This window comes from Diabrotica virgifera, chromosome 6 (genome assembly GCF_917563875.1).
Source record: "Diabrotica virgifera virgifera chromosome 6, PGI_DIABVI_V3a".
Classification (NCBI taxonomy): Eukaryota; Metazoa; Arthropoda; class Insecta; order Coleoptera; family Chrysomelidae; genus Diabrotica; species Diabrotica virgifera.
This window is the reverse complement of record NC_065448.1, coordinates 53,639,935-53,712,023: the sequence shown is the minus strand read 5'-3', so window position 1 is coordinate 53,712,023 and position 72,089 is coordinate 53,639,935. Positions and strand designations below refer to the sequence as shown.

General features: G+C 33.0%; 1 protein-coding gene across 1 annotated transcript; it reads left to right on the top strand.

Annotated features, from left to right (window-relative positions):
- Positions 1-47,428: 47,428 nt before the first annotated feature.
- Positions 47,429-59,874, top strand: LOC114328359 (protein krueppel-like). Its single transcript, XM_028277194.2, has 4 exons — positions 47,429-47,902; positions 50,741-50,921; positions 53,370-53,669; positions 58,961-59,874. The coding sequence occupies exons 1-4, from the start codon at positions 47,442-47,444 to the stop codon at positions 59,132-59,134; spliced, it is 1,116 nt and encodes a 371-aa protein (XP_028132995.2). The 5' UTR covers positions 47,429-47,441; the 3' UTR covers positions 59,135-59,874.
- Positions 59,875-72,089: the final 12,215 nt, after the last annotated feature.

The following is a 72,089-nucleotide window of genomic DNA, read 5'->3' as shown; positions in this document are numbered from 1 at the left end:
CGAACTAAAAGTGTCCACGGGACCCCCTATGTTGCGACTAGACTATATGGGACATTGATGGAATTAAATAGCCATTATTATATTGCGGAATACTCATCCAGATTCTTCTTATGGTATGCCACAGGTCTTCTAAGTTTACTAGAGGACGTGGCAATCGATTTAGGTCTCCACCTACCATATGCCACACATGTTCGATGGGTGATAAATGAGCAGGTCTTGATGGCTACTGAAAAGTCTCTAGACCAGATTCTTGTAATGAACTCCATGATTTCACGGGCAATATGAAGTCTAATTACTACTTTATAGATTCTTGCTTTTGTGTCTGGATTAGGTGTTTGTTCTTCCAGATGGTGTCATTAAGAGATACCGCCGCTTTACTTACTTTTAAGCTTTGTTGTCGTACTTTCTCTTCAACATATCCGTAACTGGTTATATCTACTCCCAGATATCTAAACTTTGCTTCCTGCTTTTATTATTTTCCCCTCAAATTCGATTTTACATCGTAGTGGGTATTTAGATATTGTCATACATTTGGTTTTTTCCGCTGATATTATCATATTGTATTTCGTGACTGCTTCATTGAAAATGTGTGTTAATCTTTGGAGATCGTCTTCTGTCTCGGAGATTAATTAGGCGTAGCGTCGTCTGCATAAAATAATATTTTAATTTATTTGTTTCCCATTCTGTAACCATGACCTTTACGTACTGCTTCTATTATTTCGTCCATTATTGTATTAAAGAGCAGTGGGCTTAACGAGTCACCTTGTCTGACTCCGCTGTGTACTGGTATAATCTGTGTTAGTTTTTCATTTATCTTTGCCTGTATTCGTTTATAGAAGTAGATGTTTTCGATGGTTTGTATAATATTGATTGGTATGTTTCTTCTATACAGTAATTGTAAGACGTCTTTGACTTGGATGCGATCGAAAGCCTTTGTCAGGTCTATAAAACACAGATATGCTGGTTTATTGTACTCGATGGCCTTTTCTGTGATTTGTCTTAGTACAAATACGGTGTCTACACAGGATCTTCTGGATCTGAATCCTTGTTGTTCATCTGATAAAGTTGTTAGTTTATTGATTTTGTTGGTTAGGACTTTTGTTGTTAGATTAAGTGCGGTGTTCAGTAGATTTACACCTATAATTGTTGAGATCTTCTTTGTCTCCTTTCTTGAACATTGGTATGATTACATAAAACAAATCACAACATCACAACATGAAACAAATATAATATGCAATATTTACTTAGAAATATATTGATTGGAAGATTTGAAATAAGTTGACTTGACCTACAACTACACAAGCGCCACCTAGGTTGAGCTTTCCAGATTAGCTGCTACTGTCGAAGACCGAGAACTATTGGAATTTTAAATTTTTTGGTAATCAAAAACAGTCCGAAATAACTAAAAATTACAAATAAACTAAAATTAAATACACGAAAATGAACTTTGCTATCTTTTTTGTTTTTGCGAAAAAAAAACATAAAAATATATTCTTATAAGTTTATATTTTACTTTTATAAATGTATACAAAGTGATAATTTTTGGCCATCAGTATAAAATATGCTGTATCGCGGTTATTCAATAATTTCTTATCGGAAGAATTTAAAATAAATAGGAAAATACTGTTAACTGTTTCTTCTTTTAATTCCATCTTTAAATTAGATAAATTACCTATTCTTAGATTCCCTACGTTAATTGATATTATCGCCCCATCTTTTCCGCTAATCTCCAATACTTCTACTTCCCGCCTGAGATTTATCTCGTGCCACCCTCACACTGTCTGTCGTATATTCGCTCGTTCCATTTATTTTTCAGCTCAATATTCAGTCATTTGAGCTTTCCACTTGTCATGTTCAATCTCTTTTTACGTATGATTAATATATTTATATTATTAAAACTGTTTTTTGTCATCATCGCCATTCGTTCTTCAATGATTATGACATTAAGTAAACCATAGTATACTACTAATAGAGATGCATCAAGTCAAACTAGTTTGATTTTATTCAACAATAACAACAAACATGACTTGACTTGATTTCAATATCTAGGTTTGACTTGAAATCAAACTTCTTTAAACAGTTTGAATTTGGAATATCATATTGCGCAACGTGTTTATTTCCAATTCTAATTGAGAGCGTACTGACTTTTGTTTTGACTTATTTGGATAGGTCTGAATCTGCTACTCCGCAAATTAGTTTGTAGTTCATATTATTAAGAAGTATATGCTTGGCTTGTTTATTAAGTTCATTTTGAAGTGTGTGCTTTGTGAAATGATATTTGAACCTGAATATTTTTCGGCTCAGAATAAGTGCCAGATCAAATTGAGTCTGATTTTGAAGGTATTCCCAGTGCAAAAATTAAGAGAAAATAATCTGCATACTTGTATTATGTAAAAATAAAGAACAGCGTTATAAAATGACAAATAGTGAACTAATTCTTTAAGACGACATTGCAAAGTCGCAAAAAATTTATTAAACCTACTCTATCAAAAATATAAATATAAATATATTTTATTGTTTCTTCATAAATTTTTGTTAAAGGGGCCGTTCAAGTATTACGAAACGCAATTTTTTAAGCTCTTACAACCTCTTTATACCATCTGTATCTTTTCATATTTTGTTGTGAAGAAAGGTCCAGCTATTTCTTGCAAACACGTGTTACTGTGCTTGATCTGGTTAATACAAATTTTAATATTTTTTCACTTGAATACTATTGTCCGATTGTAACATGAGCGGAGCGTGAGGGGGCAATACAATACAATCCAGGGGTTCTATGTAAAATATAAACGAAAGTTGAAAAGTTGGGAGATTGTGATTCCGTAGTTTTTTTTTATTTAAGTTAAAAAAATGTCATGTAATGCTCTGTTCGAACCCCCCTCCCCCTCGTATAACGCGCCGTAACGTTTTACATGCCCCCCCCCCCCCCCCAACTTGCGTTACTTAATACTTAAGTAAAGCTTCCAAAGTAGATTAAATTACACTTGGTTTGATAAAAAAACTATCCAACGAATTCTTTGTTTTAATCTAGTAACACTCAAATATAAAAAAGTTATATCGATAAAACGAAACTTTCCAGCAAGCAATTCTAAGCATACAAGAATCATTTTCAAAAAAATTACTCTATTTTGATTATAATCGCTCCCTGTATCAAGATACTTTTATGTGGCACTCATTGTATAAATTTTTTTCTACTTAGTAAACAATTTGTATAATTTATTACTTGTCCTGTCAAATTAAATTATAATCTGGTTAATATAGGTTCTTCTTGTTCAGCCTGTTTGCATCCACCCCTGGACAAAGGCTTGCCTATGAGTTCTCCACTCTTTTCTGTTCTGGACTATTTGGGACCAGTTTTTCCCCACTTTTGCTTTGATGTTCTTTAGCCATCGTCTTTGTGGTCTTCCTTTACTACTACTGCGCTCGCGTGGTCTCCAATGTACAATGTTTCTCGTCCACCTTTCGTTGAGTTGCCGTGCCACGTGTCCTACCCATTTCCATTTCATTTGCGTCAATCTTCTAATTACATCTCCCACTAATAATATCAGAGAAACGGTAAATCTGGCAACATTGTAAGCATCAAATTGAAAATGTCCATATTGCAGAATAGGCGTATCATGGTTTTTGTTCAATTAGGACCATCCATTTAAGAGATAATTAGGCGTTGCCATTTTATTGGGTTATATTTAATCGTAAAATTAACCCACTCTATATTACAGTCGTATCCTAGTAATGAATTTAAAGAATTATTGTCCAACTGTTGATTCCTCCTTGATTTTGACTTTGTGTCTAAACACAAAAATTGCATTATAAGATATCTTGCTATTATTGCCAGACTGTATCTTGTATTGATTCACACTAAGAAGCTTACCTAATAATTATTGTACAAACTAGGAAATAGTGTAATAACTTATAACCAAGTATGTATATCATATATACAATGTATAAACAGTTGAGCCCATGGTTCCTTACCCGTGCGTCATTAATACTTGGCCAGATAAAACACATACTTTTTATCTAGCATCATTCTCTTCCACGCATGAAACTAAAGACAAACCAGCTACTGCCTGTTATTAAGTAAAGACACATGTTATTTTTATGAACGCTCTAGACTCAGTACGTCGAAAAGAGATGGGTCCAAAAAAACGCTTAGGAACGTTTTCAGATTTTCAGTAAAAGTGACGTTTCTGTTTTGTTGTTGTTTTGATGACATCACAAAAAGAAGTTAACTATTTTAAATGGGAAATAAGCCAAATTGAACTAAAAATGATTTTATTAACGTTTTGACGTGAAAATAGGACGTCGTTGTCAAAATACAAAATATTAATAAATTAAACAAAAATGTGGTCGCTTTGTAAAAAATACTTCTAATAATTTAATTAAATCTGACTCATTTATATCGGCAATTCAGACATATATTATACATTTTAAAGTAGAAGACTTTTAAAATGATATTGCCAATATTTATGAGTTGCGTTCCTGGGACGACTTTACTGAAGGATAGTTCATTCAATTACATGAAATCAACCCTAACCGTCAAGAATATCCGTTACAAAAAGTCATATCATGTGATCTGTCTTTAAAAAGACAACCACATGCAACGGTGACAGTAAAAATCCTCGCGTTAAAAATTTGTATTTGAATTTTTTTAGATTATGCCTGAAAAAACTCTTACTTCACAAGCACAAGAACTCGTTTTAAAAATTGAGAATTTTTAAGCTACTATTTTACATTCTATTTATTTGATAACGTCAAAGTTTATAATATAATCCGTGATCGAAGCAGTAGCCACTTTCTGTCACTTAGTAAATTTTCGACTTTTAACCTTAATTGTTAATAAATCCCTTTCACACTATACACATACATATTTTATTTTTAAATATCATTTCGTATGCTTTAAACTTTAAATGATGAGGTAATGGTAAATAACCATGGACTCAACTGTAATTGTGTATTCCGATTTTTGCTCTCAATGCCACGTTCAAACTCTTGCTGGGGCCACAGTAACGTTAACTTCCAACGTCCATTATCGTATTAATTAACACACCAAAAATGATGGAATAAACTGCGCGTTAAAGTGACTGGCCACACGTATTTGTGTGCCACACTGGTGCTAATTATTATTTTGTGAATTTATTATTTTATAAACGGATCAAGCAAAAACCAAGACTCAAAAGAAAATGGTGGATGATAAAAATGCACAGAAAACGAACAAGGTAATGACATCAAATGCAAACTAGCTTGTTTTATATACCTCATTATTCGTTCCCATGCCAGATTTTAACGATTTTTTATATTTATTTAAATGGGTCCTATTATAGTATCCCATAAGTGTGTCTTTTTCTTTTTCAATTCTTCTACCGTCGCTGGAAAAGATAATGATTGCACAATTCGACGCCAAGCGGCACCATGAACACCACGATTTTTATGTGATTTTTGTCGGGGATCTCATAAACAAGGTTCTGTCAGAGAACAAGGACCACAGAGAAGCGACACGCCTTTGATCCTTCGTGAGCACGCCGCCAATGACCTTGAGAGCAACCTGAACAACCAGCGTACCAATAGTCAGTGGGCATGTCACACAATACATATAAATTCGTAAATAAAATTAAGCATTTATGTTTACTTTCAATAAATATAAAATATTGCACCGAAAAAAAAAGTTGCGTGCAGGGCCGACTTTTGTTGGCATTCTTTATAATAATGGAATCATTTTTGATTTACAAAAGGTTGCAAATATATCGCACAATGCAAAGTAATGGTGAAAATCATATTGATTGGAACCATAAATATAAATAGCTTTTTGTTTATCCTGATTTTGGCATTGAAAGACCAATAATAAAATATACCTATTTCCTACGGTAGGTGTGACATTCACTGATTGTTTTTGGCTTGGGCTGATACAAGATATAATTTGTTCGTCGGGGTATTTCCTAATAAATTATATTTTTTAATATGGGTTATCGACAAATAACACAGCCATTGTAACTTCCACGGAAATGTCACAAACTCTGAAAGTTCCAATTCTCTTTGAGTGACAAATGTTCGTGATCGATAAAAAAACTTTATGTTGAAATCGAATGTCAATATTGTTATTGTCTTGGAAACGTATACCTTCTCTGATATATCTTTGGAGCAAAAGTATGAAGACATTTTACATTTAATTCTCTTCATGTTTCATAATTTGACAATGTTTCTTTAAGCGGAATTTTATCTCTGTAAATATTTTAAATTGGCTCTAAGCAGTACAAATATTGCCGAACGTCAAGAACCTAAAGCTTGTTACGCACGGAAAGCTATACTATAATATACGGTGATGAGTGCGCTAATATCCGAAAGAATAACGCAAAAGACGGAAAACATAATACGTTGTGAAATAAAACACAATACTACAATATAATATCGATGTATCCACCTTTGTACCTTTGCATCCACAAAAGATATGTTAAACTACAAAATCGTCTACTTTCTTTGTTTCTAAAGATATTAGGTACATTCAAAAAAAACAAACTATTCAGAAAACAACACTACAATACGATTCCGATGTATACTCCGATCCATATATATAGGTAACCTTTGTTATTTATATTTAAATAATTAAAAGTTGGCAGACAATTTTTGTATACTGCACTGCAAAAGGTAGATAAGTATTTAGTTTTTTCATTATTGAATGTAAGTTTGTTTATTTGCAACCGTGTTTTTGCAATTTTGAAGTCTTGTTCTGCTATAATTTTAAGATTTTCTCAATTATCTGCCCAATTATGTTTCCAACAATTTTTGTTTGAATAGTACTTTGTTTTTGTCGTTTAAATCAGAAATTCTCGTGTATAGAACTCTTTATATTTTTTTATTTCGTAAAAATAGGATATCTTGGAGTGCGATAACATACGGAAAACATCTGTTGAATTTTTGACCTGGCTGACCCTTCGTAGACTTGCGTCTGACACCAAATTTAATATTTTTAATTTGAAATATCCCTCGCTTGGCAGAGCGAAGTTTAGTTTTTTATGCATTACGTAGGGGTAATTAAATTCAAGAAAATGAATCACTTTCGTCATGATTTATTATCAATAATATTTAATCAAGTCAAATTAAGACTATTAGATACGTAATAACTAATACTTATGTAAAAATTACAAAGCAATAACAATTACCTGTTATTATTCTTACGAAATCTAAATAAACTTATTTCTCTTCCTGTCGCAGATGAACATCCGTGAAACACATACGAGTAACCAGACATTTTAACTATTATAATTATATAAATGCTCAAACAAACTCAATTATATAAAGTATTTACCATACACGCCTACGGACTATCGTAAAACAAACAGGAGGGACAAAATTAGCATGCTGGTGATACTTAAAGCAACCAGGTTCGCGCATGCGTCTTCAAAAACGGTACACGTTTTTAGTGCGGTTGTGTCGTATCTCTGTGGTCCTTGTTCTCTGGCTCTGTTTCAAACACTGTTAAAAATTTAATTATTTTCTCATTACTCCACTCCATTTTCGTAGAATAGTATCTATGTAACCTATTTCACAAAACAAATTACTCTGCTGCGCTGCAAGCTACAAGCTAGAGTTTGTTGAAACAGTGCAAGCGTAGCTACAGCTAAACGCGATAAGTAACGGAGTAACTCCTTTGTAGTGTCGAAAGAAACCGACACCCGATCTATCGCCTAACGTTTAACGGTATTAATAATGGTATTAACAAATTAGCGCGTCAAGTCATGGCTACACCTAACGCGTTAGTCAAATAACGCGTTAATTTACGGCATTAGACGTTACTGTGGCCCCAACATAAAATATCAAGTTAAAAAATGTATACCGTTTATCAAGTTAATTACATGCATGTAAATGCCAAGATATTTTAAACGCTGGAGAATAATCCTAATTTAGCTAAAATATCCTGATCCTTACAAAGTAAAGTTTTCTTCTAAGTATTTCTCCAAAGCGCAATCAAACTGCGGGATTACGGCCACGGTATATCCATTAAACCCGGTCATAATAATATAAGGCAAAAAGAATAATATAATGAATCCTTAAGACTTTATCGTACAACTCCTCCCAGTCATATCCTTTTGCCAGGATCGCGCAGAAGCGAGCCATTATCCTTTGCCATTATCTCCTCCCTTTCGTTCATTAGCAACGTCTTCCGTTTTAACCCTTCCCCATCTTGGAATCTTTGATAGGGCCCTCTTTGCGTCCCTACCGCTAGCTTTTGGAGCCTGGCTTGATCGGGGACTCAGGGCCGCAAGGTAGAATTCGTTTTATTTGAACTTTTGAATAGTCTTTACTTTTTAGCTACACAATGAAAAATATCGCAAGGGAAATGTAGTTAGAATTCCTATATTATAAAATTTTCTATTTAGTTTGATTGGTTTCTTGTCTTGGGAATCTTCTCTTCGTAACTTATTCTGTGCAAAAATATTTACCACTCCTTTGCCAACCAGTGAAGACCTATTAGTAGAAGTCTTATTTCAGTTGCACAAATTATAATCTGATGAAACGAAAAAAGGCGTTGGACTAGCCCAGCTAATTGAAATAATATTCGAAAATATTACCTCAATCATCCAAGATAGCCATCGCTACACCCTCAGCTTAGCTTAGTCTCTCAAGGTGTGTATTCGTCTTGTCCTAATCTTAGAAATGAACTATGAAAATTCTGAATGGAAGCAAACAAAACAGTATTTTAAACCAATCATGTTTATTGTTCAAAAAAGATATAATAAAAATGTGACTTATTAATTGCATTAACAAATATATTCAAATTCTTGCCAAAACTAACAATTTATAGATTATGCTTATAGTCTGGGCTGATTATCAGAGAATAGGCCATTTTTGGGAAAAGCTGTTTACCAGCAATTTTATTGCTGGAATCGAAGCTTATGATTATATATATTAATAATATAGGTATGCAAAGTCCGCAGATAGTGTGCTACTTTTTTTATAAACAAAATGGCGCCCGAAAATCGTGTTTTTTTTTAATTTCTGCTCTATAACTCCAAAGATTTTAAATTTACACCAAAAACACCCAAATAAAAATTCACTGAAATTAAATTCTGCATAAAGACATGTTTTTCCCGATCTGCTCCGACGAAAATTTTCCTCGGAAAATGCGGGTTTTCCCAACAAAATCATTAAATTTCAAATAAAGTTTTAGATAAGTAATTATCTATCAATAATTAAATAACTCGGTGACATAAAAGCTTTCTTGGTTTAGATTATGGTTTCAGAAGCCGGTGAAAATTAAACGAATATTTTAGCAACAATTCAATTGTTAATTAATAATTTACGGTCGCAATAATAACCAAAATAATTCTAATACACTGATCAAACTTTGAAATCTTATAAAGATGAGATGCCTATTTAATATTTTGTCGACAAAATATAAATTTTTAATTTTTTTGATTAATCTTTAAATGTTTAAAAAAAATAGTTATAAACAAATTAACGTTTCTCAGAAAGTTTTTATTATATTCTAATTTTAAAAAATAGTTAAATTGCGTATTTCAAAGATCTTTAAAATGAATGCTTTAGAATTTTTTTGCAGCCATTTGCAAAAAAGTTATGAGACAATATAGTAAACCTACGATTATTACGTTGTTTATAATTTTTTTAATTCTTTCAAAGCGTAAAAGTGAGTTTAAAGTACAAGCTAATTACTTACAAAAAATATTGATTATTAGTTTAATGGTTATATTTTAATTAAAGATTATAAATATATTTTTTTGTAATTTACACGCGCGAAAGTAGAATAATACAGTACCGTAGCTACCCGTCCACATACACAACTCGCGCGAGTTTAAATCGTGTCGTCGCTTCGAGTGAACATTTTATCTCCGGCTCTGTATCAAGCCTACTTTCGCGCTAAAAATTACAAAAAAAAAATTTTAATCTTTGATTATATTATAACCATTGAACTAATATTTGATATTTTTTGAGAGTAATTAGTTTGTACCATAAACTCACTTTTAAGCTTTGAAACAATTAAAACAAATTATAAACAACGGAATAATCGTTTGTTAATTTTGCTTTTGTTTCATAACTTTTTTGCAAATGGTTGGAAATTTTTTTTAAAGAATTCTTTTTCAAGACCTGTGAAATACGCATTTTAAGTATTTTTTAAATTATAATATAATAAACAATTTCTGAGAAATGTTAATTTGTTTATAACTATTTTTTTAACATTTAAAGATTATGCAAAAAAATGAAAAATTTATATTTTGTCGAAAAAATATTAAATAGGCATGACATCTTTATAATCTGTCTAAGTTTGATAAATGTCTCATGATTATTTTTGTTGTTATTGCGACTGTAAATTGTTAATTAACAATTGAATTGTTGCTAAAATATTCGTTTAATTTTCACCGGCATCTGCAGTTATAATCTATACCAAGAGAGCTTTTATTTTACCAAGTTATTTAATTATTGATAATTAATTACTTGCCCAAAAAATTTATTTGAAAATTAGAGATTTTGTTGGAAAAACCCGCATTTTCCGAGGAAAATTTTCGTCGGAGCAAATCAGGAAAGACATGCCTCTATGTAGAATTAAATTGGGGCGAATTTTTATTCCAGTGTTTTTGGTGTAAAGTTAAAATCTTCGGAGTTATAGAACAATAATTGAAAAAAACACGATTTGGGCGCGCCGTTTTGTTAATAAAAAAAGTAGCACACTATCTGCGGACTTTGCATACCTATGTTACTAATATATAGGATCATAGTATTCGATTCCAGTAATAAAATTGCTGGTAAATAACCTTTCTTTGTACTTTACTAATTAGACAAGCGTATTATAACTATATTTTTTTCAAAATTTAAAGATTGTGCAAAAAAACGATAAATTTATATTTTGTCGATAAAATATTAAATAAGCATCTCATCTTTATAATATTTATAAGTTTGATCAATGTATCATGATTATTTTGGTTATTATTGCGATCGTAAATTGTTAATTAACAATTGAATTGTTGCTAAAGTATTCGTTTAATTTTCACCGGCTTCTGGAATTACAATCTATACTAAGAAAGCTTTGATGTCACTAAGTTATTTAATTATTGATTAATAATTACTTGCCTAAAACTTTATTTTAAAATTAAAGATTTTGTTGGGAAAACCCGCATTTTCCGAGGAAAATTTTCGTCGGAGCAAACAGGGAAAAACATATCTCTATGCAGAATTTAATTGCGGCGAATTTTTATTTGGGTGTTTTTGTTGTAAAGTTAAAATCTTCGGAGTTATAGAGCAATAATTGAAAAAAATACGATTTGTCGGCGCCATTTTGTTTATAAAAAAAGTAGCACACTATCTGCGGACTTTGCATAACTATATTATTAATATATAGGATCTTATAATTCGATTCCAGCAATAAAATTGCTGGTAAATAACTTTTCCATGAATTTTGCTAATTAGCCCAGAGTATTATGCATGGCTTGTGGTACTGGTTCGATGGTAACTTCTTGATGTCGAATGGTACATCTGTGGACTTCCCTTGACCTGGGCAGATATTGTAGCCCTAGGTCAGTGCAGCTACGGTCTTGGTGGTGTTGTACTTAGATGTTGGGTGCTGCTGTCTGTCTAGAGATGCATCTTTGTTTAAGTTGTCAGCCATCTGGTACATCGCAGGCGATGGGCTTCATGCTCTTGAAAGGAGAGGGTAGATTTTATCCAAAAACTATAAGATAAAGACACATATCAATCATCAAGAAGAAAAACCAAAAACGAGCCTTTGCCAAATAATCGTAAAGAGTAGTCATTGGCAAAGGAACAAAATAAAATTAATAGTGACGGAATAGTTAAATAATTTGATTACTAAAAGCATATCAACAGGCAGTGGCGGTTTCTCCATAAGTGCACATGTGCACGTGAACCCCCAAAATTATTTTCACACCAACATTCATATATGTAAAATTTATCATTCTATAAATAACATTTTAATCTAACTATACAGTAATTGAAATTCGAAATAACAGATCCAAGGAGTTTATAAGTATCTAATAGGTAACATTTAATTATTTTTATTCTATTTCAAAGGAGAAACTTCACAGATGCGAGGCCTTAGACACAACCCCTCGTTCACCGCTCTTACGGTGGTTCCTATCCCAATGACTTTTCATAGGGCAAAATACAACTCACCACCCGCCCCGCTGCCCACAAGTTTAGATGACCACAAGAGCACAAGTTGGATGTGACCTTATGGTGTTTTTAACTAGGCCAGGGTAATAAGACAAAAATATACCCTGTTCGTGACACTCGAGCAGCCAGGGTACTGAAGCGTTTTTTCGACAGGTAATACCTATAAGAGCAAATTGTAACTATTTCCTGCGTAGGATCTGGCGGCCATTTTTATTTATATATACAATTAACTGTCAAAAAATGGCATTTTTCCCTTTTTTTTTCAAATCTATGAAAAACAGTGAAACTTATGACTATTTTAGTACAAATATCTTTGAGATTATGGAAAAAGCTTTAAAATGACATATTACAAAGATTGATATACTCATTTATTGTTAATATAATTGCGAAAAAAGCTCGGAATTGCAAAAAAAATTATTTTCGCAATAACTGCTGTAAGAATTAGTGTACAGGTTTGAAATTTTTGTCAAATGAGGGTTCTTTGGTGCTTAATATGTGATAAAAATTTCAAAGCGATTCATTCAATTGTTTAAATTTTATTGAAGTTATACTTCTTTACGCGCGCTATGAGGGTGAATTTTTATATGTTAAAACCTACGATCCCGGCTCATGCGCATTATAACTTTGTTCTGATTGGATGTTCAAATGACATGTCAAAAATTATCCAATATGGCAGCTGTAGCGCAGCTGTGGTTTGGACGGTTGACGGTTTGGTTATGTATGGTTGTTGCGTTTTAAAATTTGTGGGAAGAGAAACAACAAAGGTTAGTTAATAGTTATACTGCCTTTTTAAATAGTTTTCATATTATATTTTTGACAGTATGTATGTTCAAAATGTTTTAATTTATGTATGTATCGGTCCAGAAAAGGTGTGGAAAGAATATATTATTAGTGTTTTTAAATATATTTTTCTACAAACGTGTTACAAATGCAATTTTTAGGACTCCATAGGAGCGTTAAAAATGCTACTTTAAGGCACTAGTGCTTTAAAATTTTTAAGGCACTGCAGTTAAAAGTGAATTGTCAAATTGTGAAATGTCAAAATATTTATATTTCATTTATTAACATTAATATTAATAATACAACTTGCGCAATTTGAAAAAGGTGGTTTAAAAGGTTTTTTATTATAATTTTGTGTCTTTGGATTTGTCTTCCTTGGGCGTAAAATAATAAAACATCTATTTTTATATTTCACTTGTCACCGTGATGTATAATTATGTATATCTGAAAGGTAAGTTGCATGCGGCTTGATGGCCTTGTTGGTAGAGAATTGGACCAGAGATCAAAAAATCGCGAGATTGCGGGTTCAAATCCCGGACGATTCATATTTTTTTCTTTTTTTTTTTAATATTTGGCATTGTTAAGTTTTGGTTCATTTTTGGTAATTATTGTTAATTTTTTGTATTGTAACTGTTAAGTAGGTATGTATATTTATTTCGTTGAAATTATATTATAATAGAAGTATAACTTCTTACGTGCGTACAAAGTACACACACATTCTTTTTGGAAATTGTTTACCCCAGAGAGCATTTTTTTTGCAATAACATAAGTCAGAAAAAAATGACGTTAGAACCATTCCACAGGTGTCAAATGAAAGAGCATGAGCTATCTGTTCAACTTGGTTTAAAGAAAGCAAATAAAAAATGCATTTATTAGTAATACATAATTATGCAAAAGTATCGTAAATCTTTCCTTATAAAGTTTTTGAATAACTTTTTCCAAAAAATTTAACTTTTTTACCCTGTTTTAAGTGCACAACAACCAAGTAATGTTATTTATATCTTAATTGATAAAAAGTTGTAATAAATATATATAATTTCTTATAGGTATAACAAAATAAAAAGTTTATAAGGAAAGATTTACGATACTTTTGCATAATTATTTATTACTAATAAATGCATTTTTTATTCGCTTTTTTTAAACCAAGTTAAAAATATAGCTCATGCTCTTTCATTTGACACCTGTGAAATGGTTCTAACTTCATTTTTTTCTGCCTTATGTTATTGCAAAAAAATGCTCTCTGGGATAGACAATTTGAATAAAATTTAAACAATTGAATAAATTGCTTTGAAATTTTTATCACATATTAAGCACCAAAGAACCCTTATATGACAAAAATTTCAAAGCTGTACACTAATTTTTACAATAGATATTGCAAAATTATTTTTTTTGCAATTCCGACCTATTTTCGCAATTATATTAACAATAAATGAGCGTATCAAACTTTGTAATACGTCATTTTAAAGCTTTTTCAATAATCTCGAAAGATATTTGTACTAAAAAAACCATAAGTTTCACTGTTTTCCATTGATCTGAAAAAAAAGGGAAAAATGCCATTTTTTGACACTTAATTGTTTATAAATAAAAATGGCCGCCAGATCCTACGCAGGAAATAGTTACAATTTGCTCTTATAGGTATTACCTGTCGAAAAAACGCTTCAGTACCCTGGCTGCTCGAGTGTCATGGAAAAAACCTTATTACCCTGGACTAAACGTGCACGGCATAAGTACTTACGTTTAAATTTTTGCTTTCGTGAAGTTCGAATTTCGGAACAATATTAAGAATGGAAGGATTTGTGGATGTAAATGTTAGCGTGGAATATTTAAAATGAATTAAATTTTCTTCATTATATTTAGAAGGAAAATTAAAAATGCCGAAACCAAATTTGTTAATTACGAATGTACCAAAGTGCAAAGGTCGGGCATATAATGATTATTTAAAATGGAGATTTGTGTAAAAACTTACAAATTGTGTAGGTGTGAAGCACATATTTGGAGAAGAGGAGGCATAATGAATAAAATAGAAGATACGATTTTAACTATCCGGCGCAGTCCACTTAACTAAATTTTTGATTAAAAATAATTTACAAGACGAATTTTTTTTAAATAATTTTAATTCTTCAATTACTTGTTACGATGCCACTGAAAACTGCAGAAACAGAACGATGTCTCTCTGCATTGAAACGTATCAAAACTTTCTTTAGAATAGCTATGGGCCACGATCGATTAACTGCACTCGCAATGTTTTCCATTAAAAAAAATTGATTCAAGAAATTCCAAATTTTACTAAATTTGTTTGTGAATAATTTATCTAAAAAAAGGCGACTGACTTTCGTTACAAAACTTGCTTGTAACATTTAAACACTAAATTATAATTTTAAGTCAATAAAATACATTATTTATTGTAATTTTTAATAAGGTCCTTTGATTTTTACAATTTGACGACACTCAAAAAATTTTACCTACGGAAATAGGGTCTTAAGGTATTTTTATATCTTAATATTATGTGTGCATCCCTAATATTTTACATCAGGCGCCGCCACTGTCAACAGGTGGAATACAATATTCAAAATTAAGATACTAATACACGTGGAGAGTAACGTCGAGGTTAGGTAAAAAAAAATCATTATAAAAAATTAAAAGTAGACTATAAAAAACTTAGAATACAAAACTCACCCCAAGAGAATAAGTGTTGATGGAAAATAATTCTAATTTTCAAATTACATGCCTTTTTAAGGAATAATTCTTCCCTTCCATTTTCAGCAACGTGTCAGGGAGTAGGGATGAAGTGTCATTGCCATGACAGTGGGACGTAGGAAGTGGCAGGCACGTTCCGTATTAAAACAGATACTCACAGAGTAAGAATATACGGGGTACGTTCAGTATGATGATTTAGATTTTAGATGAAAAGAGATATATTAAATAGAATATATTAAATATATTAAATATATTAAATAAAAGAGGATAATAAAAGAGGACGCCAACGAGTTTTTAACGAAGAAAACTGGTAAAACAAATAGAAGAAAATTATTGTTTATGAAATATTAAAGAAAATAAAGTAGAATAATTATTTAAAAATAAAATATTAAAGATGTGACGTTTGTAACGTTACACTGATATACTTAATAGTCCAGTCTTTCATTAATGAGAGGACCTAAATGTCGCTTACTCCGGTTGATCATTCAGGGCAAAATCGTAGGAAAACACTGGGTTGGAAGAAAACAACTGTCCTGGCTGCTTAACATTAGACAATGGACAGGTCGAATGGTCGAGGAATTGTTTCATATAGCTGCCGGCCGAGTGACATTTCATCACCTTATAGATATAGATACGACGATTTAAAACAAGCACTGCACACAAAGAAGACGAAGTCTTTCTTTTTTAATCTTTCTAAAGATTGATCAATGTACATTCCAAAAAGTAGAGACATTTAGATATCTAGGTGTAACAATATGCAGCTCAAACTATATGAGCGCAGAGATATCTGAAAGAGTAAAAGTGGGCAATAGAGCATATTGGAAATGCCAAAAACTACTAAAAGACAGACATTTTAGCAAAAACACCAAAATGGACCAAAATATTTAACAACGAGATAAGTAACCAGAAAAATGGAGAAGATCTAGTCGGGTATATAAAGGCTTAAAGCTTTAAATGGCTCGGGCATGTACTAAGACAAGAAAAAAATAAATTAATAAAGAAAATACTAAACTAGAATCCTACAAATACAAGATCTAGAGGAAGACTAAAGAACTAGTCATCATATTACTGATATGTGGATTTTATTTTTAACGGTTGATAAAATAAATTTGATTGGAGGATGTAATAAGCTAGAGGAGGCGTATGTTTCATAATGAATCAATCAAGACCGGTTGTTGGTGATGATGATTGAAGTATATATTACAGGATTCATTGCTTCACTCATATTTTTCCATTTATAACGTTCCTTTTCCCATATCTCATAACCAGTTTTGATAGTTTATAGGAGAAAAAAGACAAGATATTATGATGTTCAGCAAGAGAGAGAAAAGACTGGAGGTGCAAGTGTACAGCTCGAAAATGACTTTTAGAGGGACAAAAAAGCTATGAAACCTCAAAAGAATCCCTGGTGAAAAAACATTGATTTGGCAAAAACGTCAGCTCATTGGACGGAAGAACACTGCAGAAATTTTTTGTTTTTGGATGCCATACTTTTTGGTAGAGAAGTACCGATGAACAGAGCAGAAGGTCTATTTTACGTCAACCAAAACCCCGGTAGAAAGAGTGACGCACTAGAACTATCTCGGCACCATACTAAATGGAAAATAAACTTACAACCAGGAAATAAGAGCGAGTATTGAAAAAGTTTGATCCACCTTCACCCGGATCTGGCCTTCTTCAAGAACCATAACATATTTCCTGGTATAATAGTAGGAATACTACGTCTTCTCTATCCCTTTTTTATCCGTGCTAAATCGTGAACGTTGATCGAATATATGTGCAGAAGATTGCATTAGAGAATACTTAAAAATTCGTGGACTGACTGACTCACAAATAAGGAAGTCCTCAGAAGCAAGCGAGAGGTACTGACCACCATCTAATCTCGAAAACTACAGCACTTCAACACATTATGCAAAATTAATCCAGATATACCCTTCTACAAGCTATCCTGCAAGTAAAAACAGTTTGAAAGCGAGGTCCAGGAAGAACATTCTTGTTAAAGCCTCAGAACCTGGTTCAACACAACATCTGTGCAGCTTTTCCGCACTGCTACAGACAAGATAAAGATTGGTATGTTGATCGCCAAGATAGATGTGACAGTTCCTTTTGCCAGGATCGCGCAGAAGCGAGCCATTATCTTTTGCCATTATCTCCTCCCTTTCGTTTATTAGCAACGTCTTTCGTTTTAACCCTTCCCCATCTTTGAATCTTTGATAGGGCCCTCTTTACGTCCCTCCCGCTAGTATTTGGAGCCTGGATTGATCGGAGACTCGGGGCCGCAAGGTAGAATTCATTTTATTTGAATTTTTTGAATAGTCTTTACTTTTTAGCTACACAATCAAAAATATCGCAAGGGAAATCTTGTTAGAATTCCTATATATAATGTTTTCTATTTAAGTTTCTTGTCTTTGGAAAACTGTTAAAATCCTGTATAAAAATATTTACCGGAATACGAAAACCAAAAAATATCAGAGCAATGAACGAACTGATGAAAATATTAAATTCAATTGCTCTAGACAGCAGAGATCGCCGTATAATAAACAATATCTATTACCAACAAACTGCAGCTGTTAGAGTAGGGGATCAGTTAACAGACGACATAAAGATAAAAAGAGGTGTGCGACAGGGATGTATATTGTCCCCATTATTGTTCAATACATATTCAGAGCACATTATGAACCTAGCGCTAACGGACATAGACGAGGGAATACTTATAAACGGAGAACGATTGAACAACATAAGATACGCTGATGATACGGTCATTTTTACAGACAGTCTTGAAGGTCTACAGACACTTGTCTCCAAGGTGGCAGAAGTAAGTAGCAGGTTTGGGCTTGATTTTAACATCAAAAAAACCAAATACATGGTTGTAAGCAAAAATAGGATACCACCTGATCAATTACTAGTTAACTAACAACCTATAGCACAAATCACCAACTTTTGTCATTTGGGTGCAAACTTAAATGAACAGTGGGACCAATCGACGGAAATTAAGATAAGGATCGAGAAGACAAGATCAGCTTTCGTCAAAATGAAAAAAATCTTTAACAGCCACTACATAAAATTGGAAATAAAAGTTCGTTTACTAAAATGCTACGTATTCTCCGTTCTTTTATATGGTGTGGAGTCATGGACCTTAACTGAAGCATCACTGAAGAGACTCGAAGCATTTGAGATGTGGTGCTATAGACGCATGTTGAGGATTTCCTGGATAGACAGAGTTACCAACGAAGAAGTTCTACATAGAATGGGTAAAGAGCGCGAACTAGTCGTAACCATAAAACGTCGCAAACTGGAATACCTGGGCCATATAATGCACAATGAACAACGATATAACCTACTTCGGACTATACTTCAAGGTAAAGTGCATGGGAAAAGAGGTCCAGGACTAAGAAGAATATCCTGGCTGCATAACCTGCGAAAATGGTTTAACTTAACCACTACCGGACTTTTCAGGGCAGCAGTCAACAAAGTCAGAATAGCCATGTTAGTGTCCAACATCCGTAACGGATAGGCACCATAAGAAGAAGGAACACAGCACTCATCTGCCCAGTTCACAAGAAAGGTGATAAAACTACATGTGAAAATTACAAAGGATTCGCACTGTCATAAGTGATGTATAAGCTATTGGCAAAAATTATAAGAACCAGATTAAAAACTGATGAAGCAGAGATAATAGGAGAATGCCAGGCTGGTTTCAGACAGGGAAGACCAACAACCGATCAAATTTTTATGTTTAAATTATTACAAAACAATAGTTATGAAAAAAATCTAGGCTTGCATATGATCTTCATCGATTTTAAACATGCTTACGACTCCATCTCACGAAAGGAACTAAACGAAGCAATGACATCACTAGGAATATCAGAGAAACTGATACGATTAGTTAAAATGACGCTAACCAATGCAGTCAACAAAGTCATGATAGAAGAAAGTTTTTCAAATCAGTTTAACGTCAACAGAGGATTAAAACAAATAGACCCCTTGTCAACAGACTTATTCAATCTATATAGTACTAAAAAAGATAAGAGGAGCCAATATCCAGACACGCGGCTCGATTCTTAACAAAAGACAACAATGCATAGGTTTTGCAGATGACTTGGTTTCAAGAATAGAACTTTGAAAAATGTTCAAAAAATTTGAAGAAGAAGCTAGAAAATATGGCCTGACTATAAACCAAGAAAAAACGAAGAATATGGAAATGACAAATATTATAAATTTGAGAAGGTTACTGAATTTGAGTGCCATGGAGTAGCAGTTACAAATAAAGGAGACGAAGAGAGAGAGAGAGAGAGAGAGAGAGAGAGAGAGAGAGAGAGAGAGAGAGAGAGAGAGAGAGATAGATAGATAAACGGTTGCTAAACGGTAGCTGGTGATCTAGAAAGCCACAGTACTTTGGGCACATGAATAGAATAGAATAGAAATATGCTTTATTTTCATGAAAAATTTAACAATTTTATAGACAAAGCTTACAAGAATCATAAATAAGAACAATAACAAATAACAAATACAATTTACTAAAATGATATTAACCGTCTATATAAATAAAAATAATGAAGAGAAACAAAAAAAAACAGTAACAATCTATTGCAAAATTTAAAAAAAAATTTGCAAATTGCATAATCTACCTTAAGAAATTTAATAAGTTAAGTTAAGCTGCTGCATATGACACTAAAATTGAATCTAAATATTCCCTCCTACAAGCCATCCTGCAAGGAAAAAGTGTATTTGGAAAGCAAGGTCCAGGAAGAATATCCTGGTTAAAGCCTCAGATCCAAGACAACATTTGTTGTGCAGCTTTTCTGCACTGCTGCAGACAAAATAAAGATTGCTATGGTGATCGCCAACACGGATAGGTACATAAAGAAGAAGAAGCACCGATGAAACTTTGTGCGGAAAGGTGTGGATGCAAAGATGGCTTCAGCTTACTTGATTCAAGTAGTTTATCCATATATCATAATTTTTTGGAGCTGTTTTTTTATATCAGTGAACAGAAAAACTTATGCTCATTGATAAACAGTGAAAAATATAAAGAAATGTTATACGTTCAAAACATTTTGTCCAGACAATTGAAAAAAGTTGACGAGTTAGCGATCTTCCAGGAGGTTTTAACATAGAAAAATAGCCAACAAGACTGTCACACGGAATCCAAGAAAGGATATACACAAAATAACTTTCAAAGTTAGTTTCCAGATAAAACAATTTAAAACTCTTTAAGATTTATTTTAAATACCTGATTTCTTCTTCTTCTTGTTCTATTATTGAGCCTTCTATTATTTTCCCTCTTGACCTGTTGTTAACCGATTTTGAACTTGCATTCGTAGCTGTGATGTTGACTGCCAGCTGTCTCACCACCTTTTAAAGGGCCTTCCTATTGGCCTCTTGCCTATTGGCTTTGAATCTCTGGCTATACAGGCTATTCTCTCGTTGTCCATCTCATCACATGCTGATTCCACTCTCGTCTTCTCTGTCCTCCCCACCATACTATATCTTGTATGTTACAGACATCTCTTGTTCTGTCGTTCGGTATTCTGTCTCTCAGTGTTTTCCCAGTTATTGACCTCAACGTTCTCATTTCTGATGTTCCCAGTATCCTCTTGCTTTCTGCTGTGTCACATCTTGTTTTTATCGCGTACGTCATGATCGGTCTTACACATCATTTGTACATGCGTACTTTCCCTTCCAACCTTATATCTTTATTTCTCCAGATGACATCCCTCAGACATCGTGACACGTAATTGGCTTTACTTGCTTGCTTTCGAACGCTCTTTTTAACATCTCCATAACTACATATTTCGACTCCCAGATATTCGAATCTCGACGCTTGTTTAATTAGTTAGTTGCTAATTACTATTTTCCATCTTATGGGTTCCCTTGACACTACCAGGGATTTGGTCTTGGCTGTTGATATTTTCATGCTGTAGTTTTTCTCCACTGTATTGAAAGTCTGTGCCATTCGCTGTAAAATATCCTCGGAGATTAAGATTGCGTCGTTAGCATAACATAGGATTTTTATTTGATTTTCTGTCATCTTATATCGTTTTCCTGGACTTTTAATGTCTTCTGTGATTTTGTCCATTAATAAATTAAAAAGCAATAGACTCAAGCTATCCCTTTGTCGGATTCCCAAGTTGATTTCTTCCTCCGATGTTAGTTCAGTCTCGACTTTTATGCTGGTTGTGTTATTCGTATTAATATCTTTAATTATCCTTATTATCTTATTGGACTGATTTTTCTTGTTTAACAATCTTAACACATCTTCTAATCTTACAGAATCGAAGGCTTTAGTCATGTTTATAAAGCACATAAATGCAGATTTATTATATTCCAGTGCTTTCTCAGCAATTTGTCTGGCTATGAATATGGCATCTATTTGTGGACCTATTTTTCCGAAAACCTTGTTGTTCCTCACTAATTGTGTATTCTTCATTTATTTTATTGGCAAGTATTTTTGCTAAAAGTTTGAGAGTTGTGCTCAGCAAGGTGATGGTACGGTAGTTGGTAGGGTTTTTGCTGTTTCCTCTCTCGTGTATTGGTATTGTTATACTCGTCCTCCACTGGTCTGGTTACATATTATTTTAGGCCAGGCAGTGGTCGGCAAAGTGCGGCTCCGGAGCCGCATGTGGCTCTTTGGCTCCTTAAGTGCGGCTCTGGTACAAATATCCACTGAAAGCGCAATAATATTTTCGTTTAAAAAAATTGGTATGAAAAACATCAGATCTTATTCTGATAAATTAACTTACAAACTTTAGCATTTGTCAAAGATCCTCTTAATGCCACAACAGCCGAGTTGAATTTTTCTGCTTTTGAAATTGGCATTAAGGGCTTTGAAATACAATTTCTGGATTAAAAAAAAGAGGTATGTCGCTCTAAAAGCGACCGTCTTTGTGTTGAATGGGAAATATTGGAGAAGAACAAATATTTACAACACAAGATGTGGTCTGCTTTGAATGACCTGGAGAAGGAAGACATAATCATTTTCGACGCTTGGAATAATATTCTTGATTCTTATGATCAGCTAAAAAAAGCTCACGTTTGCTGTTCTTTCCCTATTCGGTTCTACACATCAACATTAAAAAAATTGGAGACTGCGCCAAAAATTTTGTAAAAAATACAGTGTTGTAGGAAATAAAACCTTACAAACCGACAGAATATAGAAGTTTCCACGATGATTAGAAACGAAGGTATCGCCAAAAAACGAAAAAACACATTTTAATTTTTTTGGGGGTTATGGATGGGGCTAGGGGTTTTAACATTTTTTGGTCGAATACTTTTTGATGTAGAACATGTGGTTCTTTTATTTTTGGAATATCGCTGGGGGCGATTTTTCACTATCTTAACGGACTGACTAGACCCTTTAGTTTTATTTAGCGTAATACAACGTTGCTGAACAAGAAGATTTGGCTTCCAATTTTTTTTAACTTGTTGTAATGTTCATATTTGACTCTTTCACTAAAAAGTTTGCCGACCATTGGGCCAGGGCAATAAGACAAAAATATACCCTGTTCGTGAAACTTCAGCAGCCCGGGTACTGAAGCGTTTTTGCGACAGGTAATACCTATAGGAACAAATTATAACTATTTCCTGCTTAGGATCTGGCGGCCATTTTTATTTATAAACAATTAACTGTCAACAAATGGCATTTTCCCCCTTTTTTTTTCAAATCAACGGAAAACAGTGAAACTTATGATTATTTTAGTACAAATATCTTCGAGATTATGGAAAAAGCTTTAAAATGACGTATTACAAAGTTTGATATACTCATTTCTTGTTAATATAATTGCGAAAAAATGTCGGAATTGCAAAAAAAATTATTTTCGCAATAACCGTTGTAAAAATTAGTGTACAGCTTTGAAATTTTTGTCAAATATGGATTTTTTGGTGCTTAATATATGATAAAAATTTCAAAGCGATTCATTCAATTATTTAAATTTTATTCAAATTGTTTATCCCAGAGAATATTTTTTTGCAATAACATAAGTCAAGTCAGAAAAAATGACCTTAGAACCATTCCACAGGTGTCAAATAAAAGAGCATGAGCTACATTTTCAACATGGTTTAAAAAAGTGAATAAAAAATGCATTTATTAGTAATAAATAATTATGCAAAAGAATCGTCAATTTTTCTTTATAAACTTTTTGAATAACTTTTTCCAAAAAAATTAACTTTTTTACCCTGTTTTAAATGCATAACTACCAAGTAATGTTATCTATATCATAATTGATAAAAAATTGTAATAAATGTGTATAATTTCTTATATAACAAAATAAAAAGTTTATAAGGAAAGATTTACGATACTTTTGTATAATTATTTATTACTAATAAATGCATTTTTATTCACTTTTTTTAAACCAAGTTGAAAATATAGCTCATGCTCTTTCATTTGACATCTGTGGAATGGTTCTAACGTCATTTTCTTCTGACTTATGTTATTGCAAAAAAATACTCTCTGGGATAAACAATTTGAATAAAATTTAAACAATTGAATGAATCGCTTTGAAATTTTTATCACTTATTAGGCATGAAAGAACCCATATTTGACAAATATTTCAAAGCTGTACACTAATTTTTACAACAGTTATTGCGAAAATAATTTTTTTGCAATTCCGACCTTTTTTCGCAATCATATTAACAATAAATGAGTATATCAAACTTTGTAATACGTCATTTTAAAGCTTTTTCCATAATCTCGAAGATATTTGTACTAAAAAAACCCTAAGTTTCCCTGTTTTCCATTGATTTGAAAAAAATTGAAAAATACCATTTTTCGACATTTAATTGTTTATAAATAAAAATGGCCGCCAGATCCTACGCAGGAAATAGTTACAATTGGCTCTTATAGGTATTACCTGTCAAAAAAACGCTTCAGTACCCTGGCTGTTTAAGTGTCATGGAAAAAACCTTATTATCCTGGACTATTTCTTGAAAGTGAATCTCTATGTTTTCGACTAACGTTTCTGCTCCGTATTTTAGGAGTTCATTTGGTATCCCATCGGGTCCTGGGTTTTATAATACATACCTGATTTGAGTTTGATTAATGCTACTTCAAATATCGTATTGAAATTAAGTTACATAGTTATTAAAGTAAACGTTTTCAAATTATTATTTAACTGTCGATAACCTCTTCCCTTTAATAATAAAGCCGAAACAAGTCATTATTTTTAGTAAATTATTACAAATCAAAAAAACATTACACTAATTGTAAATACTAATTACAAGAAATGAACACAATAATTTCAATCATTGTATCAGTGGCGTGGACACAGCTGTGTTGACTGGGCGCTTTTAATCATTGAATGCAAGGACCAATTTTTCTATCTGTTTCTTAACATAATCCACGTTTATTTTAATACTTGGTGCCCAGTCTTATACAATAATTTCATGGCATTACCAATTTTTGGCCGATTTGTTCATATATTTGTACCTCTCTCTTCTTTTTTATCAGTGTATCTGTTACCGCCAAACCCGATTTCAGGACAAACTAGTTTGGCCTAGGCAACTAGTTTGTCCTAAGCGCGTTAGGATAAACTAGTATAGCCTAGGCCAACCTAGTTTGTCTATCGCGTGTAGGCCAAACTAGTTTATCCTGAAGTGTATATGTTTTTATATCAGGATAAACTAGTTTAGCCTAGTCTAAACCAATTTAATCTAGTCGAAAGTAATTGATTACAGATTGGTTGCTGATTTAAACGTAAGTTTAGAAGACACTATTAAGAGTTGTAAGACTTTTAAGTATTTAGAGTAAATGATAAGCCGAGATGGCACTTGTATGAAAGATATAGAAATGAAAATAATACTGGGAAAACAAGCCACAAAAGCATTCTATGGAGTGATATGATAGAACACTCTAACTAAAGAAAACAAAAAAGGATTTTCAGGGTATAGAGCTGAATATTACACTACATAAAGTGAATAGTGAATTTTGAGTCATCTTAATATACATTCATACCATATTTTGAGTGATTTTAAAACAGTAAGTACTTACGGTTGCAACTCTAAAACCGAAGTACGATGTCAAATTTCTCATCTTTAATAGCATCCTTGAGTTATAAGCTCTCATTTGACACCTCATTTGTCATTCTACCTGGTATAGTGACGGATGAGTTATATTCGCGGCCGGCCGGACAGACAGCCTAGGTCAAATTTCTCACCTTTAGTACTATCCTTGGATTATATTATGCTGGTATAGTGACGGAAGAATTATATTCGAGGTCGGACGGACATATGGACAGATACGCTTTCATTTGGCACCTTATTTGTCATTCTACCTGGTATAATGACGGATCAGTTAAGTTCACGGACAGGCGGACGGACAGACGTGGATAATTCAACGTTTTCACATTTTTTCAAAATTGTTGAAAACAATATTAATTCGTACTCGATTTTATTCGTAAGTGTATCTTTTCTTTTAATTTTTGGAGAAAACCTCATCCTTTTATTTATTATTTTTTATATGATTTAATTATACAAGAATATATTGATTTATAGCATGTATCAATATCTTCATTCGATGTATCATATGATAATATACAATATATCGATGTATATTTTTTTTGCCATCCCTGTTGGGACGTGATTTGGGAATTCCCCGCATGTAAAAGTTCTTACATGTTCGCTAAATTACTTTCGACTCGGCTAAATTGGTTTAGACTAGGCCGTACTAGTTTATCCTGAAGTGTGAGTCTTTATTATATCAGGATAAACTAGTTTGGCCTAAAGTGTGTGTATTTTAGTTTGGCCTGAAGTGTGTGTATTTTATGTGTATATTTATGAATTGTTCGTAAGGGGATTTTTCCGCATTCTCTATTTCATTTGTTTGTGTGTATTTTAATTTGGCCTAGGACAAACTAGTTTGGCCTACGCGCGATAGGACAAACTAGTTTGGCCTAGGCCATAATAGTTTATTCTAACGCGCTTAGGACAAACTAGTTTGGCCTAGGCCAAACTAGTTTGTCCTGAAATCGGGTTTGACCGGTAACATATCCACCAATAGCAGTTATCATATACAGGGTGAGTCATGAAAAACTGTACATACTCCTACCTCGTATAGAGGCTCCTATGGGGAATAACAAATGACCATTAAAAAGTGTCTGCTCCCATTGTTTAATAATATACAGGGCGAGTTTCGCATTTTGACAGAAATTTGTATTCGTCATAATTTTTGAACGGTCATATCGATGTGTCTCTTATTTTGGTCAATCGTTACACTATTACCACCCAATCAACTGATTTAGTCAAACTAGAAAAAAATCAGGTCCGGCTTTAAAAAAATTAGTTCGTTTGGGTCTTAGAAAAAATTTCACCCTGTATACGCTTTTTGAAAACTCTAATATAAATTTTACAAATTAGACAAATAGACAATTAAAATGGCATTTTTTTACCCACACGATTACTTAATTTTTTATAAAAAAATCAAATTTGACTATGAACTAAAAGTTTGGTAAAGTGAACCATAGATTTAAAAAAATTAACTTTTATTACAAAAATTATTTTTTTTAAACAAATATTTGATTTGTGTTACCACCCAATCAACTGATTTATTTAAACTAGAAAAAAATCAGGTCCGGCTTTAAAAGATTAGTTCGTTTGGGTCTTAGAAAAAATTTCACCCTGTATAAGCTTTTTGAAAACTCTAATATGAATTTTATAAATTAGACAAATAGGCAATTAAAATGACATATTTATTTTTTTCCCCACACGATTACTTAATTTTTTATTAAAAAATCAAATTTGTCAAAATGGGAATTTTAACCTAAAAATGAAAAAAAAAATGAAATCACGGTAACTCGCTACAACTATGTTCCATTTTAATATTTTTTTTTCTGAAATTTTTACAGCACATATCTCTTACCATTGTGAAGACTATAAAAATTGTTGTAGACTTTCAGTCTTCTTCTCGTAAAAGTTATGAATTTAAAAAAATAAAAGGTGCAGATTCGTGAATTTCGTGAAAGTTAAATCGCAAAAATTAAGTAAAAAAAATTAAAATTTGTCTATTTGATCACGTCTAGGCTAAACTATAGAGTCCAAAGAGAAGTGTATGGGGAGTTCTACATCTAGACGTGTTATAGAAAAAAAAAAAATGGTGAAACTTTTAATTTTAAGAAAAACGTTGTTTAATTTTTTTTATTTTTATGGTAAAATTGCGATTTTGCCAAATTTGATTTTTTAATAAAAAATTAAGCAATCGTGTGGGGAAAAAATAAATATGCCATTTTAATTGCCTATTTGTCTAATATGTAAAATTCATATTAGAGTTTTCAAAAAGCGTATACAGGGTGAAATTTTTTCTAAGACCCAAACGAACTAATTTTTTAAAGCCGGACCTGATTTTTTTCTAGTTTGAATAAATCAGTTGATTGGGTGGTAACATAAATTAAATATTTGTTTAAAAAAAATTAATTTTTGTAATAAAAGTGAATTTTATTAAATCTATGGTTCACTTTACCAAACTTTTAATTCGTAGTCAAATTTGATTTTTTTATAAAAAATTAAGTAATCATGTGGGGAAAAAATAAATATGCCATTTTAATGGTTTATTTGTCTAATTTGTAAAATTCATATTAGAGTTTTCAAAAAGCGTATACAGGGTGACATTTTTTCTAAGACCAAAACGAACTAATTTTTTATAGCCGGACCTGATTTTTTTCTAGTTTGACTAAATCAGTTGATTAGGTGGTAATAGTGTAACGATTGACCAAAATAGGAGACACATCGATCTGACCGTTCAAAAATTATGACAAATACAAATTTCCATCAAAATGCGAAACTCGCCCTGTATATTATTAAAATGGAAGCAGATACTTTTTAATGGTCATTTGTTATTCCCCATAGGGGCCTCTATACGAGGTAGGAGCATGTACAGTTCCTCATGACTCACCCTGTATACAAATTGGCGCACACCAGTAATTTAGATTCAGTCCTTCCTTCTATCTCTCTCACCCATAGCCTTGGCTCTCCGTTTTTGAAATATCTCTCCTGGGCGTTTTCTGTTGGTTTCCAATGTATTATCAGTTTTGGTATCCGCCCATTTTGTTTACATGTCCATATCATATAGTATCCATATCATATAGTACGATCTCATCAAACGATTTCAATAATTACTTTACTTCAGTAGCTAAAAATATTAGAGATTCTTTTAGTTCTACAAATGAAAATGTGGCTATAGATATTTTGAAAGATGTACACTCTCCTTGCCACTCTTTATTTTTACTACCTGTTACTGATATTGAGATCAGAAATGTTTTGCGTGGCTTGAAAAATTCACATTGTACAGATTTTTATTTCTTGAACAAAAAAATAATTGTCGAAACTATTGATATTGTTATTGACAAATTAGTTTTACTTTATAATAATTGCCTTACTGAGGGGATTTTCCCAGATGTACTAAAAGTAACAAAAGTGTTACCACTATTCAAAAAGGGGTCTTTAGATGAAATTGAAAATTACCGTCCCATCTCTATCATTCCCATTTTCGGTAAAATTTTTGAAAGCATTCTTAATACTCGTTTGATAGAATATCTAGATAAACACAAAATACTTCACTGTAATCAATATGGCTTTAGAAAAAAGTGCAGCACTACACAAGCTATACAGAAAATTGTGAGAGATATAGTCGACGGCTTGGAGGAGGGTCATTTCGTGTCTTTGACAATGTGTGATTTATCCAAAGCTTTTGACTGTGTTTCGCATAAATTACTCTTGGAAAAAATGCATAAATATGGTATAAGAGGAAACACCCTCAATCTATTTACATCTTATTTAACAAATAGAAAACAGGCAGTTTTTCTTAATAATAGCTTTTCTGATTTGAACACGGTCGAATACGGTGTTCCTCAAGGTTCAATACTAGGACCCACTTTGTTTCTTATTTATCTTAACGATCTATTTCACTACACTTTTCCCATAAAATGTGTGTGCTTTGCAGATGATACCACTCTCATAAATACTGACATTAATCAACATAATTTGAAAATTAAAATAGATAGTGATACTCAGAAAGCAAAAAACTGGTTTTTGCATAATGGTCTGAAGCTAAATGAAGACAAAAATCAGAATTTAATGTTTAGTTCTGATCGAAAGTGTGTCTTAGGAAATAGTGTTAAACTCTTAGGAATTTTTCTAGATGATAATTTGGACTGGAGTGCTCATACAGACTACTTAAGTTCTAAACTTGCTACAACTATATTTTTGATACGCAACTTAGTTTTTATGATCCCTAAAAGTACCCTTATAATGATCTACTTTGCACTGTTCCATAGCCATTTAAAGTACGGAATAACTATTTGGGGTGGCTCTTGTCACGCAGCAAGAATTTTTAAATTACAAAAGAAAATAGTGAGGATACTTGCAGGAGCTGAGTATAGGGAACACTGTAAACCTTTATTTCAGGAGTTAGGTATTATGTCACTGCCTTCACTCTATATATATGAGACGCTGATTGAAATTCATTCCAACAAAAGTAAGTTTAACATAAACTCCAACTTCCATGATCATCACACAAGATCGAGAGATGCTATTAGAGCACAACGTTTTAGGTTGACGAAAAGTATAAAAAACTCGACTGATGTTAGTTTGTACAATTTTTTGCCAGATGAAGTAAAAAGTCTTCATTTACAGTCGTTTAAAAATAAAATAAAATCACATTTTTTAAAACATTGTTTTTACACAAAGACAGAGTACTTAGGTACCGCTTATATAACATAATAGTACTAGTTTGGTCAGGGTTTTTTTTGCCGATTATGACGATATTAATTTCATGCTTTTATGTTTATTTAATGTTTTTACGTTTTTACATAGTGTGTTAAATTGTTTAAATTTGTTAGTACCTGTTTGTATATCTTTTCATTATAATTTATAATATTTATCTTTTAAATTTTGTCCAGGTTTTATAATGTACGTTCTCTTTTGACTTGTCAAAAACAAAAGAAATTTTGTATATTTGATTCAATAAATTCTATTCTATTCTATTCTATTCTATTCTATGTATGGGTAATCACAATTCTTTCTCTTCCTGGTCTTCATTACATGCTCCATGCTCCTCTGATCACTATACTCTGAAACTATACTGCCGTCTAAGTATTCATGTTTTCCGCGGTGTTTCCAATGACCATGTATTGCGTTTTATCATAATTAATTTTCAAACCCAGCTTAGAAATCCTTCTTCCAGCTTTTTTATCATGTAGGTATATGATGTCTTCTTTGTCTTCTGCTAAAATTACTTGATCATCGGCAAACAAAAGGCTATGGGTATAGTTTTAAGGGCCCAAGAATGAGGATGAGCGGGATAACTAACGATGGGAGTCGTTTTAGCAGGTCTCAATTTGAACTAAACTAAAACATTTTTCATTCATGTTCTTCTTGCATTTTCTTCCTTCTAAATGGTTAAAGATATTTTTTAAATCAACGAACCGTTCAAAGGGCATGTTGATACGCCTATGCCGCGGATTAAAACCTTATTGTTACTCTAGAGGTGATTAAATAGTCTTTAAACGTTTTTAAATTTGGTGAAATCAAGTTACTTAGCAAAACGAAAGCTACTCGCTTTGTAGTTTAATTTTTATGTGTATTAAATAGCTCACAGAAACTGTGTATTAGTGATTGGATATTGATAGTTTATATTATCAAACATTTTGTTCCGTGTGTCTATACATAAAAACATGTTTTTTGGTAAATGTCTGGATACCTCAAATAATAATACGTTTTTCAGTAAGTAGACTTGTTTAAATTTCGAAGATTATGTTTGTTTTGGTTTTGGAAACACTTATAGTTAACTGAATTGCTTGAGATCGGCATCCTCAGTTCCATTTCTCCACATATTTCTATCTTAATGTCTTTCACTGTGATTTTTGTCTTGTTCTTCCTATCCTACTCATGTATGTGTAACGTTTGTTGCTTTTCTTTTTGTTTAACTGCTTTAAATTCAGTGTTATACAATATTATACATCATAGCTTTTATACAAGTAGTACTTAGTAGTCTTATTGCGTTTCAGTAATTTTTTGCCACACCACTCACTTCATTGTTGTTCTAACTCTACCTCACTTTGTTTCTGTTGTCGTTCTATTCCTTTTTGTGGAAACTAAAGTTTTCTGTCTTCTTTTTCGGTGTGTCCTCTAAAATTCGGGTATATTGCCTTATCTCTCAAGCCAATACTAAATATAGATTAATCTAACCTTCTATTTATCATTATTAATTGATAGACTTTATCCTAATACGTAAGATAGGTACAGATAAATTTTGGATTTATAATAATACATAAAATTAGCTGATTAATTATTTATATGGGAAATAAGCCACAATTAAAATGAAAAAAATAATTTTATTAACGTTTCGACGCCCAAATCGGGTGCCGTTGTCAAAATACAAAATATTACTAAAATAAACTAAAGTGTTGTTGCTAAGCAAAAAAAAATTCTTCTAATAATTTATTTAATCTCACTCATTTATATTGGCAATTCAGACATATATTATACATTTTAAAGTAGAAGACTTTAAAATTATATTGCCAATATTTATGAGTTGCGTTCCTGGGACGACTTACTGAAAGATAGAGCCAAAATTACTTGTTCTAACGAAAATTCCTTTTTAGCAGAAAAACAATTGTTAACATCTGTTTTATTAAAAAATGATTATCCTTTATCGTTTATAAATAAGGAATTGTCAAGATTGGATCGAATGGAACAGAACAACTTAGAACGGGATCCTACAACATTCACCAGAAATAATACGAGGAAAATATCAATACCATATATAAAAGGACTATCCGAGAAACTTAAAACAATAGGAAATAAATTCAACATTTCAACAACATTCAAAACAACAAACACATTGAGATCTATTCTATCTAAAACTAAACCTAACAATGATCAAGAAAGAACAAAAAATTGCATTTATAAAATACCTTGTGAATGCGAACAATTTTATTTAGGTGAGACATCAAGACCATTAGACGTTAGAATAAGTGAACATCAATCTTATATTAAAAATAGAGAATTTGAGAGATCTCAAATATGTCAACACGCATGGGATAATGAACATAGAGTTCAGTGGAGAGATTCAAGTATAGTCCTGAAAGAATCAGATAGTAAAAAGAGAAAAATCAAAGAAGCGGCTCTAATTATGCTAAATGAAACCAATTGTGTCGCAAATTCCTCGGTAGAATGCAGTAGGATGTGGTTACCCATACTGAAAGAGGAAGTCAATAGAAAGAAAATACCAAGATTAGTAAGTCAATAATATCGAGCTAGTACATATTTTATATTTTAGTATTACTTATATATCTAGTATTATTAATAATATTTATAATTTAAACATGTTACAAGTCAGAATTTGGTATTATTTTTTGAGAGTAAATTAATGTAAGACCAAATACTTACGATGTCGGGATAGTATCACAGGGTTTTTCCTGGTTTTCCCTTGTGATTTACTATGAAGTCTCTAACGCGAGAATTTTACTGTCGTTGCATTTGGTTGTCTTTTTAAAGACATATCACATGCTATAATTTTTTATGACGGATATTCTTGAGTTGGGGTTAATTTCATGTAATCGAATGAACTATCTTTCAGTAAGTCGTCCCAGGAACGCAACTCATAAATATTGGCAATATCATTTTAAAGTCTTCTACTTTAAAATGTATAATATATGTCTGAATTGCCAATATAAATGAGTGAGATTAAATAAATTATTAGAAGAATTTTTTTTTGCTTAGCAACAACACTTTAGTTTATTTTAGTAATATTTTGTATTTTGACAACGGCACCCGATTTGGGCGTCGAAACGTTAATAAAATTATTTTGTTCATTTTAATTGTGGCTTATTTCCCATATAAATAATTAATCATAAAAATGCCACAAGGAAATAGCTTCAGAACAACATAAAATTAGCTGTAAGTCTCTTAATATGCGTTTCTTATGCGCTCTTATTGTTTATCTGTTATGTTAAAACTATTTGTTGGGACAATAATTTGGTGTACTAGTATATATATTCCTTGCCTAGAAGTTTCAACGATCAACTGCAAAAAACAATACCGTTTCTAAAGGTCTGACCACTGACCACATTAAGCGTTTTATTCGCTTAACTGTTGTTAATAGTTCCTTATCTTTATGTATTCTTTCGAACCCTTGATCATTTGATACTCCCTCATAATCTATGAAAGACAAGTATATCTGAGTTTATATGTCTGCATATTTCCATTATCACTCTTATTGTAAAAAGTTCTTCTCTCGTTCCAAAACCATTCCTCAGATCAATTTGTATTTCTCCTATGTGTTGATATAATTTAATTCCTCTTATACAAACATTTTGTATAGGTATCTTATTGCTTATAATGGGGCAGATTTCAATAACCATTGGACGAATAAAATAGTCATTTTTCAACTATAATTAAAAATAATATCATTTTTGTTATTTCCATTTTTAAGTTTTCTCATTAATAAATAAATGTATAAAGCGTATACAAAGGGTATCTAAAGGGATTTCTAGAAATTCTTCTAAATCTTCTAAATTTAGAAAAATGATCTGCAATGTTGTAGAACGTTTTGTATCAAACCAATTAATTTTAAGTTAAAGACGCTTCACCATTAAGTATTGTTATTTTTTAAATGCCCTGAAAGTTTGACATGTTTAACCCTCTTCCTACAATAAAAGTTACATTTGAGAGACAAAAATGAACAGATATAAGTACTTTTTGACAATTTCCACAATTTTGATTCCTTTAAAATATCTAAACAATCCCTTTTAGCTCTTAAGGGCGATGACTAAGCTTTCGATACTTTCGAAAATTGTCATGATTCGACATAATAGACTTCGAGCCGTAATATTTGGACAAATGGTCGAGAATGTGCCAAGAGCCATTGAAATTTTGCAACACACACGTACACAAAGTATAAATAACATGATAAATATGAGCATATGTGCAGATCATTGCCTCATTCACGTCCATTCTTGCGGAATCTGTCCCCTGGAAGTATCCTTTAAGACGTTTTACAATGCCAGAAGACGTCTCGGGACTCAATAGCTTTTTCTGACAGTGTCCCCTGTTTTCTGCTCGAACGGACCTTCAAAACACCCATCTATTTCAGTGGCGTACTTAATATATTCTACAAGTGTTAGAGCAATCATGAAGAACATTGTAAATGTTGACTATAACTTTTCCTTTTTTATTTTCTGTTTTTAAACGTTTTTTTTTTGTTTTATTTTTTAATTACCTTATAATACTTTTTAAACGCTTTTCTTTAGTTATTAGTTATTTAGTTCAATAGTTTGCGTCAAATCTTTATACGTTAATTTGACTGCCGTTTCTCCAATGCAAATGAATGAAAATTTGCAAACATATGCATTTGTGGGAACAATACACGAATAGTCAATAATTTTTTATGTTTATTAATTGTTTAAATAAAAAAAACTTTTTTAATGGAAAATGCTTAAATTCTCTTGTTTTTTACTATGTAAAAACTTGAAACTTCTACGGATTGTAGCTAATGATATGAAATATACATAATTTCACTTTTTACGTTAATTGTTTACGTTATGCTTCATAAATAAACAATAAAGTCTCAAATTTTGAACGCTCACATATTTGTTTATATAAAAATCGGCGCTTATTCGTGTCAAATTTCAATACGATACAAAATAAAACTTCAACCAAAACTCGAATTCAAAAAATTCGTGTTTTTATCGTAGTCTTAGAAAAACCACTGGTAGAGACGTTTTGTGCTACAATTAACATTAGAATTCGTTTTGGCGTATTAATTAAACACTTTTCTTTTGCTCAATCGTTTGGGTCAAATCTTTAGACGTTAATTTGACTGCATTTTCTTCAATGCAAATGACTGAAAATTTGCACACATATGCATTCGCGGGAACAATACACGAATAGTCAATAAAAAATGTTATGTTTATTAATAATTGTTTAAATAAAAAAAACGAAAAATGGTTTAATGTTTTAACGGAAAATGCTTAAATTCTCTTGTTTTTTACAATGAAGAAACTTGAAACATTTACAGATTGTAGCTAATTATATGAACTATAAATAATTTTACGTTTTACGTTATGCTTCATAAATAGTGTGACCAACTAGTCCGAAAATCCGGGACATGGCCCGAATTAAGGAGTCGTGTCCCGGCGTCCCGGACTAGGCTTCCGGGCCATCCGAATTTTCAACGTTTGGTAAAATTCTATTTTGAAAATTTGAATACGTTATTCTTCTAAGAATTCACAACAAATTAAATTGGTGAGACGAAAAAATTCGAAAATTTCTAGAGTGTAATACTAATATGTACCTCCCACATCGTATATCACACACAAAACGCATGCATTTTATATCGTAGTATTATAGTTCTACGACTTTTTTTTGTTTTTATATTTTAATTATCGTCTTCTGAATATACGATTAAAAAAATGGCCCGATTTTGATTGATCTGTCCCGGATTTCAGGTTTTTTTTTTCAGCCTTGTCCCGAATTCGACCGAATTGGATTTGGTCACACTAATTCATAAATAAACAATAAAGTTTCAAATTTTTTGCCGATTTCGACTACTTTTCACGTTAGTACATCATATCGTTTTTATTTATACATATTTTAATAAACATGACGATATATTTTAATGTTTGAAAAGTGTAAGACTAAAAAGTAAAAAATAAAATAATATAAAAAAATTTTTTTAAGGAACTCTTTTCTTTAGTTACGAGTGACTAAAATTAAAAATATTATAAAAAATCAACTAAAATGCAAAAAATAAAAAAAAAAATTGAAAAAATCCAACACATTCGTTAAAGTAAAGCGTGGTGCGAAAACCGTTTATTCGATGAAGACGCGCCCCACGCTTTTCTTTGACGAATGTCTTAGATTTTTTCAATTTTTTTTATTTTTTGCATTTTAGTCGATTTTTTATAATATTTTTAATTTTGTCACTCGTAACTAAAGAAAAGTGTTTCTTAAATTTTTTTTATATTATTTTATTTGTAATACATACTGTTTTGTCTTCTTCTTCTTACTGACAACCATGATTTTTTTTGTGTTCAGATCCATTCCATACCTCTCGCAGTACTGTGTAGTACATAAAATTTGCAGCTCTTGTCTGCTGTCCACAAGGAGTATTGTAGCGTCTACATATTTGAGAGTATTCGCTAATTGATATGCCTTTATTGATATCTTCTAGTGCCTCTTTAAACATTTCTTCTGAACCCATATTAAAAAGTAGAGCAGAGAGTACACAACCTTGTCGTAATCCTCATATTATAGTTTCTCTATATAAAAGTTTTTGGTGGCCGACTCGTATTATGGCTTTGTGATATCGGTATAAATTTGTAATGATTCTCACATCCTGATCATCCATTTCTGCGTTCCTTAATATGTTTGCAAACCTTCTGTGTTGTATTTTGTCGAAGGCCTTCTCAAAGTCAACTAGATATATAAATAAGTCACATTTGACATCTAGACACCGTTATATGACTGTTTGTATAATAAATAATGCCTCTCTATCGTCTAGTTTTTTTTTTAAATGCGTTTAGGTATCACTCGCAAGAAGATTTTTAAAAATTGTTCATCAAATTTATTTTCTCTGCTCTTTCAATCATTATTTTGTTATTTTTGTTCATGTTTCCAATACCTCTTTGTTGTATATGCCAGCTGTTTCTATAATTTTTCCGTATATATTAAAGCTGTAATATTTTTCTAATCTTTTTTCTATTCCTGCACACTTTTCTGAACACAATTCCTTCGCTTCTATGGTTTTTTGTTTGATTGTTTTATTTTCCATCTATTTATGTTATTATTGTATTGCTGTATCCACTTGCACTTATTATTTGCTTGTTTTTGTTCATTATGTTTCCAATACCTCTTTTTTTTATATGCCATCTGTTTTTTAATTATCCTGTATATGTTAAATCTGCCATGTTGTTTTTCTAATCTTTCCATTTCTGCACATTTTAGTGATAGCCACAATTCCTTCGCTCCTTTGATTTTTTGTTTGCTTGTTTTATTTATGTTTTTGTATTGTTAGTTTCTATCCTTGTAATTCCTTCGTTCCGATATCAATTACTTTATTTCTTGCGTTATCCATTGTTGCTTTTAGGGGACGTATCGCTTACCAGTTGTGTTTGTATGATGTTCCCCAGGATCTTCTCTAACTCTCTCCATTTTCTGTTGTCTTCGTCTTACTACTTTATGGACTTCCTTGTGTATTTGTTTTGATTTGTTGGCAGATAACAGCTTCTTTTAATCTTCTTGTTCTTTGACTAATTCTAGGTGTTTTGGTGGTCGTTTTTATTTCCTTTAGTTGGAGTTTCATGTCTGCTAAAACAAAGTTGTGGTCTTTTCTTATATCTGCCCCTGGGAAAGCTTAAGTCGATACAATGGCGTTACGGACTCTTTGGTTCATAATTCATAATGGTGTAGTCATAATGATGTTGGTGCCTATGCTTTAATGTCAAATCCTTTGACTGATCTTTTGGTTTCTTTGTTGATGACAAGAGCTACTGCATTGCAATTTTGTGGGATGCTATCTCCAGAGTAACAAAACACGTATGTAGTTGTCTATTCCACTTCTGAGGCTGCGCTGTTAAGCCATCGTAGTTCACTACATCTACACTTTAAACGTTGCATTTCATTTTCAGGTTATGAGCTTTACGTCCTTATTTTTTTTGTGCGTTTTGAGGCCCTTAAGAGGGGGGCCCTCTGAGATCAGCAAACCTGAGCCTCGTGGTTTATGCCTTTCCTGCTGGATCTCGAATTTCGATTTCTTACTTGTGATCTGTGCTGTATGCGTTTCTTGTTATCATTTCCATGTTGACTGTTCTGCAGTGGCGGATCCAGAATTTTTTATTTGGGGGGGTCATCGGTCTTGAGGGTGATTTAATTACTTCTCTCTGATGCAAGGTCACTTAGTCTTACCGACCCTAGGATAAGGTGGTTTACAATTATGGGGGGGGTCATGACCCCCGTGACACCCCCCTGGATCCGCCAGTGTGTTCTAGAGATATCTTACAGATCTTTAATGCGGTAGTTTCCCGTTGCTTCCCGCATCTTCATGCCGTTGATCATTCTTGATTAATTCGCCTTTAGAGGTATGTTTTCGCCTCTGGTACAAGGGGTTGCCCATACTCCTTCCAACTCGTCCACCGCAAGCTGTTGATTAGTAGTAGAAACTACTTATACTGGAAAACACTCGGTCTCTATGCTTCTATCATCCAGCCTCAAAAGTCCACTGCTGAACATAGGCCTCCTCCCCTCGTTTCCAACTCCATCTATCCTGCGCCACTCTCATCCAGTTTTTATTTACCTTTCTTAAGTCGTCAGTCCATCTTGTAGGCGGTCGACCGACGCTTTTCTTGTCTTCTCTTGGCCTCCATTCCAATAACCTCTTCGTCCATCGCCCATCTGTCATTCTGGCTATGTGTCCTGCCCATCTCCACTTCAACCTGGCTATCCTCTCGATGACGTCAGTCACCTTTGTTCTTCTCCTGATTTCTTCGTTTCTGATTTTGTCTCGCAGAGTTATTCCTAACATTGACCGCTCCATTCTTCTCTGCGTGACTCTTAGTTTGGTAGCCGAGGCTTTTGTTAAGGTGAGTGTTTCTGATCCGGACGTCAAGACTGGGAGGACGCACTGATCAAATACCTTTCTCTTTAGGCATTTGGGCAACACACTTTTAAAAGTTTCTCTCAGTTTTCCAAATGCTGCCCACCCAAGACCTATTCTTCTCTTCAGTTCATGAGTCTGGTTATCCCTGCCAATCGTAATTTCATGTCCCAGGTATTTAGATCTATCTACGAGTTATATTTCCTTCCCAACAATACTGATGTTCTGGTTGGGTACCAAATTTGTCATTATTTTTGTTTTCGAGATGTTTATATTTAAACCTACCTTTTCTGTAGCCACAACGAGTTCTTGTACCATCTCTCTTGCCATACCTAGATCCTCAGCTACCATGACTATATCATCGGCGAAGCGTAAGTTGTTTAGGTATTCTCCATCTATTTTTATTCCCTTTGTCATCCAATCCAAACTTTTAAAAGCATGTTCTAACACCGTATTAAAAAGTTTAGGTGACATTGGGTCTCCTTGTCTAACCCCCGTTCTATTTTTATGCGATTACTGTTAGTATGTAATTTGACAGTGGTTGTTGCCTGTAAGTATATTTTGTGTAATAATTTTGTATACCTATAATCTAGCCTGTAATATTTTGCTAAGCTCAACTGTGTCAAAGGCTTTATGAAAATCGATAAAAACTAGAACTAGAGGTTTATTGTATTCCACTATTTTCTCTATTAGGGTTTTTATACTTTGTAGATGGTCATTTGTTCCGTAACTTTTTCGGAACCCTGCCTGTTCTCTTGGTTGATAAGTCTCTAACTTTCTTTCCATTCTCTTTAACTATTATTCGTGTAAATAACTTATATAAATGGCTGAGGAGGCTAATCGGTCTGTAATTCTCTAAATTGACTTTGTCTCCTGCTTTGTGTAATAGAATCATAGTAGCGTTGTTCCAGTCTGTTGGAATATTGGCGTTGTGAAGGCAGGTATTGAAAAGTAGCTTAATGTTTTCAAGTAGTATATTTCCTCCAATTTTTAGTGCTTCTGATACTATTCCATCTTCCCCTGGGGTTCGATTATTTTTCATTTTCTTCAGAGCCTCTTTGATTTCTGATTTTGTTATATCGGGCATTAAATCTGATCCTTGATTTAATACCCCAGTTTTTACTGTAATTGGAGGTTGCGTATTGCCATCTTTTTTTCTTGATTTGTATAACTCTGTGTAGAACTCTTCGACTATTGTTAATATTTCATCTCTGTTTGTAGTTTCTTTTCCAGTTCTGTTTCTTAGTTTGTTGATTTATATTTTTCCTTTTTGTACGCTTTTCTTCAAAACTTCCATGTTCTTATTTTGCTCTATTGCTTGTTTTGTTTTTTCTACATTGTAGTTTCTTATGTCTTTTCTTATTGTCTTTGTGATCGTCTTATTTATTTGATTTAGCGCTTCTTTGCTGGAACTGGTATCTCCTTTCATCTGTTGTCTTAGTTCTATAAGGGTTTTAGTAGGTTGACTTAGTTTTTCATCTTTTTGGGTTGTTGGACAATATTTAGTTTGAGCCTGTTGTATTGTGGTGATTATTTGTTTATTCAATATATTAATGTCTGTTGTTGTTGTTGTATCTTTCAATGTATCATTAATATATTTTTCGAACTCCTGAATATTAGTTGGTTTTGCCCATTTCTCTGGGTGTTTCTTATTTATCATTTTGAGTCTTTCCTTTTCGATCGATATCGTTATTTTAGCTCTTACTAACCTGTGATCACTGCTTGTACTGAACTGGTTTAACACATTTACGTCTTTAAATAATTATTTTTTGCTTGTTAAGAAATGGTCGATTTCGTTCCTTGTTTTTCCATCAGGACTTTCCCAGGTCCATCTTCTGTGTTTTTGCTTTTTAAAGAAGCTGATCATTTGATAGAGATTGTTTTCCAAAAGAAAAGTTAATAGTTGTTTGCCTCTATCATTTCTGCCTTCGCTTCCAAAATTTCCCAATATTATTTCAGAGGGGTCTTCCTTGGTACCTATTTCGGCGTTGAAATCACCGCCTATTATTAAGAAGTGGCCAGGATTTTCCTTGATTGCACAGGATATTTTGTCGTAGAATATTTGGACTTCTTCGTCTGAATGGCCTATAGTAGGTGCGTATACTTGAATGAACTTTAGGATATATCTGGTGCTCATTTTGATGTTTAAGTAGACCACCCTTGTTGATATTTGGTTTATTGACACAATTCTGTTCGCAATTCTTTTGTGAATAAAGAAGCCGACACCTCCGACTGTCGATTCCTCTTCTCCTTTGTAGTACCACAGATGGCCTGATGGGAGTGAGATAAGATTCTCTCCTTTTTTTCTAACTTCGGTGATACCCACAATATCCCAATTTACTTTTGAAAGTTCTTCCTCTATTTCTTCGAATGCTTCTATACTACTCCTAAAATTTCAAATTTTCTGGTCTGTCTTCATCGCCGTTGTGGTCTTCATATGAAGAGAATGTAATCGAGGAAAATATAGTGACCCGTTTGCCCTCGAAATCCTAATAACCATTCGAGGTCGGAAAAAACAAGAATTAGCTAAGGGAGACTGATAGGATACATACATATCGCTCATAATGTTTACATATTCACTGTGAACTTCTTTCTTGTATTTTGGCTACCTCAAAACCTATTTTGTTACTCTTGTATACGTTTTTTGAAGAGCAACCAATATGACACAAACTTTGGTTTCCTTTTTCTTTCTTTTTTTATATCGCAGTTAAATATATATTTACCCCAATCCTGTCGCTTCCCGCCGTCACTGCCCGGAAACCCACACAACTCGCCCGTTCGCCTTATTTATACAACATTAGATCGAAAACTGTTTGATCTTTCTCAATAGATATCGTTTTCTTGATGTTCTTTCAAATATGGGATTCCCTACAATGAAACTATGTCGCGCTTTGACACGTCTGACTCTGCATATTTACTATTGAAAATTTGCTTGGATTCAATCTTGTTCAGATCGGGATCAGTTTCCGAACGAAGGTTTTTTTCTTCTTTTTTATTCCATGCGTGATGTCGGTTTCTTGTCGGTGAGGATGAAAAATATGCGGACAGATTTGTTGCAAAATATATGAATGAGGTGGTGTTGTAGTGGTTGAGAAATGTTAAATCATTTTATTGCTTTATATTTTTGTTAGGGTTTTACTCAATTTATTTATACACGTCTTAAAAATTTGAAGGAACTGAGAGACATTTTTGCATAATGAAGCGTAGCTTTTATGTTGTAGTGATGTATTAATTTTTCTCTATAGTAAAATGAAAAATCGTCACGACTCGTAAAATTAGAGTCGACTTACTCAACAAGGGGAGTCCTTTATACAAATGCATTTAGTTTAATCATAAAACAAAACTATATATTTCTACTCGGTGCCGCCCAAAATCCCGACAGCCAACATCCCGACAGCCAAAATCCAGACGGCCAAAATCCCGACGGCCAAAACATGGACACGCCAGAATCCCGACACGCCAGAATCCCGACAGGCCAAAATCTCGACATGCAACAATCCTCGCATAAGTAAAAATTCCGACAACTACATTTTGAATATTTATTGTTTCCTTTTTAAAATATACAAAACAGATGGCCATAAACAAAAAGCAAGAAATAAATGTAGTTATATATATTAAAAACAAACTTATTAAACCTGTCGGGATTCTGGCCTGTCGAGATTTTGGCCTGTCGGGATTCTGGCGTGTCGGGATTCTGGCCGTCGGGATTGTGGCTGTCGGGATTTTGGCTGTCGGGATTTTGGGGTAGACCCCTTTCGACTATCCTTTTATTTATATAATTATTATTAGTGCGGAATATTTCATAATTTTTATTAGAATACTGGATTATAATGAAATAGTGGTCGATATTCACCAAAATAATCAATTTTGTTAATTCATATTTTCCTGCATTTATTATGACTTTTGCATTGAATTATGACAGCATCTGCGCGAGGTTGCCAATTTTTGTCGCAAGTTTCAAACATATTAAATGCTGTATAACTTTTTCACAATGTAAAATAAAAATTTAAAACAAGTTTGATTTATGTTTTGCTTTTATTTTGACAAAATAGCGTTTTCTATTATTGATCACGCAAAACAATGAGGAATTAATCTAATATTTGCAAAATGTTGGATTACGTTGAAGAGAAAATAAAATGTAAAATTCAAAGTTGCTAACATGTAAGTGCAGTCAGATAAAAAGATGGGTACAAATTAATAATGGTTTTTGGTGCAGTACCTAAATGTAAGAAGATGTACCTATCCCATACGCATGGGTACATTTTTTGGAGGACTGCGAGTCAGAACTGTATTTTGGATAATGTCCCTCCTCCTCTATCCTTTATCCTTCGTAAGGATGTGGTGACGTTATGGTATTTGACGAATGGTTGCTATCCATTCTTCTCTCTCCTGGGCGCGGTGTGCTGCCTCAGACAGAGAGTAACCGGTGGCTCATTTTATTTGGTCTGACCATCGTAGTGGCGATATTCCTCGAGTTCTTTTACCCTCTACCTTGTCTTCAACCACCAACCTCTACATGCCTTCTCTTCGTCTGGTAATGTATCCAAAGTACCTCAATATATTTTGGTTGATGATGGTGGTAAGCCTAGTGTTGATGTCGAGTTCTGATAATATTGAGATATTTGTGCGATGTGCTGTCCAGGGTATGCGCATCATTCTACGGTATACCCACATTTCAAAGGCCATTATACGTCGTGAGTCGGACTTTTTAATGGTCCAAGTTTCTGAAGCATAGGTAGCGATAGGAAAGATAAGCGTCCGTACCAGGCGCAGTTTCGTGTTCCTGGTTATGGCCGTATCTTTCCATATTTTAGTGAGTTTGACCGTTGCTGATCTGGCCATTGTAAGGCGTCGGCGTATTTCTTCTTCTCATCCACCATTGTTTGTGATAACAGAACCTAAGTAATTGAAACGGCTTACCACTTCAAATACCACTTCAAACCCCGCTACGTTTCGTATTTCCGGCTGGTTATTTCTAATTCGATCGATTATCATTACCTCGGTCTTCTGTACATTAATTTTAAGTCCATATTCACGACTAATAGTATCTAGTCTGTACATGATGTATTCAAGTTAATTTATTGATGATGCTAATACTAAAGTGTCGTCAGCATAGCGGAGATTGCTGATTTTTCGGCCTCCGACTGATATTCCTCCTAGCCATCCGTCGAATACAATGCGCATGATGTGTTCACTATATATATTGAATAACGTGGGAGAGATAATACATCCTTGACGAACACCGGCTTTTAGTTTAAAATTATCGGAGTATGTGTTGTTGACTCTTGCGTTTGCTGTGTTGTTGATATACAATTGTTTCAGCAGGTATATTAGATGTTCGGGAGTACCCATGTCTCAGTATTCCCCACATTTTATGCCACTTTACATTATCGAACGCTTTCGAGTAGTCGACGAAGCACAAATATGTTTTAAGATTAAATTCTCTAGATTTTTCTATAATTTGTTTGAGATTAAGAATTTGTTCTCGTGTGCCTCTTCCAGGGACAAATCCACATTGTTCTTGTGGGATCTGTGGTAAAAATATTGATTTTAATCTCTCGTTAATTATAGTTAGAAGGACTTTACTTGCGTGGGAGATCAGGGCTATAGTGCGGTAGTTATTACAATCAGTTGGTGATCCTTTCTTATAAATGGGTATGAAAGTAAGCTTACACCAATCATCTGGCCATTTTCCTGTATTCCAGATTTCATTACACAGTTTGAACATCACTTCAACTCTTATGTCTCCCATTTCTTTAAGTGCTTCCGCCGTGATTCCGTCTTCTAGAGATTTTCTAGTTTTCAATTTTTTTATTGCGGTTTCTATTTCCGATTTTAAAATATGTGGTTCCTTTTCGTCATTTATGTCTTCTGGATTCACGTCTTCATGGTCACTATGAAACAGCATTTAACAGTATTGTTTCCATGTCGCTTCTATGCCCTCTGCATTGGTGATGATCGTTCCCAAGTTATCTTTAATGACCTGCGTTTGTGGTTTAAACTCTTTAGTTAAGTATTTTACTTTGGCAAACAGTTCTCTAGATTCTTGACGGTCGGCGTGTTCTTCTAGTTGTTTGCATATTTCTTTAATGTGATTATTGTTGTCTCTTCTACTTGATGATTTTATGCGCCTGTTTACATCTGCTATCTTGTTTTCAGTTTCTGTTGGATTTGCAGCGTTGTTTCTAATATTTCTTTGTTCTTCTACTAGGTTCAGTGTCTCATCGGTCATCCAGTGTTTTTCTTTCCGTTGGGTTTCTTTGGGGTTTGTAATATTTATTGCGTCTATAATCCACGTCTTTGTATGTTCCCATGTTTGATTGGGATCGCCAGTAATGTTTTGGTGTGTTTGGTGTTTGCATAATGTAGTTACTTACTTAATCATATACTTACTTAAAACAATAATACTTACTTACTTAATTAGTAGACCCATTGATACCTTTCGGTGTTAAGCCATTTATAATACAATTCATTACATTACCATTACCCGAGTCCGGGTATTCATTCAATCTTAATCGGTCCTCTTCTAAGGTGTCAAGGGTTGCGTCTAGCTCTTAATGAACTTCCTCCATTCTTTCCTATTGGTTGCCATTTGTGTTTCTTCTTGCCAAGTTTTACCCTGAAAAATATAAATAAAATGAAATTGGTTAATTCATTATGTTGAATACTTTCTCTCTCATACACCGACTATAATTCTGCGCATAGACGCCATCCCCCACCGGCACGTTTAAGAATCTTTTAACCAGTGGCGGCTCGTGATTTTTACAATAGGGGGAGGCTATACCTAACTGTAAAATATCTAGACAAATTTGCACTAGCAAAAAAATGCGCCAAAAAATGTAATTTAAGGCTCCATTTTTTATCCATTTTTTATTTACATTTCATAATATCATCCTAATTCATAATTTCATGATATCATATCATTTTAAAAATAGTTAGTCTAATTGTAAAAGTTTAATACCAAAGTTTGTGTCGTTTATTTGTTAAGAACTATCTATTTGTAAATAGATACCTCGCATATCAAAATAAATACAGATGTGAAGTTTTGCAGTCCATACATAATGAAGCTTCAAATTTTTTAAGATACTCAACTGAATTTTTTAATTCTAAACGCGGCCTACTGCGAATTCAAAAACACCATAAATTACCGATATTTTGCTTTGAGTTAGAGATATATCAGAAAAAGTTATTTGAGCAAGTTGTTCCAAATATTATTATAACCCCACATACCAAATTTCATAACAAAATTCGCACTTTTAAATTTTTCATTATTTTTAGTCAGGACCCTAAAATTGGTTGTCCTGAGACTCACGCAACCACGCAACGGAGCCGAGAAGCTATTCTGCCTCCCTTGGTATATCTCCGGGCAGCGTGTGATGGCACCGTGGATGCCACTGTTAGGAGACCGGGTCTCCTTAGGCTACGGCTCCACGGGCGAGAAATTGACGCTAGCAGTAGCCGTAAAACGAACTTAAGGTTCCACGGAACGGAATAGGAATAGCCGAACTGAACCGACTACGCACAAGTCCTGTATTCGGTACAGTTCGGCTATTCCTATTCCGTTCCGCGGAACCTTAAGTTCGTTTTACGGCTACTGCTAGCGTCAATTTCTCGCCCGTGGAGCCGTAGCCTTAAAGGCCTGCTGCGCTGCACGGAGCATTAGCAACGGAGACTGCTGGGCTTCTCGGCTCCGTGCTCCGTTCATGCATCTCGGGATAACCCAGGGTCCCGCCTACAATAATATGTAATAAAACTGAGACGCGATCATGCATTCTAATGTTAATGCTCCGTACGTATGGATTATTAGTGATAATATGGAATTTACACGTTGTATAATAGTGAGAATGCTTGTTATTTTCGCGATTCATGATAAACAAAACAATGTAGAGTGTGTAAAAAATGTATGGGGAGGATGAGCCTCCCTCTGACGAGCCGCCACTGCTTTTAACTGTACGTATATTATGTACATATATTAGTGCATACCACAAGGTTACTGCACGCGTCTCTATATTTCACGTCACGCTAAATATTGTTTTGGGACCGTGAAAAAACATCATACCAAGAGATAAGAAGTACTCACTACAAAAAAAAAACTTTTCATGAAACGAAGCAAAAAGAACATATAATGAAAAACGCTAAAATGTAAACATTATGTTATTAAATAAAATTTGTAGTATTTTAATTGGACTAAATTTGACATATACTCACAAGGTTTATGTTTGTTTCAGATTTCCACACATCCCGAGAGATGAAGGCAGACGAGAAGCCACCGATTAAGCCTCACCAAAGCACCTTCGGGTACCCTGCGTTTCCAAACCCAGCGATGTTTACCCCATCACAAATCCTAATGGCTAGTCAACTAATGGCAGCATCCGGCTTGACCATATCTGGAAACCCTGCCTTCTTCCATCCAGGTTTGATGCCCCTACCATGGGCAGCAAACTCACCTCCTTCCAATTCTCCACCCTCACCACCTACCAGCAACGAACCGCTTTCCCCTGCGATGAGTACAAGAAAACTTAGTCATAATAACAATAATGTTGTTAGTAGTAGTACGACGACAGAAATTAGGAAAAGAAAGTATAAGTTAGAAGAAGAAGCCACCAGTTTACCGCTGCCATCCCCTACGTCTAGTGTATCGCCTCCTTCGGGGTCTGATATTAAAGATCCTAATAGGGATAAGCAGTTCACCTGTGGAGTATGTAATAGGTAAATATTTTTATTTTTAAATAGCTGTTATGTTTAAGACGTCTTTTTCTTGATGTGAATATCCGTGACGATTGTTGGCGATCAATCAGGATGTTCTTCCATAAAAGTTTCTAATTATTTTCAGATCTTGGTTGTTAATTCCTGCTTCTTTTAGTATTTGCATCATCTTGGCGTGTTGTACTCGATCAAAAGCTGTTTCGTAATCAACCAGACATTAGTATACGTCGTCAATTGACGTCTCTGTCAACGTCAACTCTAGTACTTAATACACTTCTCCAAGAAATTAACGCACCACCTTACAAATTGGTCATTTTTAATGTCTAGAATTTACTAAACCTGATGTACGATTTAAGTGATTTTTTTAACATGTTATAGCCTTATTCTTTAACAACATCGCTGTAATAATATTGTTGCGAGACACGTAAGTTGTCATTGTATACCGGGTGTACCAATCAAACTGATTTTTTTCTCAAAGTTTGCGTCACCCTGTGAAATATTCTAGCATTTACAAAATACTGACATTGAAACCCAACTATAGCCTCATATTTTCTTAACATTCTGTTTTTTGATTCATTCGCTTATGTTCGATAATAAAAAAGTTAGGTACTTTAACAACTAGCCTTGTTTTTCATCAATACAGGGTGTTTTTAAATAAGTATGGCAAAAAGTGAATTGCATAGTGTAGAATTCCTTCCCTTTGTCTTCACTGCAGCATCCATTTGGCTTGCAAATTGTAGAAGCCTTGGAGGTGTCACCAGGGAAATGTACCAATAAGTTTTCAATTTAAAAATCTTTTAGTAATATTTTTAATATTTTCAATGTTATTAATTTTGCTATTAGGATTGAAAACTACTTCATCTTTCAATTGCCAGATGACGCTAGTCACCTAATACCTTCACTTCGGTTGCAATGGGTGGGAAAAACTCTCGGCGCTGGTCAATTAGGGTATGGAGAACAGTGCCTACGTTCTTTCCGATGAGGCTCCAATAAGAGCCGAAAATCGCGATTCAGAGGACTGGACTGCGCTCCGTATTCTAATTGAAAAGTAAGATTGTTTTGCCTTCACATTGCAACTGAGTAAAAATGGTATACATTTTTATTTTAAAGTATGGCAAACTTTAACAGGTTGCAGGAAAAAATAATGACAGTTTGTTTTATAAACGTATGTCCGCAAAGGCTTCGTTTCCGAGATAAGGGGTATTGAAATTTTTCTTACAAATTGACGATTTATTTATTGCTCTAAAACCGGTTGAGATATGCAAATGAAATTTGGTAGGTTTTGAGATGTAGTTATTGTTCATTTTTTGACATACAATTAAGAATTTAATGTTCACCATTGGCGCACATAAGGGTCATATTACCCGTATGCGCGCCAATGGTAAATATTAAATTCCTAATTGTATATCAAAACATGCGCAATAACTACCTCTTTAAATCCACCAAATTTAATTTGCATATCTCAAATCTCAACCGGTTTTAGAGCAATAAATAAATCGTCAGTTTGTAAGAAAAATTTTAACGCCCCCTATCTCGGAAACGAAGCGTTTGCGGACATACGTTTATGAAGCCAAATGTCAGTAATTTTTCATGCAGAATTACCCCTTAAAGTTTGTCGCACTTATTTAAAAACACCGTGTATTGATGAAGAACATGTCTAGTTGTTAAACTACCTAACTTTTTTATTATCCAACATAACCGAATTAATCAAAAAACAGAATGTTAAAAAAACACGAGGCTATAGTTGTTGGGTTTTAATTTTAGTATTTTATAAATGTTAGAATATACCACAGGGTCACGTGAACTTTAAGAAAAAATAATAGTTTGATTGGTACACCCGTTATACAATGACAATTTATAAATACAACTTATTAAAAAAATCACTTAAATCGAACAACAGGTTTAGGAAATTCGAGACATCAAAAATGACCCATTTTTAAGGTGGAGCGTTAATTTCTTGGAGAAGTGTATAAAGGTACTTTCTTTGTATGGTTCTGAAACTACTTTCTTGATGATGTTTACCTCGGAAACAGTTTCAATTTGTATACGCTCTCTTTGTAATAATTACTGGTAGTTTTATTTATTCTAACATCAGACTAGCCGTCCATCATCTAATGTGATTCAAGGCTAAGATCTTTATGCACATATTTTTGTAGTTTTTTAAACATCTTTTATATTGCTTCATTTAGTTTTGCCATTTACTCTAAATTGTGCTTCAAGGCTAAAACAATTTAATCTGAGAACAAAATATAAGCCGTCGTAAACTCAGGCATACTGCAGACAATTAGCTTATTATAAATCTTCCATTCACTTATGATACATATTCCAGAAAGCTGGAACAATTTACCAGCTTATCCAGGTTTAGATATATGCTACATGTTTCTAGAGTCCCTTGGTAGTCTCTTGGATATTTTGTAGTTATGCAAAATATGGTTGAATGTTTCAGGTTATCTGCTTCAGAGTCTGCAGCTTAATTATCCACGAAACAGCCGCATTATATGGCGGTGTCCCCTTCACTAGCACGTGTTCCATCGTGCATGTTTACTCAAGGTATACCTACTTTAAAGAAACTTTGGCAGCCCCTTATAATCTTTATTCTCGCCTTAGTTTTCTGAGATTTTTCTAATCTCACTTTTAATTTATATCTTTTACGTAGGTAGTCCTTTGTTTTTTAAATTAGATTTAAGCAATTCTTGGTAATGTCCAATACATTCTTTAGCCATATGAGAATAACAGGTATTCCTTCCATATTATTATATCTAACCCTGATGTCAGTTTCAGTCTAATGTTTCATTCATTTCTTTAGTATTTTGTGTAATATTTAACTTATTTTATTTCCAGATCATTTGGCTACAAACACGTCCTGCAAAATCACGAAAGGACACATACCGGAGAGAAACCTTTCGAATGTCCAGAGTGCCACAAAAGGTTCACCAGAGACCATCACCTTAAGACCCACATGAGACTTCATACAGGAGAACGCCCTTATCATTGCGAACACTGTGACAGACAATTCGTCCAAGTGAGTAACTACTTTCTTGCTTATCCTTTCTGTTCTATGAATTAGTGATGGTGAATATGGTGCTTTTTAAATCACGCCGTGATCAGTGACCGTGATTTATGAATAAAGGTGATTTTAAACGGTGACCGTATCACCGCTCTTTTATGTACAGTAACAGGTATGTTGTTACAGTAATGGTAACCAGTGAATTGCTCGAACGCGATTGCTCGAACTCAATTGCTCGAAAATTAATTGCTTGACATGAAAATTGCTCGAAATACAAATTGCTCGAATAAAATTTTTTTTATAAGTATCTAAATATTTAATAATAGAAACGTAATACTAAACGACACCACAACAGAAGCGGTTAATGATTATATATACATATTTGGGACAGATGATAAAAATAAATAAGGAAAACCAAACAGCGGAGGTAAACAGAAGGGTCAGATTAGAGAATAGGTGGAATAACACGATACAACAATGGAGACTATGGACAGGAAAGAGACCAAGAGGACGACCCCAGATGAGATGGGGAGACGACATTAAAAAGATAGGAGGAGGAACGTACTGGAAACAGAAGCGAATGGAGGAAACTGGGGGAAGCCTATGTTCAAAATTGGACGAATTAAAGGGCAAAAGAAGAAGATCTAGATATTTATTCACAATAATACAAAATGTAGACATAAAATGTTTTAAATAAGACAAACTATGTGGTTTTCACGTATAATATAATCCTATATTATTATAAACTGGAAAAATATTTATTACTCACAAATCTAAAATATCTTTGAACTTTATAAATAATAAGAAAAATAACGGTTTTGATTTAGTCTCATTCTCATAATTAGGGATCATGATAATTTCCAGGTATTAGGGAAGGATTAAAATGATTACCTATAATTTTATCGAAGATTGACATCGCGGAATATTACATCACTTGTTTTTCTTATGTATACAGGGTGTAACAAAAATACAGGTCATAAATTAAATCACATATTCTGGGACCAAAAATAGTTCGAATGAACCTAACTTACCTTAGTACAAATATGCACATAAAAAAAGTTATAGCCCTTTGAAGTTACAAAATGAGAATCGATTTTTTCGAATATATCGAAAACTATTAGAGATTTTTTATTGAAAATAGACATGTGGCATTCTTACGGCAGGAGCATCTTAAAGAAAAATTATAGTGAAATTTGTGCTCCCCGTAAAAATTTTATGGGGGTTTTGTTCCCTTAAACCCCCCCAAACTTTTCTGTACGTTCAAATTAAATTATTATTGTGGTACCGTTAGTTAAATTCAATATTTTTAAAACTTTTTTGGCTCTTTATATTTTTTCGATAAGGCAGTTTTTATCGAGTTGCGGCTTCTTTTTTAATATGTTTACATAAAAATTTTATGGGGGTTTTGTTCCTTTAAACCCCCCAAATGTTTGTGTACGCTCCAATTAAACTATTACTGCGATACCATTAGTTAAATAAAATGTTTTTAAAACTTTTTTGGCTCTTTGTATTTTTTTAAGAAGGCAACTTTTATCGAGGTATGGCTTCTTTTTTAATACGGTTCAAAATATACCTAAAAATGTAAATCATACATAAATTTTCATATTTTTACCAAGTCTCCATTTAACCATATACAAATATGTGGTGGATTTGACAAATATTTAAAATATCTCGATAAAAACTGAATTTTCGAAAAGGTACTAAGAGCCAAAAAAGTTTTAAAAATATTGTGTTTAAGTAATGGTACTACAATAGCAATTTATTTGGAACGTACACAAAAGTTTGGGGGGGTTTAAAGGAACTAAACCCCCATAAAATTTTTATAGGGTGTCCAAATTTCACTATAATTTTTTCTTAAGATTCTACTGTCATTAAAATGCCATATGTCCATTTTCAATAAAAAATCTTTAATAGTTTTCGATATATTGGAAAAAATCGATTTTAATTTTGTAATTTCAAAGGGTTGTAACTTTTTTTATATGCACATTTGTACTAAGGTAAGTTAGGTTAAATCAAACTATTTTTGGTCCCAGAATATGTGATTAAATTTATGACCTGTATTTTCGTTACACCCTGTATTTAGGTATATATTTTGCATTATTGTGAATCAATATTTGGATATATAATTTTATTTTTTATTCGAGCAATTTGTATTTCGAGCAATTTTCATGTCGAGCAATTTATTTTCGAGCAATTGATTTCGAGCAATTGCGTTCCTACCTAGAATCTACAGTAATAGTAGGTAATAAACTAAACAACACGATCTGTGAGACGGTGACCGTGAAGTTATTAACTTTTCACTGGTCACGGTTATCGAAGTTACCAAGGAACGGTAGTTATCGGTGATTTATAAATTACGGTGACTGAATCACCGGTAGTAAAATCACGTCCCGTTACTATAAACCCACCTGAAGCTTTATGATTGATGTGTATTTTATAACGAACTATTGTTTTATTTTCCAGGTTGCCAACCTTCGAAGACATTTGAGGGTGCATACAGGAGAACGACCTTACTCTTGTGAACACTGTACTGCCAAATTCTCAGACTCCAATCAGCTCAAGGCTCACATACTTATCCATACCAATGAAAAACCATTTTCGTGTGAAAGGTGTCACAGCAGGTTCAGAAGGAGGCATCACTTGTTGCACCATAAATGCGGCATGCCTGATAAAGAAATGACTCCTGATACAGATGAAGAGGAGTTAAAGAGGAGGAGAGTGCTACATTCTCTTTCTACGCCAATCATTACGCTTCCTCTCCAAGTAAGTGAAATATAAATAATTATATAAAATCGAATATGTAGGTAATAAATCTAAGACTTGTCTTCTAAGATCTAGACCTAGACTAATCTTCTTGCTTAGAATTGCTTAAAAATTGTACCAGTCTCTACAAATCACTAGTATAAATTTATAAGGTTTTGGCTGTTTTATCGCTAAATTTGGTGGTATACAATTAATTCATCAGATTTTGTCATAAATAAATTTTCAAATATAATTCACGTAATTATCTATAGTCGAGGAAATGAAACTGAAAAAATGGCAAAACATCGCAATTTTTTCGTCCAGCGTCGATTTGTACAAAAATTTGGGATTAGGCTCATCTCACCCCTTAGTTCATTTTCTATATTGAGACGTTTTACGCTTTTGGTATTTTAAGGGTGAAAACTACCCCTAATTGTAAAAAGTTATAAAATAACATTTTAAACTTTAATATTGTCAACATGTGGTTTTTATTAGTTACATAATGATTGTTTTATGCTTTAAGATATACTATCATAATATTTCAACCCTTAAAACCACCCATCGTTATATATAAAAATTTACTTATACTAAAAGAATAATTTCGGCTTGCATCGTTTTACATAAAAATTTGGGATTAGGATTATCTCACCCTGTACTTCATATTCTATATCATGCTTAAGGGCGTTGATTATTTTTAGGGGTGTAAACTACCCCTTATTGTCAAAAATTATATAAAAACAGTGTAAACTTTAATATGGGTAAAATTTGGTTTTGATTGGTTAAATAATGATTGTTTTATGCTTTAGGATATAATATCATATTTTAACCCTTAAAAACCATCCTTAATAACATTAAAATTTTTATAAGTAGATAATTTAATAGATCTATACAGAAAAAAAGTAGAGTTAAATAACTACAAAAATATTTATTTACACAAAAATGCGAATTTACAAATATGTACAAATACAAATACAAATAGTTTTTTAGTCATCTTCCAGTATACAAACCGGTTCTGTAGTATTATACATACATTGAATATTATCCATAAGCGGACTATTCGAATTTTTCGAAAAAAAATTTGTTTTATAAACATAGCTCGTTCATTTTCGGCGATAAAAAGTCTGTTAAAAATGATTTTGTAGGATTTTTGAAGATTTATAAGACTGTGTAAACTAAATTCCGTAAGATCCCTTAGTTTTTAATTAGCGTGGGTTTAAAGGGCTCGAATAAGGGGGTGTTTGCTCGTAAATAGAGGTTTTAAACAGCTATATCTCGCTTATTGTTCACTGTAATGAAAATCTATGCACAGGGAAACTTTAGTTATTAAAAAAGCTACAATTTAGTTGTCTATAATTTTTTTCGTATCTCCAGTATATTCGGAGAATTTTGAAGTTAAATTTAAAAAATGGGAAATTGTAAAAAAATGTTTTTCTTTAAATTCCAATTTTTCTAAAATTAGGCCTTTTAAAGAGGCCAGTCTTCTTGGATGTATTGATAATACAAATATAAAAGGATGTACAGAAAGGTGAAGACCAATTTTTAATTAATAGGGTTGTTAGGGGGTTCTTTTCACTGATTTTTTCATAGAGAAAAGCAGGCACCGAATTTTTTTTTGATCATAGTCGCTTAATTTTCAGGCTAGAAACTTTTTACTATTATTTTTTGAGAACGGCCTAACAGTGTACTTGAAAAAAGATTATTCAAGTTTTCCTCGAAAAATGCAAAGTTTTTCCGTTTTTTGGCTTTGAATATTTCAAATTATGCATTTGACGAAAAAATCTAACTTTTAACATGCCGTATCTCGATTTGTCTTAAAGATGTTACGGAAAAAGAATTTGGTTTGTGTTACTAAAAGATACAATTTTGATATCTACAGTTTTTTTGATGAAATGCATATTTTTCTCAAAAAACCCTTTAAAAAAGTCGATTTTTTCGTCGAAAAACTGTTACTTTCAAGCGCGAATAACTCGAAAAATATTAATTTTACGAAGCAAATGTAACTGACATTTTTTCTTAGAATTAATTTTTACAACGATCTACATGGTTGAAATGTAATATAAAATTCCCGCCCTCGAGATAGGATGGCAGCCACCTCCAAGGTTTTAGCGTACAGTGGCATGATATAGAAAATGATCCTTGGACTATTCCCTACCTTCTATGAAAATTTCAAGTAAATCCATGCTGGACGAAAAAATTTCGAGCCAAAATGCTTCATTTCCTCGACTACTAATACTTTTTATTTTTCACTTTTGTTTTTCAGCGCTTTCTCTTCTTTCCTATCAAAGGTTGTTGTGTGATTGCATCTTTGAATGTGATCCCTGATTTGGTCTTTATAAGTTCATCTTCCCCTCTTATTTGGATATAACCCATTTCAGACTTTGAGCCCTTTCGTAGCGAATATCTAAGGTCAGACGTCTCTCTTTTGCGACATGCAAAAGTTCGCCAATGTTACTTATGCCTGTCCAGTTCTTTATATTTCGCAGCCATGATACTCCTCAGTACATCGTCCTTTTTGGAAGATGATTGCAAAAGTGTTAAAAATGGTCTTAACTGCTTCGTTTGAGCGAGTCTACCATTTTCTGAAAAATTTCAGAATGCATGTTGGACGCGTTTCCGCGTCCCGCGCCGTTTACATATTTACGTTGTCGGACTAACGAAACGCGGCTGTAAATTTCTCGGACAATTTTTATTAATTAAAATAAGTACTTTAAATTAAAAATTAAGAGTTCTGTAATAACAAAATCAGAGTCCGACACCTGCAAGATGTCACTCTAGCGCAGTAGTTTTGTTATTATAAAACTCTTAATTTTCGATCTAAAAATCTTAATCTTAAAAAAGATTGTCGATCTCTTGTCCGACAAATTTAAATCTTCTTTATGCGACAGCGTAAATATTTAATGACGCGGGACGTGTTAACGCGTCCAACCTGCACTCTAAAATGTTTTAGAAAGTGGTAGACTCGCTCAAATGAAGCAGTTAAGACCATTTTTAAGACTTTTGTAATCATCTTCCAAAAAGGACGACGTACTGTGGACTATGACATTTGTTTGCCACCTACTCTTCTCTGGCCCTCAATCTTTCCTTGGATGCTAAGTTGAGGGATTGCGTATTCTTCCCCTCTCAGGATATGGCCCAGCTATCCAATTTTTCGTGCCTTGGTCAAGTTAAGCAATTCTCTCTCAGTATTTGCTCATCTCAAGACTTCCTGGTTTCTCATCCTATCTGTCCATGGTATGCGGAACATTCCTCGCAAGGTATTCGGTTATTTTCAACGTCCATGTCTCCATGCTGTATATCAATATGGACCATATATATTTATTATCACTTAACCATTGTGTAACGGAGATTGAAGGAAAGATTTCGGTTACAAAGTAGCGGTTTAAATTTAATAAAAGCTTGTCTTGCTTGTTCGGTACGGCATTTTATTTCTTGTTGAGGATCCCATTGGTCATTTACCATCATTCCCAAGTATTTAGATTGCTCACTTGCTCGACTGGAGCATTATCTTCGTGCAGTTGTACTCTTAATAGTGCGCCCTTTATTATTGTAATGCATTTAGTTTTTTCTATTTAGTTATTGAATAGTGGCCTTAGTTCACATTCCCCGTGTTCTTAAATCCTAAAATTATCCTGGGAATCTTTAATATGGTCTTTTATTTCAGTACATTGTTCCTGCTGCATAAGTAAACTTGCAATATTGTACCAACATCAATTACCTTTACCGATGTGTCCTGCATAAGCGTTCCCCAGGTCTTGCTCTCCTACTCCTTCCAAGAAACCGAATATCAGTAATTGTTGTATTGGGTTATTAACGTCTCAACTTGGAACATAATCAAACCATTTTAACCTATGCTTCTCATTTTGGCATCAATTGGTGCCATCCCTAGTCCTAGACTTACTCTAATTCTTAATCAATCTTAATTATAGTCTGTTTTGTCGCTCACCTCATCTATCTAAGAATTCATACAGTTGTACACCATAGTTGGTCTTATGGCTATTTTATAGAATTTTCCTTTGAACTTCATTGGAATTTTTCTGTCACACAACACATCACTCTCTTCCTTCCACTTCATTCATACAACCCTATTTCTATTGCATGCATCTCCATCTATTTCCCATTTCCCCATTGCTCTGTAATGCCGATCCTAACTACTTAAAACAATTACTTACTGCAATCATTTCGCCATCCAAAGACACCATTTTATTGGTAGTAACTTCATCGTTAAATGAACATTCCAAATTCTGTTTTTGCCCTACTAAGTTTTAAACCGTTAAAGCGACTAAGTCGCTTTTCTTCTTCTTAACGTGCCCTATCAAGTCCCCTTGATGTTGGCGATTAACATGGCGAAACTGTCTCTGTCTCGAGCTATTCTAAATAGGTGTTCTGCTTTCTTTATTCCTGTCCACTCCCGGATATTCTTCAACCAAGAGGCCTGCTTTCTACCAATTCCTCTGCGTCCTTCGATTTTACCCATCATAATAAGTTGAAGAATATTATACCGGTCTCCCCTTACTACGTGTCCAAAATAGGCCATCTTTCTATATTTGATGTTATCAAGCAGCTCGCGGGTAGCCTCTCTTAAGGACTGCCACATTTGTCAGCATAGTCGTCCATGGTATTTTCAGAATACGTCTGTGTGGCCACATGGCTATACAAGAGGACTGACCAAATGTAGCATTTAATCATGCGCTTTCGAAGTTGAAGTTGCAAGGTATCATTACAGAAGAATGACCTCATATTTAAAAATGTCGTGCGGGCTATCTCGATTCTACATTTTATCTCTTTATCTGGATCTAGTTGTTCAGTAATATGGCAACCAAGATATTTAAAACTGGGTACTCTTTGAATTATATGACCATCAACATATAACCGTGAATCTTGATGGGCCAAACGGCTAAATACCAAGTATTTTGTCGCTTTTACTAGTTTCTGTTAACACAATATCATCAGCATACATTAAGCACCAAGGAATGTCACCTTGTAGTTTCGCTGCTATCTGATCCAAAGCTCGGAAAATCAGATTATAAAAACAGTTCCAAACTAACTTTGAGTCAATTCCATTGGATTTCAGTACCTTTAATACTACCTGGCCATCCGATATATTTTTTTATAAATCTGTTTCCACAGTTCTTCATAACATTTATGTTAATTTGTGTTTCTTCTGGTTTCAAATTTCACTTGCAAATGTCAAATTTGGAATTACATGTGGGTATTGATCTTTTCTCTTTTTGTATATTTTTTATTTTTATAACCAAATATAGTTTAGTTTTTTTAGTAGAAAAGTCACTTATATGAAATATAACTTGTTCCAGGTAGCTCTACCAGAACAAACCGAGCCCGAAGACCTCAGTATGTCGACGGGGATGCACTCAAACAATTCGGGAAGCAGCGGCTCCCCGATCGTAAGTCCTTGTTTAAAAGAAGAAGAGGACGACATCGAAACAACTGCGATATTTCTACAAAGAAGGCCAATGAGTAGATCCTAGTCTAGTTATTTTCGTGAGATATACGGGTATGTTAAAGTCAAATTATAATTATCCAAAATATATACATAGTCCCTTATCACAGCGTCACTTCCAGAGGAATTGTTTTGGGGAATAAAAAAGTCTAAAAGGAAAGAAGTAACTGTTACACACTTGCAAATAATTTCTAATACATATATTATATTTACTTGCACTACAGGTCTTGTGTTGAATTTTTTATAGAACAATAGATTTCAAATAACAAGTAATAAAATACTCATTTATATTACAGTGGAACCCCGATAAGTCGGCCCCCGATAACCCGGAAGTCCGGCTAACCCGGACCGATTTTCATCAGACAAAAATTTAACAAATAAACAATTTAACAATTTTATCAAATAAAAATATATGTAGGTCAAATAATATTTGAGAGATAATGTGTATTTGTGTAATTTGAACACATATAAGTATGTACAACAGTAAAAATGATTCATGCACACGGCGGCAGGCAGAGCGGCCGTCTCAGCTTATCGGAAAGAACAGGCACCTGTCTGTATTCCTTTTCCGTTATTTATGTCAAACTGTCTTAGCATTGTTTAAAATAGACGTGACTATTTAAAAATTCTTTTTTAAAACAATGGCCTTAGTCTGTTCTTAAATAACAACATTGTTTTAATCACTTCCGTTCTGTAATCGTGCTTCAGATTGTGTTTGCCTGATTTTTGTCTACGTAATGGCAACAAAACTGTAATGTTAACAAAACGTAAAAATGTTGTGACAATGGAAAAGAAACTAGAAACATTAGGTAGGATTGATAAAGGCGAATCTTTAAAATAAATTTATTGCAGCATCATAATATGATATTATGATACCATAGGTCTGGATCCCGCGTATGAAAAAAAAGTAGATTAATAGCAAGCTAAAAATTTGTTAATAGCTTAAGGGTGTCTAGTCGGATAAACTTTGATATATGAGAACACTGGAACAGGGGCAGTTTTAATTGTGGAACAGGTAAAAAATCTGGAACGGTCAGAACACGAAAATGGCACATTTGTTTTGTCCGACAGAACAGACATAAACTCTCCGAACAGAGATTAAACTCTCATGCAAAAATCAGACTGCTATTTATCACCTGTCATAATTCCTGTCATTTGACATATTCTACATGTTCCACTCATTAAAACGCCAATTTGGTGATAAATAGCAGTCTGATTTTTGCATGAGAGTTTAATCTCTGTTCGGAGAGTTTAAGTCTGTTCTGTCGGACAAAATACATGTGCCGTTTTCGTGGTCTGACCGTTCCAAATTTTTAGGCTGTTCCACAGTTAAAACTTCCCCTGTTCCAGTGTTCCCATATATTAATGTTTGTCCGACTAGACACCCTTAAGCTAATAACAAATTTTCAGCTTGCTATTTATCAACTTTTTTTTCGTACGCGGGATTCAGACCTACCATATTATGGTGTCGGTACATCTCTACAGTATGACTGAGTTTTTTACCAAGAAATGAACAAAACTCTACACTCTATACAACTATACGTAATTTAGATGTGTACTGTGCATATGTGTTTCATGTTTTTGTAATTATAATGGAGGTTATTTATTAATTTTTACTATATTCTCCGGCTAACCCGGATTTTCGATAACCCGGATCGGCCGCGGTCCCGATTAATCCGGGTTATCGAGGTTCCACTGTATTTCTCTGTTTATTTGAAAATATTATTATATTGTTTATATTACCATTTTGTATTTATTTTAATTTACATAGACCGGTGGATTTTGTTGAAAAAATTTGATTTTATCTCTACAAGCTCAAATTTGTTTTAATTGATAGATTATGATGCCAATATTATGCTGTGTTTACCGAAAATTTTCCATGGCAACCTATTTATTTATAACAGTTTTTACAAAAATTATAAAAAATATTGCTTTTTTTACTTCGGAACGACTTTTTTAATAGTGTGGGTTATTTCAAGAACGAACGTTATTCTTGTAGTTTTTTCATGGAATGCCGAGAAATTTTCAAATTGTCGAAAAAGCCAATTTTAGCGCTTTTTTAAACCATCTTTCAGTAGGGTGGGCATCGAATTTAAAAAATAAAAATAATATGAGATGAAATTTTAAGTCAAGTAGCATGACCACCTATTTATTTATAACAATTTTTAAACAAATTATACAAAAATTACCTTTTTCACTTCGAAAACAATTTGTTAAATAATTTGAATTATTTTGACGAAAATTATTCTCGTGATTTTTTTTGTTGAATACTTTAAGGGCCGGTTGTTCGAACGCTAATCAACATTGATCACTATCAAATACTTAATTACTGTCACAACTGTCAATGTCAACTTTGGTTAAGTTGCCGAAAACATAATTATTGATGACCATTATGAAATTAGTTAATCAATTATGTTAATAATTGTTATGTAATTTGACTAACTAATCTCATAATTATAATTAACTATGTTTTCAGCAACCCAACCAATGTTGACATTGACAGTTGTGACAGTAATGAAATATTTGATAGTGATCAATGTTGATTAGCGTTCGAACAACCGGCCCTAAATTGTAAAATACTAATAGTAATTAAAAATGCCGAAAAAGCCAACTCTAGCGCTTTTGGAAGCATTTTTCAGCAAGGTGGGCATTTTACGCCATACTTTAAAAAGCTAAAAACTATGAGATGAAAGCTTATGTAAGTCAAATCGTTTCAAAATCCGCAAGCCCATTTTGATTTTATATTGCAAAAGTCAGTTTAAATATCAATAAACATATTGATATATTGTTGCGTTTCGGGATATATAGACTTGACGAACGTCTGAATTTTAACGTTCGAAACACATTGTTTATTTCTTACTCACAAGCTGAATCTTATTTTAATCGAAAAAATATGATGTTACAATATCATAAAAAAGTTTACTCAAGGTTTATTACGGGAATCTACCTTCTATAAACAAAAAAATAAATTGGTTTCAAAATAAAAAGGAATTTTTTAATTGTTGAAAAATTTTTATAAATAAGCAGGTTCTTGTAGTAAACTTTGGGTAAAATGTTTACTTTAGTTTTACAGCATCGTTTTATTCTTTCGATTAAAACAAGATTCAGCTTGCGGGCAAGAAATAATCAATGTATTTTTAACGTTAAAGTTCAGCCGTTTGTTAAGGCTATAGGTATATTCCGAAACGCAACGGTATATCAATTTATTTATGGATTTTTTTTTAAATATAAATGTAAAACAAAATCCAACTACTTGACTTAAGTTTAATCTCATATTTTTTGTTTTTAAAAATCCGATGTCCAACCTATTGAAAAATGGCCTCGAAAAGCGCTTAAATTGTTTTTTCGGCATTTTTAATTGTTTATGTGCATGTTATTACACCTAAAGTTTTTTTACGAAAAAATCAAGAGAATTCGTCTTAAAATAACCCAAATTATTAGAAAATGTGGTTTCGAAGCGAAAAATGCAATTTTTTATAATTTGTTTAAAAATTAATATAAATAAATAGGTTGCCATTGAAAATTTTCGGCAAACTTTTAAACAGCCTATTGGCATCACAGTCTATCCATTAAAATAAGTTTTAGTCTTGATCGTTTTCAACAAAAGCCACATAAACGTCCAACATAAAAAACATTATTACCTTCCTCATGACACTTTTTTATTCAATTATTCATGTCGAGTCAGATAATCTTTCAGTTTCGAAAAATTTTCGGTAGGGGGGAGTTTCGTAAATATAAGGGTTTCTAAGCTCTGGTGCGTCCGATAACTGGAGTACCCTTAAATATTTGTCGGACAATATTACCTTCTTCTTCTTGCAGTACCGTCTTCTATCGGATGTTGTCTACGATCTTAACTTTGTTGGCTGCAGCTCTGAACAACTGTATTGAACTGCACCCATACCACTCCCTTAAATTTCCCAACCAGGAAATCCTCCTCCGTCCCACATTCTCTTTCCCGAGATTTTTCCTTGGATTATGAGTCTTAGCAGAGAGTACTTTTCTCCTCTCATTATGTGGCCTAGATACTCCAGTTTTTTCGTTTGTATGGCTTTTATGACTTCGCATTCCTTCCCCATCTTCAGCAAAACATCTTGATTTGTTACTCTTTCTGTCCATGGTATTTTCCACATTCTCCTGTAACAGCACATCTCGAATGCCTCAATGTTTTTGATGTTTATCTTTTTCAGTGTCCAAGCTTCCATGCCGTACAGCAGAACGGAGAAAACATAGCACCTTAACATTCCCGTTCTTAAGTTTATATTTATGTCCCGGCTGCATAGGAACTTTTCATTTTGACAAACGATTGTCTCGCTATATCAATTCGCCTCTCGATTTCTCTTGTCTGGTCATTAGTATCAGTGAAGCAAACCCCTAAATATTTGTAGGACGTAACTCTTTCAACTGGCTGATTATTTATAGTTAAATTCACATTGGTGTATAGCTTCTTTGTTACAATCATGAATTTAGTCTTTTTGATGTTCAGTTTTAGACAATACTTATTGGTATGAGTGTTTATGTTACCAGTTAATTGTAAATATTTTTATCAAACAATCCTAAAAAAATCAGCTATGGGCGTATACATTGTATGACTCTTTATGATGAGAGCGCCCCCATATTTGGGGCGCACTATGGAGCCATAAATTATGATTTTTTTTGCAGGATTGTTTGATGAAAATACTTACAATTTACTGGTGTTATTGTCCGACAAATTTTAAGGATACTTCAGTTGTCGGTCGCACGAAAGTTTAGAAACCTCTATATTTTGTCCGACTCGACGTGAATAACTAAATATAATGTCTCATGAGGGAGGTAATAATTTTTTTAATGGTGGGCCCAAGGACTATAACAATATATTTCAAATAACAAGTAATAAGACAACAAGTATTTCTCTGTTTATTTGAAAGCTACGATATAAATAGTTTTTTTACTAAATGACAATATTATATTTATTATTTATATGTATATTTTGTGGAGATCTGGAATCCAAATACATTAACTTGAACGATTGGATACAAGAAAAAAATCTTATTTATTGATGTTTATGATTGACTGGTGAAATACGAACCTATAGGTATAATAGGAAAGATGGAGTTCACGTGATATTTACCTCGTGCAAAAACTGTATTTAAAACATTTTCTTTGGAAATGGCGTTTGAGCAAAGGGAAGCAATTATAAAATGTAATTTCAGGGATTTAGTATTATTTTCTTGATTTGTATTATAATCTTGGTATGCAAGTTCCTCAAACAATAGTGGTAGTTCATTGTTAGGAGTGGATGGGATTTCTGTTTCGATCAAAAACAGTAAGTGAAGGATATGTTGTGAAAATACCGATACAGTTATAAGTATACTTTTGCCAAACAGAGAAATAGAGTATTTTTTTAATGTCCGATTTCATATCATATTTTTAAAATACCTACAATGTATGCGAAATAGATACCTACATATTTATATTAATTAATAATTTATAAAGTAACAGAAATCATACTCAAGTGTATTAGCTCAAGTTATAGAGCAAAATAGAGCCGGGTTTTAAGCCTCAGTCTATACATCGAGCAAAAAATTGGTTCGTAGTACTTAAGAAACCAAAATCAGTATTCTTCTTCAAGTGCCATCTCCGCCACGGAGGCCGGCATTCATCATATCTATTCGGACTTTGGAGACGGCTGCTCTGAAAAGTTCATTTGATGTACATCCGTATCATTCTCTCAGGTTGCGCAGCCACAATATTCTGCGTCTCCCTATAGTTAGCTTATTGTGAAAACCTTGTATCTCGTTTTTTTTTAGAAAATGATATTTTTGTGGTTTTAGTTTGAAAACCGTGTATCTCCCGATTTACAACTGTTAGAAAAAATCCAAACACACTAGACTATTTTCTACAGCCGAAAAAAGAAACCACGTACAGTGGAACCTCGATTATCCGTCAGGGCACCGGACCAAGGGTATGACGGATAATCGAAAAGACGGTTAACAGAACATTAAAAAAATTCAAAATTCATAGTACAGCTCTCAAATTTTATTTGTATGTTTTGTTTGACAATATAAGAGAGATTTGTGTTCGTACAATCTAATCAATTTGTCAGCTGTAGTCTGTGTCAGCTTCTGAATCTGCTTCTTCCGCCTCTGTTGCCATTTCAACGATTTCATCATCTGTCAACAATGGATAGCTTTTTGCGTCCTCATCACAAATTAACCATTCTTTTATGTCATATTTAGGCCACGAAAACCAAACAGTTAATTCATTCTGAAAATATGGTGATAGCAAAACTATACATTTCAGCGAATTTCACTTTACTTGGCCTATCGACTTATCGCAATGCTCAAACAAAATGAATTTATGACTCATTTTTTACTTCTGTAGTCAATACAACTTATATATGGACCCTGACGGTTAACAGAGGTGACGGTTAATGGAGAGACGGATAATCGAGGTTTCACTGTATATCAATTATTGCTCTCATGATTTAGTGTGAATACCACGTATATTTATAACCAAGAATTTGGTACTTAATTTCTTACTGTTTGTTTGAGAGATTCAACTTATAGAAATGTTTTTTGTGAACAATAAAAGGTAGAAATATATAAAATTTCATATAGAAATATTTTGTGAACCTTAAATCAAAAGATTTTTGTACTGTATCAACCTAGTATTTGGAGGTGTGCAATAAGCTATGAAAAACCTCGTAAATAATAATAAACACAACTTCATTTTAGATGAAAAACACGTATATCAAGATATACGAGGTTATCATAGTTACTGCCCATACTGAAAGGATATTTATTTGTTTTTCATAGTTAATATTTGTATTTCCAATTTAATAGCAACATTTAACACTTTTAGTTCTGGACCAATATCAGATATTTGTCTCAATGTGCTCGAGTTAAAAATACGTAACGGTAATTTTTGTTTTTAGGTTATATTATACAGAAAATCAGTTTTTTGCCGCTCCTGTAAAATTGTAATTTAATGAGCTACGAGGTTTTCACACTAAGCCATCGCTATGCTTCTTTTTCCTTGAGTCTTTCCTTGCATAATGAGTTGTGGTAAGTTGTATCTCTCTCCACGTGTAATATGTCCGAGATATTCCAATTTTCTGGTTTTGATTGTATTTAAAACTTCCATTTCTTTATTCATCTTTCTCAGAACCTCTTTGCTTGTGACGTGTTCTGTCCATGATATTTTCAGAATTCTTCTATATACCCACATATCGAATGATTCCAGTTTTTTCATTGATGCCGCATTCAAGGTCCAAGCTTCCATTCCGTAAAACAGAGTCGAGAAAACCCAGCACCTAGCCAACCTTACTCTTAGCTCTAACCTTAGATCTCTTGTGCAGAGCACTTTTCTAATTTTGTTAAAATTCGCTCTAGCCTTTTCTATTCTAATTTTAATCTCCTGGAGGTAATCATTTGTGGAGTTGATAATTGTTCCAAGATATGCATGTTGGTCTACTCGTTCGACATTGGTTCCGTTTATGAGGAGATTCTCGTTGTTTCTTTGAGTTTTAGATATTCTCATAAATTTTGTCTTTTTGATGTTCATTGTTAGACTGTATTTTTGGCTATATATCGCTATTCTGTTAACCAGTCTCTGAAGATCTTCAATATTTTCGGCTAAGACGACAGTGTCATCCGCATATCTAATGCATATCTAATCTAGCGTGCACTATGGACGCGCCCTAATAGACACTCATTCGCCCCAAGGTTCTGCTTCTGCTCCTGCTAAGGAGCCGTTTTTCGAAGATCAACAAGTTGGAGAATAAATGAGTTTTAATAATATGTTTTCTAGATTAAAATCGGATAACCTCATTTAATGTGCTGAATCATTCAAAATGTCTGTGCAAATTTTCAAATTAAGATCTTGAAAAAACTGTTCGTCGAACAGCGTTCACCTTGCGTGTGTTTAAACAACATATTATAAATAAACATTATCCAGATTATTTAATTCATAGGAGATTCTGACCAATAGAAAGCTACAACATAAAAATTAAAGTGAAAATTCCACACCTGTAATTTTGAACCAATCAATTTTGACAGATCACCATGGCAACGGAGGTATTTTATCGGAAATTTTTTGCTCGTGGGGTACCCAACAGCGAATTATAGTGGAAATTTTTTGACGTTTACAATAACAGAACATTTTTGACAGACTGGTTTTTATTTGTTTACATAATTTAAAATAAAACGCCAAAAAATAATTTTCTATCAATTGTAGTTACTCAAAACTTATGTAAAATTGAAGAATATACTATTTTCTATCTTGAAATGGTATTCCCATGCAACTACAATGAGTAGAAATTACGAATTTGAAAGCCTAAATAATTGCTGACAAAGCTATGGCGCGCTATTAATCTGTTCATGCAGCTTTGGATTTTCAAATGCAAATTTGGTGTGGAATTTTCTTACCGAATACCACGCGAAGTCAAATTAATATCCGGAAATTTTTTTTTTGATCATGAATATTTTTAGAAAATTTCCCTCGTCTGCGACTCGGGAAATTTTCAAAATATTCATGATCTCAAAAAAATTTCCGGAAATAATTTGACCTCTAGTGGTATTACTAGTGAAAATTCCACACCTGTAATTTTGAACCAATCAAAATACGTTATTTTGACAGATCACCATGGCAACGGAGGTATTTTATCGGAATTTTTTTGCTCGTGGGGTACCCAACAGCGAATTATAGTGGAAATTTTTTGACGTTTACAGTAACAGAACATTTTTGACAGACTGGTTTTTATTTGTTTACATAATTTAGTTTTGATTCATTTTAGTTACAAAGCTAAGATGTTTTCTATATTCTTCGGACACCTCCTCTCTTCTTAATGGCGAAAATGCAGGACTTTGAATGTTTTCAATTAAGTTTCTATGTCTAATAAAATATATATAATATTTAGACACTAATTTATTTACCTTTTTCCCATTCAGTACTTTCAATTTTGCGTAGTTTAGTTTTAAAAACGCCAAAAAATAATTTTCTATCACTTGTAGTTACTCAAAACTTATGTAAAATTGAAGAATATACTATTTTCTATCTTGAAATGGTATTCCCATGCTACTACAATGAGTAGAAATTACGAATTTGAAAGCCTAAATAATTGCTGACAAAGCTATGGCGCGCTATTAATCTGTTCATGCAGCTTTGGATTTTCAAATGCAAATTTGGTGTGGAATTTTCTTACCGAATACCACGCGAAGTCAAATTAATATCCGGAAATTTTTTTTTGATCATGAATATTTTTAGAATATTTTTTTCAAAATATTCATGATCTCAAAAAATCTTCCGGAAATAATTTGACCTTTAGTGGTATTACTAGTGATTATTTTTTGATGATTTTAACTTCCAATCGTATAGTAAGATATTTATTTGATCACGTGTTTAATTCTGTCCAATCAGATTAAAATTATACTGAGAATTATCTACTGTAGAAAATTCCCAATAGAATTTTTTAAGTAGATTGTTTCTGTTTAATGGCAACCAGTTTACTAGTTTTGACAACTGTCACATTTAAGAAAATATCTATAATATACGTATTAAAAAATAATCTTACGAATATCACACGACAGTAAGAATAAATAAGAAAATAATGCTTAATTTTTACTCAAATTTGTTGTCATTGGGCAATAGCCACTCGAGCCCTGCGGGCTCTCGTGTCTATTGCCAGACAACAAATTTTCGAAAAACTGTCGCATTATTTTTAATTTGTTCTCACTCTCTTGTGATATTATACCCGATAATTTTTGATAATATCCCGTCGTCAAGTATATTACGTCAGATACCCTTCGTTGCTACGAAAAAATACATTCAGTGACATATAATGACAATTAATGTTTTAAAAAATTATAAAAGTGATGACTTATCGTCATCAAACCGTCAACATATTTATACCAACTGTGTGTTTAATTGTACTAATTTGTACTTACATAAATAAATTGCACTTGATCTCTAAAATTAATATCGAATTTTTGCTCTCATACCACTTTGACATAATTTCACTCCCCTTCGGGTCGTGAAATTAAAACTATCAAAGTGTCACTCGGGAAAAATTCGATAATTTTAGAGTTCTCGTGCAATTACTACTCATAATAGTTAGCTTTACAGCTTTAAAACGGTCAGAATTTTTCAAAAAAATGGTCGATTTTTGTGGGTTTTCGACTTTTCGTTACAAAAAATACACCGATAACGCTTTATATACACTATTAAAAAATTGGTTTTTGATTATGTACAAAAGTGCCTTTTATCTTGCGATTAAATTACAATTGCTTTGAGATTTTTTAGTTTAAACAAAAAAATAACGATTTTTTAAGATTTTTCGTGTAGAAGTCTGGAAAAAGCTAATTCGTGTACGGATTTTGGTTTTTTATATTCCATGATCCACTTTTTCAAAAGATAGTAAAGTAGAGGTAGTTTGCAGTTAAATTTTGAAAGCCAAAAACTACAGCTTTGCACCTATATGTCGGAGTTTTCCACCAGATACTGCTGAATAAAAACTATTATTTTTATATCTGTGTTTCATTCTTGTAAGTGGTGAAACTACGGAGTTTTTCTATTTAAGTTGATTAATACATCATCATCATCACGGCATTTACACTCCTAGCGGACTGATTGCCGCCCTCTTTGGGCTCTTCCGATTCGTTTATCGCGGTGAATCAATCCGCATTAACATTTTGGTTTTACAATTGGTTGTGTGACTTGGCATTTTCTACAATTTTCCTCCACTCGTTCCTGTTTTTGCTTCTGGTTACAAATTCTCTGACTCCCATCTTCTTAAGGTCCTCCACTATCTGGTTCGCCCCTATAGTTTTGGGTCTTTCTCGTGGTCTGCCTGATACAGGTCTCCATTTGTAAATTTTCTTGGTAACGGCGTCTGGATTCCTCCTTTCTATATGTCCCATCCATCTGAGTCTCTGTGCCTTGATAAATCTGACGATGTCTTCTCCTTTCAGAAGTTCTCTTACTTCGTGGTTCATAAGTTTTATAAATTCATTATTACCTAAGTTTAGTGGTCCTGCTATCCTACGAATTATTTTCCTTTCTAGGATCCTCAATCTTTCTTCCTCTTTCTGTGTCAGACACATTACTTCAGCACCATATGTGGTTACTGGTCTAATTGCTGCTTTGTAAGTTTTCAGTTTTGTATGCTGAGTAAGCTTCTTATCTTTGAGGAAGTCACTGTTATTCCAGTAGGTTCTGTTTGCTGCCTGGATTCTTTCATTAATTTCGATACTTCTATCATTAGTTCCATTAACTGAGACTCCAAGATATTTAAAATGTTCTACCTTTTTAAATTTATATTCACCAATATTTAAGCTTATCATATTAACTGGGTTTTCTCTTGAGCATATTCGGTATTTTGTTTTGTTTTGATTTATTTCTAAACCCCTTTTGGATGCTTCTTCGCATAACTTCATAAATTCTTCCTTTAAACTGTTTAGGTTTCTGCTAATTAATGCTGATAGTACATGCTGATTAATACATAGTTGTTTCTAAACCGAATAAGAATACAGTTCTGAGGTAAGCAATTTCAATGGAATACGTTTTCGTATATTCGATTTCAATTGTCAAATTCCAGTTTTACTGTCATGAAGACTTATTCCTGCTATATTATTTACAGCGTATTTTAGTTTTAAGAAAAATTAGATTCGTCTTGGAAATTTATCTCACATAGTCATTCTAAACTGTTCTCGTATTGTATTCTTCTGTCTTTAATATAACAACTTAACTATTTTATAATATATTTTAAAGAATCAATCCTTAAAATGGTGTCTGAGTTTATAAGGTATAGTCGGTTCGCTAAACTCAGACTCAACTGGCTAGCGATTGTAGTCTGTAATTTTTTTCGTTTTTTGGCCAATTTTACCAAAATTGTCAAAATTACCAACTATTTAGTAATTATTAACTATTTAGTAATTATTTTTTTCGTAAAATTGACAAAATTACTTACTAAAATCACTAGCCAGTTGTGTCTGAGTTTAGCGAACCGACTATATATTATTACTGGAAGGACTCTACTTGCAGGTAGCCCACTGTATCTGTAATGAACACAAGATATTGTAATTGAACAAATAATCTTTGGTCATTATTTGCGGTTAAACATGTGCAGTACAATAAACTCATAATTCACTAACATTACATGAAGTTGTATATCTCTTAATTTTAATATTGCAAATGATGTCTCAAGTAGTTGCTTCTTACAATAAGTTGAAAAAATAAAAAACAAATTTCTTAGAATTTACTACCTTCAACCTAGTTTAAATATTCTTTTTACTTTTCTACAATATGTAAACTAAAATACAAATTTTGACCTGGAGACCTATTTTTATAATAGTTTCGGCACTCATTACCCATTCAACCTTTTTACAAGAAAGATTTCGACAAAATAGCTGAATTCCTATTATAGTGCAACAAGGCGAAACAACATAATAATACCAATAAAATTTTATAGGTTCCTAAAAATTTTTCCTTCCGCCCAAGATACTTTTTAGCAGTTTACGTTTTGAGAATGTGATTTGCCATTTATTATTTGTTCATTTCACAGCAAAATGGCATACATTGATATTAAGAATATAATATTATAATATAATACTATATAATATAATATAATATAATTATTTCAATCAATCAAATTCGTAAATATATAAGATACAAAATTAAAGTCTATGTCAAATTTTCATCAAAATCTCCTTCCAAGTGCTCTAGCAAAGTTGGTTCTCATGGCATTTTTAAGTCTCATTTCTCATAAGTAACATTTCGATCTCTGCAAACCAATTGTCTTAGGCTCAACAAAAACATCCTCCTCCCAAAGCAGCGCTTGCCTCGACTATTTCCTTATATAAACAACTAAAGATAGTATTTATCTCGACATGTAAAACGACCTACACACATCCCGATTAAACCTCCCAACTTCCCAACTGTCGTGTCGGACAACATTGGGCCCAATGGTTGGTATGTGTAGGCTTGTACGACAAAAAAGTTGTAAATAC

What these genes read in the sequence shown, in the direction of transcription:
- LOC114328359 (XM_028277194.2), top strand. Translation starts at nt 47,442, where the DNA reads ATGAAGGCAGACGAGAAGCCACCGATTAAGCCTCACCAAAGCACCTTC. An exon ending in GTGACAGACAATTCGTCCAA is followed by an intron (nt 50,922 to 53,369) that starts GTGAGTAACTAC and finishes TTTATTTTCCAG; the next exon opens with GTTGCCAACCTTCGAAGACA. An exon ending in TCATTACGCTTCCTCTCCAA is followed by an intron (nt 53,670 to 58,960) that starts GTAAGTGAAATA and finishes AACTTGTTCCAG; the next exon opens with GTAGCTCTACCAGAACAAAC.